Source organism: Pagrus pagrus, assembly GCF_965226575.1.
Source record: "Pagrus pagrus genome assembly, chromosome: 24".
Lineage (NCBI taxonomy): Eukaryota > Metazoa > Chordata > Actinopteri > Spariformes > Sparidae > Pagrus > Pagrus pagrus.
In genome coordinates, this window is record NC_140206.1 from 6,195,996 (window position 1) to 6,266,784 (window position 70,789).

The 70,789-nt window shown below is 42.7% G+C and overlaps 3 protein-coding genes across 5 annotated transcripts in view; 2 read left to right on the top strand and 1 right to left on the bottom strand.

Annotated features, from left to right (window-relative positions):
• The first annotated feature begins 11,653 nt into the window (after nt 1-11,653).
• On the top strand, nt 11,654-18,758 carry igfbp5a (insulin-like growth factor binding protein 5a). Its single transcript, XM_084347025.1, has 4 exons — nt 11,654-12,488; nt 17,714-17,925; nt 18,282-18,401; nt 18,498-18,758. Exons 1-4 carry the CDS (start codon nt 12,155-12,157, stop codon nt 18,633-18,635), a joined length of 804 nt encoding a protein of 267 aa, XP_084203151.1. The 5' UTR covers nt 11,654-12,154; the 3' UTR covers nt 18,636-18,758.
• Nucleotides 18,759-22,694: 3,936 nt separating this feature from the next.
• On the bottom strand, nt 22,695-38,580 carry igfbp2a (insulin-like growth factor binding protein 2a). The gene is made up of 4 exons (XM_084347227.1): nt 38,111-38,580; nt 25,491-25,672; nt 23,719-23,859; nt 22,695-23,312 (listed from the first exon to the last, which is right to left on the bottom strand). Exons 1-4 carry the CDS (start codon nt 38,559-38,561, stop codon nt 23,154-23,156), a joined length of 933 nt encoding a protein of 310 aa, XP_084203353.1. The 5' UTR covers nt 38,562-38,580; the 3' UTR covers nt 22,695-23,153.
• A 5,193-nt stretch (nt 38,581-43,773) lies between these two features.
• The window catches only part of stk11ip (serine/threonine kinase 11 interacting protein), a 29,228-nt gene continuing 2,212 nt past the window's right edge, over nt 43,774-70,789 (top strand). The window contains exons 1-25 of one of the 3 annotated variants that reach the window (XM_084347399.1): nt 43,774-43,930; nt 44,157-44,224; nt 45,807-46,009; nt 46,118-46,192; nt 46,332-46,427; nt 46,543-46,650; nt 46,752-46,823; nt 46,943-47,072; nt 47,754-47,857; nt 47,975-48,064; nt 48,364-48,405; nt 49,320-49,487; nt 49,575-49,656; nt 49,773-50,231; nt 50,318-50,541; nt 51,051-51,161; nt 52,121-52,358; nt 54,481-54,614; nt 54,702-54,954; nt 56,931-57,040; nt 59,094-59,191; nt 60,911-61,092; nt 67,652-67,736; nt 68,679-68,761; nt 69,944-70,170. In XM_084347399.1, the coding sequence (XP_084203525.1) occupies nt 44,158-44,224; nt 45,807-46,009; nt 46,118-46,192; nt 46,332-46,427; nt 46,543-46,650; nt 46,752-46,823; nt 46,943-47,072; nt 47,754-47,857; nt 47,975-48,064; nt 48,364-48,405; nt 49,320-49,487; nt 49,575-49,656; nt 49,773-50,231; nt 50,318-50,541; nt 51,051-51,161; nt 52,121-52,358; nt 54,481-54,614; nt 54,702-54,954; nt 56,931-57,040; nt 59,094-59,191; nt 60,911-61,092; nt 67,652-67,736; nt 68,679-68,761; nt 69,944-70,170 (3,441 nt within the window). In that variant the 5' untranslated portion in view covers nt 43,774-43,930; nt 44,157. The remainder of the gene's footprint in view (nt 43,931-44,156; nt 44,225-45,806; nt 46,010-46,117; nt 46,193-46,331; nt 46,428-46,542; nt 46,651-46,751; nt 46,824-46,942; nt 47,073-47,753; nt 47,858-47,974; nt 48,065-48,363; nt 48,406-49,319; nt 49,488-49,574; nt 49,657-49,772; nt 50,232-50,317; nt 50,542-51,050; nt 51,162-52,120; nt 52,359-54,480; nt 54,615-54,701; nt 54,955-56,930; nt 57,041-59,093; nt 59,192-60,910; nt 61,093-67,651; nt 67,737-68,678; nt 68,762-69,943; nt 70,171-70,789) is intronic. The other 2 variants (XM_084347401.1, XM_084347400.1) reach the window with 2 other exon arrangements.

Consider the following 70,789-nt stretch of genomic DNA (forward strand, 5'->3'; position numbering starts at 1 on the left):
CTAAGGCAGGTCGCTTTACTAAAATCAAGAAAATGAAACTTGATTCAAGAAAATATTTGCAGTCAGACTCTATTATGGACAAAAATATCTCTCAGTGGAGTCTGAATTTGGAGAAGCATGCATTTGCGTAAGTGTTCGCGAGGTTGCCAGGGCACAGATCTTCATGTTGCGTCTTCCCCAAAGTTCGAGGCACATTCTTTTCTTCATCTCGAGCCGAGGGATATGCCCCCCTATATAATACCATACTATAGTCAAATAACATTAAATTAGGGGTGTTGCTTTATGAGCGTTCAAACCTGACATGTTTACTGCTTGATTGAAGGGTTGCAGCGAGGTGTGCGAGTCTTCCCTCGTCAGCAGATTTCAATGAATGATTCGACTATTTCGTACCAAATTACTTAATCGAGACAGGAACCAACGTGATTAGCCTGATTACACAGTCGCTTTATTGCATCAAACGGGGAACACAAAGTCCCGCATTGTGAAGACACAGCCTCTGGTTATTTAAGGATTGGTGCAAAGATCGAGGGCGTAAGGAGGTCCTATTGTTTATTGTGTATTGGGATTGCCTTAAATCGTGCCTTGGCAACGACGGCACCTCCCGGAGTCCATATTAAACTAAAACATGTTGTCAACAGTGTTTGCACTTACGCTTCATACAGTAAACAAAGTGGGCAGATTGAGAGTTAAAACAAAACAATGACAATCAACCAAGTCTCTGGAAGCCCTGAGAAGCCAAACAGATTGAAAAAAATATGTATAAAATGCTTAAACGGGTCGTTAAATATACTTGGGCCTGCCCAAGTGAATCATATGCGTAGGAAACCCCAACATTTTTAGGTTACTTGATTTAGGAGACAACTTCTACAACTTCCACACCCAAAAATGTAGTCTGTAGTCTGTATTATCCACTCTTCCTCACGCCGATGGGAAGGGACTTGTTTTACCAAAAAAGAAAACACAAAATGGCTCCATACAGATCTACAGAAGCCCTGAGATCCCAGATGATGCACAGTCTAGCTAATGCTCCCACTTCAGACGAGGTGCATGCTAACACTTTCAGCTTAGCAGCTACAGTTAAGACTCCAGCTTTAAAAAAGGCTGAAAATAACTTCTCTTAAAATCCATTTGGGATCTAGGGGCTCCTGGAGACTTGGATTGCACCGGAGGAGCCATGTCAGTTGTTTTTTTTTAGATTTTTTCAAACTAGTCCCCTTTCACTTCAGTCGTTTAGGAGAAGGCTGCAGAGACGTTTTGCTGCGAAGCTCCAGAAATGTTTTGTGGACTATGAATCACCCGACTTTCCATCAGCATGGGGGTAAGTAGATAATGACTGACTTTTGTTTATTTTTGGGTGAACTTTTCCTTTAAAGGCATTGTGAGACGCTGCTTTTATCTCTGATTAGACTTAAAAAAGTGTCTGATGTATGTTGTTCATTGCAAGTCAGTGCCTCCCCTTCACATCTGGGAATGAAGCCGCTGTGCGAGGGCCATAGTGTCAAGATGTCATGGGTGTTTTGGGAAATCAGTTTGTGGTGCAGCTGGTATTTTTTAAAACACATTTCTTTTTTTTTATCTGTCAATCTTTTAATAATGGGCAAGCGAATAAAATTTGCTCCAGCTCACATCTTTTCAGGTTGCAGGCCGACTTATACACAAATAAGCCCTCACACAAAGATGACAGGGAGGGAGGAGGTTGAAGGACAACTGTTTCAACCCAGCTGTCCACATTTTTTTATTGTGTTTGTGTGTGTGCATGTGCATATTTATGATTCTTTTATAAATGTACTATTCATCTGTTTTGTGTCATCGAGGCGAGCCATCTCAAAATGAGAACGTAAACTGGAGGAAGCACATCTCTGGCTCGTCATGTGTGGACACGCTGACACAAATGATGCACGAGAAGCACGAGCGAGGTTCGCCTCTCCAAGTCACACCGACCCTGAAAACCACAGCGGGACTTATTCTGGGAAAGACCTTTTACAAAAAACCCAACCATCATTCATTGCGTCGTGCACCGACGCCAGTGGGAAAGCAACAAAGCGAAGGACAGCGTGACCACAAGTTCAAACCGTCGAGGCCCACAACAAGCGCCGAGGCCTCGGAGCTGTAAATCAAAACGGTTCCTCGGGGAGCCTCCTCTCGCCAAATTCGGCCCATATTTTCTGGCGAGATCTTCTGCATGCCACGCTGCAGACGAGCAGAAACCGCAAATTCTGAGAAAGCATTTTTGTGCGAGGGAGCCAAATTCCTGTTTTCCAGGAAATGTTTTGCTGGTTTCCAACTTTGCACTCTGCAGGTGTTATGGCGGGGTTGCTGCGCCCTGCCCTGCATTTAGCTCTGCGTGAATCATCTGCTAAGCAGTGCACGCTTTTATAGCCTGAGTGAAATCACATCAGATTTAAGACTATGTTTTTCAAATGTTCCTAAAGCTTGATGTAGATGTCCTCGCCACATGTCAGCGTACTTGTTCTGGATAACATCCGAGCTACCTCCCTCTGAGAGAAAGACCACCTGACACAGTTTGTCTTCACTCTGAATGCAGCTCACTTTACAGGAGACAAACGATTTGCCGACAGATTTGAATATTAAAGTTCCATGAATTAATAGAAAAAAAACTTCTTTGAACAGCGCCGGCATGGCACAGGCGCACCAAAGCTTTTCCAACATCTGGATCCAATGATCTGCCTTTGTCCAATCCACCGTTGCCAGGGCCACACAGATGTGCTGACAGGGTTTTAGCCAATCTGCCATCTCACGTACTGCTTCCTATAATCCTCCACCTCCTTCACCAAACCCTGCAGCGCTCTTTAAACACCTCGCTCCTGCTTTGCTTTCCCTCCTCTCGCTGCACCTCGTGCTATAGTTTTGCATACGGATCATAGCGTCCTGCTGATTTGCGGTTTGCGCTTCCCAAACATGCGCTGCTGCCCGATGTGTAATTTGGTGTCGGTGACTGCAGCTGCTGTGTCATGGAAATAAAAGTGCGGCGTCATCATAACAAGTTTGTGAATCAGAGCGACCGCAGCCAGGCAGTTTACAGTAAAAGGCCGTTTTTTTGGTAGAGCAAATATTGATTGGCACAAGATTTGTTTTGTATTCTTACTTCAGCCGGCAAACAACACATTACGATGGTGTTTTTGTCCTTGCTGATTCAGATGCCGTCACCGATGCTGCGCCGCCGTTGATGTGGTCGGCTTGCACTTCGCTTCCCACATATTAAATGGAAATCTGACAGTGTGGCCACGACCCAGACATCAATTTTTCCAGGGGTTTTCCCCTGGTGAAACTTCTGTAGGTGACTCTTACAGCCAGTTGTTTCTTCCCAACACTGCTGCTGATGCCAGAAACATGAAATGCATCACTTCCTGTGCAGCTATTCACATGAAAATGTCAGATTGTTATTCTTAAACAGCCATTAGGCATTCATAACAAATACAGTATTATTTCTCTCTGGCATCCTCTTGGGAAACACAGAAAGGTCAACATCCATGAGCTCCACCTGTAATTCACACACCAACACTTACATAACTCGGACTTTCAGCCGCAGCGTGGACTCCTCTAATTGTTTCTGAAAATCAAGCACTTCCAGTCTTCTGGGAACTGACTCTATCTCTGTGTGAGAGTAGATGGGGGAGGGCGACGCTCGCTGCCTCAGCACATTTCCAGCGGTTTACTCGGCTTTGTCGCTTACAGTAAGCTCTGACTGTCTCATATGGCGCGTATCAGTCACACCAAACCAGTCATCTGCTGATCCACATCAAGCTGCGTGCAGTTTGAGTGATAACTGGCAGCCACTTCAAGTAACCCGCGGTAGAAATACACTGTTTTTAAGTGTGAGCGCTCTGCATCAGTTTTCTATTCATTTTCTGGTACCCGTCCCACACGTTCTTCTTTCTGGCTGCAGATGTTGTCCAACTTAACAGACTAGATGGGATATGTGGCGCCTTCAGCATGATCTAGGTTAACCTCTGGGTTTCCTAACTCCACTTCCAGAAGGGATTTTGATCAGATACAGGACCAAAACTCAACTTTTTGTTGAGTTGATAGCGCCTAGACACCCGCCACTCTCATGCAGACATTTTGAGGGGCTGTTGCCCGAACCTGAACAAAATAACCCCAACCCTGCTGCCTTATATGTTAGCCAGTGACGTTGTAGCATGATACAAGGCGATGTTGATAATTTCCACAACTTCAGAAAACTCTATGCCCACACACAACACCTTGTTTGGGTGCTACAGGGTCACATGACAACAAGGATAGTGCATCACTATGCCTTTTTTTGTTTGTTTTTGGGTCTCTAGGCCACCACATTTCAGTGCTATGGAGGCATGCCTATCAAGAAATGATAAAAGTCTGGATGATAAGATGATTTAATTTGGTCTAACTTACAGCAATTATATGCTACGTTACTGTATGCAGCCACAACAGCAAAAATCAAACAATTCATTTATTTGTTTCCAGGTCAAATGGGCTGTGCTCAGGCAACTTTAGCCCAGCCTTGTGTATGTCCTTGCTTGTTTATTCACTTTCTATTAGTTTTAAAGTGAAATATTTTGATTACCACCAAGGAGTGTTTGAGTTAGAGCCACTGATACCTATGCAAAAACCAGACTTGTAGCTAAAGAATTAGCTAAAAGCTAATCTGACATCATGGTTTGAACCTTCACAGGTTATTGAAGTGCCAAGTTGCAAACAAATAATACATTTTTAAAATCATCTTTGGTGTTCATGATATTAGCAAAGCACCCAGTGTGGTAATTTTAATTTGGAAAGTCAGCTGTGCTAACTAGCTAGCTACACACTTGGTTAACTTTGCAGCATTTTTAAAGTTTGGGGTGGAAAATAGTGACACAAGTGATCAACGTTGTCCAAAAATAATACATGTGAATGATAACAAGATAATGCATGTAATGAAGTAGGTTTTGTCTGACTTGATTAATGACTTTGCCACCTGATTAAGAAGAAAAACTACTTCCAACCCTAGAAATCGTCTTGCAGCACAAGCTTTCAAGGTATCACTTTCACAAGGATTACTTCATTGTCTGGCAGACTCTTTCCCCTGCCGACTCTCCTGTAATGCAGCACGTTAGCCCGAGGTCCCGGGGCTGGAGAGAAACTCGACACTGGAGCGCTGTTTCCCATAGATTGTATCGCTGCTCCGGACCGTTTTTGTGCTGAGGTTGCTTCTTTTCTCCGCTTTTGATCACTCGCTGCCGTTCAGACATCGCTCGAGTCGACTCCAGCTCCATTATCTCTTCCAGAACAAGTGCAGCAGCAGCCTCAGTGTCTTTTAATGGATAAAGTAGGTCAGGATATGAAAGCCAAGCTGCAGACAGAAGGAGATGAACAATGGTAGAGGGAAAAGTGGGGAAATCGCAGATGAGAGGGGCAAAAGACGTCTTATGAATCCACAGAAAAGCTCTTTCCATGCATAAGAACTAATATCTTTCATAATTGTCTTGCTTTCTGAATGATGTACTCCCATTTGAAGTGTTGAAGGAGAACAGGAAGTAGTCCACTGCTTCCAAGAGAGAGGGCAGGATTGAACGTGATATTTCACTTCTTTAGGCCCAAATATATCTTTCTAATGGATATAAAGTCATGAAAAATCATTCTGGCGAGACATGCTTGTTTTTTCAGTATTGTGGTGTTATGCCAACCGTTTCTCCATCCAAAGTAGGATTACATTAAACTATTGTTGGTGAAACATCAAAAATACAATACAACTAAAAAGACATTAGCCATGAAAACATGTGAAAGACTGAGACAAACTTTTATTCACAAAAGAAAAGACAGACCAAGGTTACCAATCATTGAAACAGAGAAGATAAGTTGTATGTGTTCCACCATTGGCAGAATAAATGTTGGCAATGTAAGTTTCTGCGAACCACGGACATGCTGAAGCTTTACATTTCTTCACATCGCAACTTTCAATTTTCATTTTTATGTTGTGACAATGCTGTGTTAAGCTTAGGTTTAGGCACAAAAACCACTTGGTTAGGGTTAGGAAAAGTTCTGGGTTTTGTCTTGCAAATTGTCCCAGTGGATATAAAAAATATCAGGCTTTGTTGCCACTAACTTGTCTGGAAAATGTCTCAACATCATGTGAAAAATATCCAGTGGTTTCATGCTTATAAATGTTGAAATGCTGTCTTGAACAGTGCTCTCTGGCAAGTCAGCTTATCGGTCACTTGAGGTGGTAGTCCGATAGTAAACAACACCAACAACCCCCCTGGAGCTCCAAGACTCCAGTCCAGGCAGGGCCACCAGCTGCATGGCTAACTGAGCTAACTAAACTATTTTTGCAAAGATCTATTTAGTTTAGTCATATCTGAAAATCTTCATGAGATGGAGTTGATACAGTTAAGAGCAAATGGAGAAAAAACTGGCTGAGAAGTCCTTGAAGTGCTCTGATGACAACTGAGGAAACTTCAAGTACTGACAGCTCCAGAAAAGTCACTAAAGGGACCTTGTAATCCTGCAGTGGCTATTTCACCAGTCCAGTTAAACATGCAGTGTGTAACTTCTGCCACTAGGGGGCTCTCAATCAAAACAAAACAATATTATCTTCACTCCTGTTTATCGACCTGACTGCAGCAGCGATCCACGGAGCCAAAACCCAACACAATATATGAACAGGTCTTGACCTTTTAAGTAAGTTTAATGCAGAATTCCTACATATTATATCTTTACGCAGCATATTCAATGATCAGTGACCACCTTGACGCAAATATCTGGTAAATGTTTACGAGTTTGTTTTGTTTGACCCCAGGACACAGTGGATTTTGGGATATTGTGAGCTGAGATCAGTCTTGTACTCGTTTCAGGGTTTCCTCGACCACATTTTTTTTTTTTTTTGAGAAGCATTTCTAATGGGACAATCCTCATCAACCCACTGTATGACTTATTTATTATAGAGAGGATTGGAACGCAGCAAGTGGTTTTTTCGTCCTGAACCACTCGGTACAGAACATCCAGTTCGGTATGTGACCTCTTCGGTGCAGTATGTCCTGTGGACCAAATCAAATTAGCCCAGTACACTCTAATTTGGTTGGCAAGTGCACAACTTAAAGAACCTGCTCACCCACACAGCTGTTCCCAGTTAACTAGGCTAATTGGACCTCTGCTCAGGTTTAAGGCTCATGCTACTAAACTGAGGATTACGTGAGCTGTAATTTGTCCCATCCTAACAGGTGCACCAAAGCGAACTGAGTCAGAAAGATGTCGAGCAAGCGCAGTCTTACATGACCGCAAGGTTCTGAGAAGAGCTCCAATCAGCCACAATAAGGGAAAACATCTGTAACATGGGTGTGCAGGGCCTTTAAAGTGCATGCTGGCTACTCTGTTTATCCCCTGAACTCATTGCTCATATGGCAAGTGTCATCAGCAGAGCATTACGGCCAATTCAAAGCCAAGTTGCGCATTGAATCATGGATTTCGTGTACCCTAACACTCCTCACAGCTTACTTGCTAATGTAGACACAAATTAAAACCTCCCATTGAAACCTCAGCACATACTTAGCCCTGGGCTTAATTTCAAAGGAAATCCCTAACCATTCTACATGCACCATCTGTGCATCATATGGTCCATATACACCGACTGACTCAGGCCCAAACTACACAGGAAACCCAACCTTAACCGACGTAGCGTAAGGGTTTACGAACCCTAGCAGCCTTTGGACCACAGTTCCTCCGTGTCTTCACATCTGGAGAAAACAAAACAACTGTAGACACATTAGCATCGCCAATATGCCTCTGGGTAATAAATCATCGATTTATGAATCATAAATGTGCAGGAGAGTCCCCGGACGGTCTTTGAGAGGGAGGTTTCTTGTTGGAGACAGATGTGTTGCGCAGGTTTACGGCGTCAATGGCGCTCTTTCTTTGAATCTGCACAGGTAGGCGAGGGAGCTGAAAGGGGTGTGTGACCTTTCCGCAACACGCGACGTCATTAGACACCTGATACGGCGCAAAGGTTAAGGCCAAAGGCAAACAGAGGGTCGGGTGATCTGAATGGAGTTCGCCGACAAAGGGGGGAAGGGAGACAGAGGAAGTGAAACTCGACGCAGTGAAAGAATAAAAGCTTTGATCAGTGTGGGTTTTAAAAAAGGTCAGTTTCAGGCCTGACTGATGTAACAAACATCTGGAATTGGATTTATCCCATCACAAACTGCACTTAAAGTGCAAAATCAAGATGAGGAATAACAGGATGTAAACAAAGAAGTAAATAAATAATCAAGGAATTATACACAGCGAGATGAACAAGACCAGGGTCAAAAGCATTAAATTAACTCCTCTCTGGCTCCGCAGGGACTCTGTTTACTAAAAACAAAAACATGCTGATCATCTACAATCCTCAGACATATATTGGTATCTGCCAAAACATCAAGTGAATTATGAGCATTTTGTACTCAGTTAAACTCCATGAGAGCTGGCCACTTATCTCGCTGGACACTGACCTCGCAGAGTCATTAAATGAGGTCAGTCTGAGTGCGGTTTGCCCTGATCTGGACCCGTTAACAGCGAGTTATTGCGCAGGTCTTTGGAGAATACATTTGTTATGGTTAAGACAGCATCGCACAAATATTTAAAGCTACAGTCCTTTGGCAAAAAGAGAGAAACCCGAAGATATCTGAGGGGAGTTATAAAAGCGTTCTTGTTTCACAAGCAGGAACCCACCCTTGACTTTGAAAGCCTTTAGTTTTGTTTTATAATGAGTTTATTTGATGTCGTTAAACGGTCAGGTTTCTGGTATGGACAAAGAAAGAAGAAGCTGGCACATGTTAGGGTGCAGTGGGGTCTATGTATCCATCTGGCAGCTCCACAGGGGAACAAAGCCATGTTTGTGGTCAACATAAGTATCTGACCACGTTTTCTAAGGAGGTTATGTCAAACAAGTATTCAGATTTTCATGGAGATCTTCATCTGGGATTTCTGATTTTTCCAGGGAAACCAGCAGGGGTAGAGGCTGATTCCAAGCCCGAACGCCATTATTCTGGGTTCAAGTCATTAAACCAGGAATTTAAGTGCTGTGGGAAATCAGCAAGACTGCCTGTATCTTGTGACAGATATAAAGATACGAGATCATTAGTGATCAGTTTGGCCACACAGCCCTCATTCGCACACAGTAAAAAATGCCAATCTTGAGTAAAAGCAGGAAGTTTAATGAGTCTGCATTTGTTTTCATGGTTTCTGCCGAGTGAAATGTTGGCATTTTGCATTTCTGATACATTAAATTTGGCTGGTTTTCTCAGCATTTCATCTCAACGTTTTTGAAAAACATGTTATATAAAGTTCAGACTACATGCATCACGAAATTTCAGGACAATTTGCAGACCAGGTCTTTTGAACGGGATGTTAGGACTAGTTCCAGCTGTGTTTGTGGTGACACAACCACGTTAGTCAAAAAAACAACTTTTCATAACCCTAACCTAGTGCATATTGTGTCTGAACCAGCCGGGCCTCATCAGAAAAACAACCATATAGGTCGAAAGTTAAAGCAGCTTACTACGACCCATATTTACGTTTGTCGTAGTTGTAAGCAGCAACCTCTAGTGGCTGTAGTAATTATTACAGCAGCAAAGGAGTAAGTGTGGAGAAGTAGTGAAGTCACGTCCTCTACATTACATACTGTTAGTTACATACTTAGGTAGCGTAGGTATGTTTGTCATAAAGGAAGTGAAGTATCCAAGTAGTTTGAGTGCCTCAACCTACTCAAGAAGTTTTTAGTGCTTAAGCCTAACCAGGTAAATCGAGTGCCTAAACCTAACCAAGTAAGTCGAGTGCCTTAACCTAACCAAGTAAATCGACTGCCTAAACCTAACCAAGTAAATCGAGTGCCTAAACCTAACCAAGTAAATCGAGTGCCTTAACCTAACCAAGTAAATCGAGTGCCTAAACCTAACCAAGTAAATCGAGTGCCTTAACCTAACCAAGTAAGTCGAGTGCCTAAACCTAACCAAGTAAATCGAGTGCCTAAACCTAACCAAGTAAATCGAGTGCCTTAACCTAACCAAGTAAGTCGAGTGCCTAAACCTAACCAAGTAAATCGAGTGTCTAAACCTAACCAAGTAAATCGAGTGCCTAAACCTAACCAAGTTAATCGAGTGCCTAAACCTAACCAAGTAAGTTGAGTGCCTAAACCTAACCAAGTAAGTTGAGTGCCTAAACCTAACCAAGTAAATCGAGTGTCTAAACCTAACCAAGTAAATCGAGTGCCTTAACTTAACCAAGTAAATCGACTGCCTAAACCTAACCAAGTAAATCGAGTGCCTAAACCTAACCAAGTAAATCGAGTGCCTTAACCTAACCAAGTAAATCGAGTGCCTAAACCTAACCAAGTAAATCGAGTGCCTTAACCTAACCAAGTAAGTCGAGTGCCTAAACCTAACCAAGTAAATCGAGTGCCTAAACCTAACCAAGTAAATCGAGTGCCTTAACCTAACCAAGTAAGTCGAGTGCCTAAACCTAACCAAGTAAATCGAGTGTCTAAACCTAACCAAGTAAATCGAGTGCCTAAACCTAACCAAGTTAATCGAGTGCCTAAACCTAACCAAGTAAGTTGAGTGCCTAAACCTAACCAAGTAAGTTGAGTGCCTAAACCTAACCAAGTAAATCGAGTGTCTAAACCTAACCAAGTAAATCGAGTGCCTTAACCTAACCAAGTTAATCGAGTGCCTAAACCTAACCAAGTAAATCGAGTGCCTAAACCTAACCAAGTCATTTGTTGCCTAAACCAAACCAAACTGTAACGTTACGAGAAAGATCCACTACGTGTGTCGCTGTTATACTACAATGTTGTCAGTTTTGTAAACAGTGATAAATGTCCCAAAGATGCTGACAATCAACCTATTCAGTAATTTAGGTATGAGGATAAATTGGCCAGAACCCAACTGGACCAAAGCCCAGCAATGTCACAACTTAACATTAACACAGGGCAACACAAAGTTTTACATATCCAAATCCAACCAACATTATCTGTGAGCTGTCTTCAAAGGGGAAATAAATCACATTCAGGGACCGGTAACACACTGAGTGATACCTGCTTTGTCAGTCACGATCTCTCTGCTGAAAGAAATCGAGTTTTTGAAGATCAATCAGCAATTTATCTGAAGTCATTCAGTTGTGCTGAACCAAACAAACCACAATTCCCATAATTAGAAGCTCGGGACATGGATTCTGTTAAATTATGTCTCATGTTATTCTGTTTCTGCCAAGCTGCTCGCAGTAATGTCACCATGCTTACTTGTGTCTCTCTCCAAAGAGCTCTGTATACTCTGAAAACTGCCTCCCCACCCCCCTCTTCTTCTAAATCCAGCAGCACGGTTTGGAAGTTCACTGGCTGTCATTCAAAAAACCTTGTCAGCAAATTCAAATTAAGTTCCCAGAGTCTTCTTGGCTGAAACATCTTATGAGAGCTGATAAATCTTGTTCTTAAGTGAAATAATAATAATAATTTTTTGTCTTCGCGATGCCTGGGAATACCGTGGCAACTCTGCAGCGAAGGGAGACAAGGTCTTATTCAGTCGCCTTCAGGAGCATCGCCTCGTATCTGGCAGATCTGGAGGCATGCCAGCACCCGCCCTGTGAAATCAGCATCGCAGCGCGCCGAATTGACAAGTGCGCCTCCCCCTCCAAACGTTGTTTGACATACCCATCGTTATAGGCTTCGCCTCTGGCAGTTTCTTTTTTAAAAGGCAAGCTCAAAGCCACAGATTATACATTTTGCTCACAAACCCGGTGCGGGTGAAATAACATACAGAGAGAGAGAGAGGAGAGCGACAGAGGGAGCCTTTCTTTCTCATTTGGAGACGAGCAGCTTGCGCGTAAACGGCACCGGGCATCACTGAAGGAAGAGATAAGCTGCGTCTGGATGTTGTATTTTCTTTTTTTATACGTATAATTTATTGCTGCGAGGTTTGACGGACAGCGCGCGGAGAGCAGAGCGGAGTGGATTGCGCGCATTGGATGACATTTGGGACTTGACATTTTGCGCAAGGCACCTGTGGATGCAGCACCCCCTCCCCTGATGTGTGGACTCAAACCTTCTGCAAAGAAAGGATTCACCGCAAGATTAAGCTGATAATTGTTGCGGGTTTTGTTTTTTTTGCTCGAACACAGTGCGGTTTGAAGACGAGAAAGGACGCGCGCCATGCTCCTGAGTGTTTCCCTCCTGCTGGTCCCCCTGCTGAGCATCACCGGCTGCGGCTCGTCCTACGTGCCGTGCCAGCCGTGCGATCAGAAGGCCCTGTCCATGTGTCCGCCGGTGCCGGTGGGCTGTCAGCTGGTGAAGGAGCCCGGCTGCGGCTGCTGCCTGACGTGCGCGCTCGAAGAGGGCCAGCCGTGCGGCGTGTACACCGGGCCGTGCACGCGCGGGCTCCGCTGCCTGCCCAAAAACGGCGAGGAGAAGCCGCTGCACGCGCTGCTGCACGGCCGCGGGGTGTGCAGGAACGAGAAGTTGTACAAGCTGCTGCATCCGTCAAAAGGTGAGGCCTGTGGAGAGATGACTGAATCAGATCACGGAGGCATGAATTATACAGGTCACTGCATTCAGTGGAGCGTTACTTAACCGGATTAATTGAAGGCAGCTTCATTTTGGTCCTTAAAGTTGCTTTTAGATTGAACTTAAAGGAGCACTGTGTAGTTTTCAGACGAGACAGATCTTTGTCGGCTGCTCGCAAAACGGAGCAAACAAACTCTTTGTTTTCACAACTGAATAAACAAACTGATCTTAAAGGACAACAACTTCATGCTGTTTTACTTTGCTTGCATTCGGCGGACCCCGCCACCCTCCCAGCCTCAAACGGTGTTTACCTCCTGAGAACAGCTTGTTTATTCAGTTACAGAAACAAATAAATCACTAATACCTCATTATTATTGTTATTATTACAATTCTGAGTTTGGATAGCTTCTCCAAAACTACATACTGCCCCTTTAAAGCGCTGCATTTGAAGCGCTCCTCGTGGTCAGCCAGTAATCGTTAATATCCGATGGTATCTGTGTCGGCTCTGATACTATTCCTGGTGCATTTGCATTAAAGAAATCGCATTCTAGCTAAAACAAACAGATGTTACTCCTGAAACCTGACCGAGTAGAAATAAACAAACTTTATTTGTTTTCACGAGTGAACGAACTGAATAAACAAACCGACCTTAAACGACAACAAATCCACACTGTTTTACTTTGTTTACATGTGTCGGACCCCGCCACCTTCCTAGCTTCAAGCTATGTTTTCCCCTGAGAACAGCTTGTTTATTTAGTTATTGAAATAATAAATACTTCTAAAAACCTACATACTGCCCCTTTAAAGCTCTTCTCGGTCAGTCGATAATTTCAATATCTGAAATCACATTCTAGCTGAAGATCTGAAAGGCTCTGCTGCTGCTGCTGCTGTTGCATAAAAAAAAATAAAAAAACCAGCTGGATAGAGATGTTACTCCTCCCTTGTCAATGCAGGAATTTTAATGAAGCCCTCAAGTGACACATGAGTCAGCCAGTGATGCGGTTGTAAATGAAAAAAAGGAAAAAAAAAAAAAAAAGATGGACACTGTTTCACACCCTTTTTTCTCCAACATGCATGACTTCGCTTCACATTTTCTCACTCAGAGTGCGGGGATTAAAAAGGAGGGATAAGTGGGTTTAGGTGCCCTCCTCGAGCCGGCGAAGGCTGATGTGGGTCAACTCCCGGCCCTCTTTAAGACATCCTGACACCTGTCATTACCGAGGCACACGACTCCAAAGCACCCCCCCCCCCCCCCCCCCCGTGCATCTTGACCCTGTGAACTCTGTCAACAATTGGTGCCGAGCGCCAATCAACCTGTCATCTCGGTCTGAAAGGCCCTCGCAGGGGCTGCGTAAATCAGTGGGTTTCGTGTGAGTGGCCCATCGCCCCGGGGCCCCCTCAGCCGACATAAAACAAGGGAGAAGATTACAGGTGGTGCTCGGCGAGGCTCCTCGCCGGCTCCTTTTTTGAATGGCAGTTCGGGGACAGTCGCTGTGTCTGCCGGGGAGAGCTTTGTGGGAAATGTTGGCCCTTGCACTCGCTCTCCTCGAGGTGTGAAATCATATTTTTCCCTCCTTCTCTTCTCCTACGGTTTCTCCCTTTTATTTTGCCTCTCTTTTGTGAGTTCGACCTCTCTCCATCCACCACCTGTGCCTTTTTTTTCCCACACCTAACCCGGCTTTTTGTCCCTCTGTTCTCTCCCACATCGCTGCCTCTTCTCCTCTTTCCCTACCTGGCTACTGTCCCTCTTCATCTTTTCCACCCTATTCTTCTTCCTCTGCCCTCCCCGTACCCAGTTTCACCCGTCCCATTCTGCCTCGCGCCTCATTTTCCTGCAGATTGGACTTTTGGTGTAGAAGCAAAGCTCTGGAAACATAAATAATCCCGCTGGCTGTGTTAAAAAACCTCAGTGGGCTGAGGCGGAGAACCGCAGTTTTTCTGGCTGAGTAACGTCAAGAGTGAAGCCGAGCAACAAAGGGCAGAATATAAGAAAGGGGGGATGCGTTTAAACAACCTGAATGCATCCCCACTCCTTATCCCGTAAGGCTACTGTGAATGTGACACTGATGTATTTACAAACAGATCATTTTAGGAGTAGGCAGATTATCGTTCCTGGACGTAATTTTAAAATGTGCTTCTTTGGCTCTGGTGCAGCATCCTCTCACATAACGTCCCGCCCACAACAACATCTGATTGGTAGCACTGAATCTGCAAAGAAAAAAACTTGCAACTAAAGTTATCAAACAAATGTAGTGGAGAGGAAGCATAGAGTAGCAGGAAATGGAAATACGCGAGTAAAGAAACTTGATTTCTTTTCCTTGATTTCTAATAATCGGTATCAGCCCAGAAAAAGTCATATCGGTCTTATCAGATAAGAAAGGGGGGATGCGTTTAAATGACCTGAGTGCATCCCCCCTTTTCTTATCTGATAAGGTCATTTGAACGTGACCAATCAAATACAAACTCATCATTCAAGCCAGCCTCATCAAAGCTCGGTCCCTCGCCAGCAATCTGACATTTACAGCTCTTTTCTTTTATTGTTTTGCGACCAGGATTCCCTTGTTACCGCACATTTTTAGTCAGATTGCACTGAGCAGCTCTACAACCGACAAAAAAAAACTCCCAGTCCTCTCTTCTATTCATCCCCCCTTCCCTTTTTCCTCCCTTTCCCACACTATCCTCTGCTCCCTCCCACCACTCTTTGTCAGTCCCACCCTGGTCTCTTCATCTGTCTCCCCGCTCCTCTCCCTCCCTCTCTCCGGCTCGGCGCTGCAGGGCCCAGGCTGTGCAGTGATTCAGCAGAATGCAGGCTGAGCGTGGGTTACTGATCCCCCCATCTGTCTGCCCGTCAGCCAGCTCCTCCATTAACTCCACGTCTCCTGCTGGGCGCTCTCTCCGCACATAAATCGAACCGAAAAAAACCCGATAAATAATAAAAAAATGACACGTGAGGAGATCTGCAGATTGAGCCAAAAAGGTGTTTGCACACATCCTGTCATAAATTCTTCATGGAGTTGCCAGAGTGATGCATTTTTAACATATTCTTAATATGATGTGTTTCGTGAGCTGTAAAACAATGATACGAGCTGTCGTTCAAACCTTGAAAAAAGCTAAAAATAGGAGTTTTTATTGGCTTTTTTTGTCACGTTTGCAAGTACGTAACTGAAGTTATAGTTATGCCTCCTTCGTGTTAAGTTTTAAGACGAGGCAAGGAAGGAAACTCCTTGTCCAGAGCAAAAACCAAAAAGCGAAGGAAAGACGGAAGCAAGGAAAGAGTTTTTGTCGCTAATTCCTGCAGGGATCGGGCTGTCCAGGATCACAGTGTCTCACAATTCAAACATGAGGAGAAGGGAAAGGAGGAAAGGAAATGAAAGACGTGATCAGTCAGCACAGGTCAGATTAGACAAGCTCGAGGATTAGCAAGTGAGGACTTGATTGGACTTACACTGGCTGCTGATCTGCTTCAGCTTTCTCTGGAGCAAAAAAAAAAAAAAAACAGTGTCAGCAGGAAACTGGAGGGAATCTCTCTTTCTTTTTCCAAGAACCTGTCATTATGTGGATGGATGATATCATGTTCATCATCATCACTGAGGGGGGGGAAGGTGGAGGGGCTTGGAGGCTTTAAGCATCATTTGCAACGTGGCGGTGACCTTGTTTCACCGCCCAGTTAGCTTAGTAGCTTAGCGATCACGTCAGTGCGGAGATGGAAGGGGGGTGGGGGGGTGGGTTATATGCAGAAATTGCAATCTGCCAAAATGAAACGGAAACAAGTGCGTGACACAGCAGTGGAAATGGGCCAGCTGTGGCTTAGGACACATACAAGGCTAATGCAGGTTCTATAAATGAAGAGAAATATCAGTTTAAAGTGCTTTGGGGGGGGGAAAGAAGGCCACAGCGGCTGATTCTGGCCCGGACACACTTGCTGTGGTCGTATGAATAGAGGGCGGGACGAGGGAGAGGGGCGAGTGCTGAGGTTTGTGCGACTGTGTGCGACTCCCCCAAAATTTACCAAGGAGCTGTATTTGTGCACAGATGAAAGATGCAGCATGTACATGAGGGCTTCTGTGGGGGTTGGGACCCAAAATGGGCTGCGGCTGTTTCTGGTGGCTTGCCACATGACAAGTGTAATAGCATGTTTTCATGAGCCTGGGTGCCAGGGTGAGACTAAATATCTCATTTAGGTCACCGGCTATAAAAGTTTTAAAACCCCTGGTCTACATATACCCCAAACTGGCAACCTAACTTGCCATAAATGTAGGCTATGTTGTCTCGTGTGTCAACACATCCAATCTGAAGCTGGCCAGTAGCCACTAACTGTGCTAAATAAGCATTCAGCCGGTGCCGTGAAATCATTATGCCGTGTCATGACGTTATCACGTCGTGCGCTCGTGAGTTAAGCTTTAGGTGCGTTTCCAGGTGGGAGCCATCGCAGGGTGCCTGATTCCCGACCCCGGTCTTCAAACAGTCTCTTGAAAGCAGCAGAAAAATGCTTTGAAGCCCCGTTCTCACAGGACTAATATTACACCTGTGGACATTAAGTTGTTTGTAATGATTGGTATCATCGGTGATTTTAATCCTGCGCGTCTGTAATTTGTAAAGTTCCGGTGTAAATTACCGGCCGTACCGTGGTGAAGACAGTCCTCCTCTGATAACAGTAATCCTGTGTGAATCAAGCTTCAGATAACTGCAGCTGCACTTTCTTGGTGCACATTCTTGTCCTCGCTTTTGTAGTTGTATTCTGTCATCGCCTTGCTTTTACGATTTCATACAGAAGTGCAGCTGATTTTAATTCAGAGAGTGGTACATTTTGAATTTGCGGCTCAGAAATTCAGTAGCAGAACTGGACAGGAAGGTTTTTAGTGACTTTTTTGGGGCATGACTGTGTGATGCAATATATAACATTAAATATATAAAAAAAAATATATTCACTTAACTGTGATAGCAGGGGTGCCCCTAGACTTTTTTTTATAGGGGGGGCCAGAAGGGGCAAATTTTGGGGTGGCCACCAAAAGGAGGGAGGAATCGGATGGACGATGGCGAGGAACTCGAGAAGAGGGGGCAGGTATTCACGAGTGGGGGTCCAGTGCAGTGGCCAACAGTTATATGGGTGAAACCCTGAATGTAAAAATGACCCCACAGGCTAGCTTAAATAAATCTCAAACATCTAATGCTAATGCTCTCGCCTGTCTTTGCCTTTGCCCTTGTAAGATGGAGAATCTCACGATGATGCCATGTTACCCGTGCCCGAGACAGCGCCGCCCCAAACCAAGGTGCCCCTAAACGGAAGAGACCACATCAGCGGTCTGAAGTTGCTGGCCATGAGGCAGGCCAAGGACCGCAAGAAGCAGCTGGCCAAGCTGGGACCCACCAGCAACCTGGACTTCTCGCCACTCAGCCTGGATAAACTGGAGCCAGAGTTCGTAAGTGAAGTACTGAGCAATTTTGTGAACCGTATTTCATTCGGATGCTGGCAAACAAACACACGTTTGCTCTGCCTTCAATCAGAAATATTCTAAGATACTGCATCCTACTGCGTCAGGCTTTATAAAGAAACCAGTTCTGACAAATCAGCCAAGGTGCCCCGCAGGGCCACTTTCACATGTGACAACATGGTGTGAAGTGACTGAACTGCCAAATTACTAAAGCTCTTTCAGGGGAAGGATTTCCCACCTCCTTAGTCTTGATTTCTCGGGCATTTCACAAACTTTCAAGTGCATTTTGATCCCTAATTTGGGTGCACAAAACACTCTGTATTTACATCATTCTGTATTTGTAGGGCCCCTGCAGGAGAAGACTGGATAATCTCATTCAGAGCATGAAGGACACTTCCAGGGTCTTGGCTCTCTCTCTGTACATCCCCAACTGTGACAAGAAGGGCTTCTTCAAGCGCAAACAGGTATGGAAACATCTTTTTACGCCATGCTTTGAGCAAGTACAAAACCTTACAACTGTCCAAGCATCTCATCCCTTTCTGTTAACTCTTTCCTCGCAGTGCAAGCCGTCTCGTGGTCGGAGGAGGGGGATCTGCTGGTGCGTCGACCGGTTTGGCGTCAAAGTCCCCGGCGTCAACTATGCCGGAGGAGACCTGCAGTGCAAAGACCTGGACAGCAACAGCAACAGCAACGAATGAGAGCGAGCTGGTCGTTGAGCCCTGATCTTCTTAAAAACCTGCCAATCAAACTAGCACACTTTATGACTGCCAATCAGGAAAAATATGGCACAAATGCGTATATATATGGTCAGGTGTGATGGACTGTGTTGTTTCTGTCTTTTATTTTAAAGGGAAGCTGAACTGAAGAGCTTGCTTGGGTGGAAATCTGCACTTGTAGGTCTTAACTCTGGCTCCCCACTGACTGTGTACTATGTTTGAGGTTAGCTAACACCTCACCTCTTTATATCCATAGATAATAGAGGAGTATATATATTTGTATGATACTGATAATATGTTGTGTACTTATAAGTCCAAGAAATTGAGACAAGACATTTTTAATGTGGCTTAAAATCAATATTTTTCTTATTTTTGTCATGGTAATGATCATCATCGAAAAGGGAGTCAGTTATCGTCTAAATTAGCGATGTTTAGCTAATTGCTAATCGCGTGAATGACATCCTGATACAAGAGGCATTTTTAAATATATCAAATAATGACTTCTGCCACTTTAAGGCTACTTTGCCGAGCAGGAAAAGGTGGGACAGGCATTTCCTATGCCGTGTTAGCATGCTAGCTAGCATTGCTTGTTCAGCACAGATTCAGAAAATCAGTGGTCTGTTTTCACCAAGAGGATCCAAATCAGTAGCTAACAGAAGGCTATACATTAAGAAGAATAGTTGGACTTCAGGTGAAATACATTTATTGGCTTTTTTGCAGAGAATTAGACGAAAAGATTGGTACCACTCTCATGTTTGTCCGTTAAATAGGAAGCAGGAACCGTCAGCGAGTTACATAGCTTTGCTTAAATACAAGAAATAGCTTGGCTCCGTCCAAATGAAACAAAATTTACCCATGAATTAGCATGTTATTTGTTGTTTGTTTAATGCGTACACAAACGTAAGTGCAGAAACAAGACTATTTATTGGCTAGGCACGGTAGGCTAACCCTCCGCTGGTTGCCCCCACCAAAATTCGACATTAAATTCCCACAAGGCGCCTCAAAATCAACAACAGCACGCTTAAGATTCATGTAAGTGTTTTTGCCAGTTAAGGAGGATTGTTTCCTGCATCTCAGTTAGTCAAAATCACAATGTGACCATGTTGACATCAATCAGCGCTGTCGAAACATTCATCCTCGCCGTGCACTTAGCCGTAACTGTAGCTCGTTACTCTGCCACTATCAGATGAGTCTTGTACGCTTCTGCTCATCAAACTTGGTTGTATTTTAGGCAGTCAAGCCTGTATAAAGTGTGTCATGCCATTGTTGTGATGGCCCATTGTTCTGAAATTTTCCGACAGCCCCCTATCCTGAAAACAAATGCCCATAGCTCGACCAGGTCGTCGAATACCAGTGGTTTGAGTTAGACCCAAAGGTTCAGAATTTGATGACCTGAGAATGAGACTCAACAATCAATTAGTATCTTTCTCCAGGACCGCCTTCCCTACCTTTTAAGAAAGTTAAATTAGGAGTCGTCCATCTACTCTTAAGTCCAACAATGACTGGCACACGGAAGAGGAAGTCTTGGCCCTGATATCCATTAACCCAAAATCCGCTAGCTCCGGCTAGATCATTGCCTCCAGGAGCGAAATCGCCATCAAACGATAGCTGATGGCCTCTGAAACAAGACAGTGTATTTTCGGAGCACTGGGCATTTTCTCTCAGGATAAAGGGCTGTTGGATAAATGGCTTTTACAGTCAAATGTAAGAAAGTTGATTTTTGAGTTTCATTCCCAACTCGACAAAGACTGACGCTTTGTGTTTCCCAACTCGTGACACTTTGGGGTTGTAACTCAGCTCAGCCACCTTTCCAGAGCATCAGTCTTTGACGAGTTAGGAAGCCTTACAAAGAGAACAATCGGCAGTTCCCCACTTTCATTCGGACAAAACCTCATCAACATACTGTATTGTACTGTAAAAGGTTAGATATTTAACACTCGCCACATGCCTTTTTCAAGTCCAGACAACTGCGTCCACTGTTTGTAAATGTATGTACAGTGTGTGTATGCATGCTCCTGTGTGTGTCCGTATGTGTGTAATGTACTGTATGTGCCCTTATAGTTCTCAACTAACAAAACAAAGCTCTGGTTTAAAATTCTCACGAGCCCGGCCTACCCAAGCTACTGTCCGACAAATGCGGCGCATTTCCCTTCGCACACAAATCGTATGCAAAGGCCCCGCGCTGTTTATGTTTCCACGTGTGGGGTCTCCGCTGCCACCACACAGGCAAATCTGTCGGCCGATGGTGACTTGCTCTCAGGGTTCATCGGGTCCGTCAACCTGCGAAGAGCAAGGTCGCTGAGTTTGTATGTAAATTCAAGTGCCTTCTGCCCCGCGCCACTTTGAATTTTGATTTGCATGTGGACCCATTGTGTTGCTGAATGAGGGAAAGCACAACAGAGGAGAACAACTTTAGGTGTGGATGTGGTCTGATAGACTTTTTTGTTCGATATTAGCTTTCAGTCGGCTGCTGACCAACATTGTGATCTCCCAGTCGAGCGCTGCTGAACAGATCACAACATTTTTGTTCTATATCTCAAAAGTTGCTTAACATCCTTTTTTTTGTTTGTTCTTCAAATTTCAAACTCTTCTAATCTCAAACGTTCCTAATGCGTAATCACTATATCGTGATTTGAGGACAGCAATGACGGGGGGCTCACCAGCCACTTCTTCCCAATCAATCACCTGTCTCATGCTGTTGATTCGAGCACACACATGTAAACACAACACAGTGACACTTTGAACATTTCAGAATCTCAGTTAGAAAAAAAGATTAATGTGAACATTATGGTGAAATATTTATCAGGCGTGTAATTGATGTACTCGTTTTTTTTTTTGTAATGACAAATCACTATTTAAATAAACTTCATGTACTCACGAAAAAACGCATATCTGCACTTTTGTCTTCAACGTGTCAACTCTGCCGAGATGGTAAAATGTTGAGTCAGTTGTTGTGTGTGGTTGTTTTTTTTTTTTGCCTGCTATCTTTACGATCTTGACACTGTTAAAGACGTGTTGTTCTCTACGCAGGCTGTTTCCATCTGCTGTCAAAGGAAAAACTGCCTGCTGTGACATGACATGTAGTCATTGGGCGCCAAAGGTGTTTTGAGAGATTCAAACCATAGAGAGCAACACAGCAAGTCATTTAGCACAAAATGTGTGATCTTGATACTGCGCCAAGACTTTTATTTACTTTTTAAAACGCTAGCAGTGGATCTAGGGATGGCAATTCATAGTCTCCAGATGATGATATCCTAATGACCATGATGAACCCCTGACTTTTCCTATAGCGCAACCATGAGGTGTTGACTGAAATGTCTCACAACAACTGTATGCAATTCAAAACACTAGCATTTAGTTAAATAAATCGCTGTGAAGCATGTTAGCATGTAGATGATGGAATTAAGCTGAGAGAAATTGCTGTAAAACATGTTAACATGCTAACATTAGCTTAAAAAAGCTGAAAAGTATATTGACACACTAGCATTTAGCAAAATAAATTGCTGTGAAGCATGCTAGCATGTAGATGATGTAATTTAGCTAAGCAAAATAACTGAAAAACATGTTAACATGCTGATATTAGCTTAAAAAAAGCTGTAAAGTATATTAACACACTTACATTTAGCTAAATAAATTGCTGTGAAGCATGTTAACATGTTGGCAATTAGTTAAATAAATAGCAGTAAAGCATTTCAGCATGCTGATGTTAGCTTTTAGCCCAAAAATAAAAAACTGCCTACAGACCCATGAGCATGGCTGTAGACTCTCAGTCTATTTAAGATTGTATTGGGTAAAATCCAGGGAGTCACACCTGAAGCTGAACCACATCTGCTGAATCTTTACTAGAGTGAATAAATGCAGGTGAACGATCGCCATAATTGTCTTTCACAGGATTTTCCCTGCTTTTGAAATGTTCTCTAACAAGCTAAGACTCACAGATGAATTTGGCGCCTACACCTATTTACCCTTTTTTTCAAAACAGCCCCGCTTCAAGTGCACCAAATTGTGTTTCCACAAATCAAAACACAGGCAGGCACAGACTGAATTTATTATCATTTTTAATGGCGTTATCTGTTAATGAGGCGTAACAGTAGTCTGCAGGCTACGACACGAAAAAAAAACACCTAAAAACACCAAATATGTTGAAGGCTTCTCATTTTTCAACACGTACAGTACAAAACACTGACAACAGAGCAACTCTGAGCAAAGTCACAATTAGTAAAGCAAAGTCACCGACACTCCAGCCGACATCTACTGAATATCTACGAGGGAAAGAGGAGTCTTATCTTTACTTCTCCTACGAAATAATCTGCAGTTAACATCCTACGCAGCAAGCTGGATTCTATCATTTAATCCTTTGGTGGTTACGATTTCAAACGTCACTGTCATCAAATGATCTAGAGACACATACACACAGAAAGATAATATATAGCTTACTCAGATGTTCTTTGTTCCCAAGTACTTTACAGTTTGTTTGTTTTTTCTTTGTTTCATGCCACACTATATCTGGGCCATGTCAGGGAGCTCCAGCTCCAGCTCTCGGAGGTACTGGCTGCAGTTGGGGTCTCCCCTCACAGTGGGGGCTGATGGGATAGGTCGGCCGGTGTGGGGGTTGACGCACCAGCACTCGCCCCTCTGACCGTGGAGAGACATCTTGCACTGAAACACAAAATGGTGCGTTGCAGTTTATTTCTGCATGTTTTCACGCCATTTTAGGTCATTAATACGACCTTAAATATGCATTTTTACGTGTTTTTTGTGCAAAATTTATAGCAAAAATGTGTTTTATCGGTGTAACAGTGCCCATGTTTGAATTAGAGCCCATTTATTGTTGAAATAAGATGATTTTTTAAGGGTTTTAACAAAAAATAATGCTATAAATATGCGTTTTCTATGAATATCAAGGGTGTATTATAAGACAAAATGACGAATTCCCTAAAAATACGATGTAACACTTCCAAATCTGGTGGTTATGACGCTTTACCCACCTTCTCTCTTCTATATATTATCAGGTGGTTACACCCTCTCCTCCTACCACCCTCTTTCCCAAAATGCCTGGAGTCACCTGTTTGAGGTTATACTGCCCCCTCTTGTCACAGTTGGGGATGTGCAGGGCGTACAGGTCTTCCAGGGGACCTCGGTTATCTCTGAAGGGCATCTTGGATATCCTCTCCAGGATCTGGTCGAGCTCCTGCTGACACTGAGTCTTGAAAAGAGCAAAAACAAACAACACTGGTCATGTACTGGGGCCCGTATGGCGACATCTGGGTGTGTTGGAGTCACCAGGTTTCTGTGACGGACGGGTAAAATGTCCTGTAGTTATTCTAACTTTTGTGCAGAGAAATTAACCTTTTTCTATATAAAAAAAACACCTTTTATTTGTATATTTTTGTTTTTAAATTCAAAAAAGTACATTAAAATCTATACGCACAGCAGAGAACTATTCCAGGATCGACACCAAGATGTGTTTGCGAGCCAATCGGCACATTTTTGACTCGCTATGCAGCATAAAATCTCATATAAAAGACGCACACACAATAAAGCCAAAGGGCTTTCTGTAATGAGCAAAATGAATCATGTTTTCTTGCCAGTAATGAATAATAACTCTTGCCAGTGACCTCAGGTTTACCTCACGATCCGACGGAGCCAAATGTCTTGTTGAGACAGTTATAAGTTTCTGGTAGAGCAATAACCTTTAAAATGATTTTTATGGCGGATGGAAAATACCACGACGGCGGTTCGACATGCCCAGGGTTCACCCGTGAGTCCGGTATGCAGAGCGGGTCAGGTGTATTTAACGTCAGTAAACATGGTGGTGGAAGAAAACACATTTTCTTTGTGCAGTGTTTAATTATGGTGCGGTTTTTACTGCATTTCCTTCTTGGACTTTGAAATTAATTCAAACTTCAGGCATTAACTGCACTTTGAATTATGTGCGTTATATTATGTAGGTGATTTAAATAATACTTTGGCTTGTACCTTTCTCTATAATACATTACGCTTTCACAAAACAAGACATGATCTCCCAAACAGGAGTTGCTGACCATCTGGTTTAGTCACCTTAAGATATTCTGGTGTTGTTTCCTCTAATATTACAAACAGCCTTGCCTGTGCTTTTCATAAATCAGATGCTTTTCTGGTTTAAGCTCTTCAATGTAAATATCACACTTTTCAAAGCAGCATCCAAACATCAGCTGCTGAACCAGAGGGAGGCGGCGCTGCGCTGCTTTTTCACTTCTTCTGCCGTCTCAGGAGCTGGTTGAGATTTCACAAAATACCTGCGTTACTGTCATCATCGTGCCGTGTGCTGCAAAGATACAAAATACTGGACCCTCTGATTGTACTGGCTTTTAAATGGTTAAATCTTGTGATGATCCCACACAGTGGATCGTATCTGATGGATGCTGCATAACTATCAAATGAAATCTTGCACAAGAAATCTGATATTTGATTACTCTTACTCGTTCGAAATCCTCTCAATGGAAAAACTGACGCAGACCAAAGTGTTCAAGCACAGTCACATATGACTCCATCAACGGGACCGTATGAGTGATGGAAAAAGGTATTTACCACAAATCTTTTGCCAATAAAGATTAAAGTGAGGAAAGAAAGGAGAAAGCACTCTTTGTATGGGCCAATATCTTAAGGTCAGGTATCAGATTTAGTTTTGAAGCAAGATACATCAACTTCAGGACAGTTCGAGTTGTTTTATTGGCCGAATATATCGAATATGTCTTTAACGTATGATTTAACTTGTGTTTTGTAACACATCCATTATTGTGCCGTTGACAAACTGAGTAGTAGTAGCAGACTAGCTGGTGTCCTGCTTCGCCTCACCTGTTTGGGCCTCGCTGGTTTCACCTCCTCCACCTTGTTGGTCTTCATCTTGGTCTTCATCTCCTGCCTGTGCTGGCGTACGGCGCTCTCCTTGGGTCCCAGCCAGGTGGTCTCTTTGCTCGGCTTCCGGATGACCGGGATCTCGCTCACGCCCTGCTCAGGCAGCGGCTCCACCGCTTCACCTGCAGTTGCGGAGACACAACATAAAAAGTCATCAAGTATTTACCACCTGTAAAATTCATACTTCAGATAACTAGGGGGCGGCTATCGACAGGGTAACTGCTAATAACTGCTGCTAGCTGTAGCTGCTAGTAAGCGCAGTTAGGAGTGCAGCTAGCGGTCCTTTTAGCTGACTCTTCCCGGACTGAGCAGCGGCAGCCATTGATCAGCAACTGAAAAGATGGTGGATAGTGAAACTGTGGAGGGACGTTGAGCCTTATTTTAAGGTAAAACAACATATTTGATAACCCATACTGTTAGCAAACAGCTAACGTTAGCATCCAACAAAACCTTTTGACACGCGTGACACGAAACGACTGAAAAGGCCTGAATTAATTATTTTATTTCAAGATAAAACTACATGCTTGACACCAGTTAGCTAACATTAGCATTCAACCACTTCCTAGCTAACCTGTTTGATCACATCCAGTGTGTTTTACTTCAGTCAGTTCACGTCTTTCTTATCGTATCATGTAACACCATGTCATGTTAGCAACGAAGTGGATGAATGCTAACATCAGCTGTTGTCTACTAGAAGCTAGCAGCTAGCTCTCCCTCTGGATTTTCACTTTCCACTGATATTTAAGTTGCTGATTGACCAAGAAGCAATAAAATGATGACAATTTGTCAGATTTCCAACGTTTATGCGACTTGAGAACGGTCTCTTGGAACCAGAAACACTGCTAAAACTCTTACATATTGCGCCTTTAAATCAAAATGTAGGATCACAGATTACGTCTTTACCAATAAATGACACTGCCACAAAAATTTGACATGAATCACACTGAATGAAGTTTAAAAGGGACACCATGATGGACATATTGGCAGCTAAAAGCATTTAACCTGTGACTTTTCAGGACGGTCCCTCTGTGCACTAAGCCGCTCTGTTGCCCTCCTGCTGTCATTTTGTAATGGATTGGGCTTTTTAGAGGCTGGAAGTGGGGCTGAAATAAGCTTCGAATTGCACAGATCGTTTGTCAGAGTGGCAAAGTTAGACGTCTGCTCTGCTAAAAAGGCTTTTTGGAAACGGCGGCGGTGACGCCAAGCCCGCACTCTTTGCGAGGAATAAAATGAAGGCTGCAAGATGCTTCGTGTCCTAACAAACAGACTTATTTTTCCGTTTTATTTATGTGCTTATTTTATTTTTGTTGGGGGAAAGGGTGATTGAGGAGTCATTAAAACAAGAGAAGCATAATTTTCTGAATTTTCCGACGTCCCTCCCACTGCGTCCGGAGATAATTAAAATTCAGGCGGCGAAACAGCCAACTAGGGGAAGGTCGTCAGCTGATCTAGCTCACCTGGACCCCTCAAGGATATAACAGCAAGCCGATGAGCTCAACTTTTCCTTCAGCTGGCTGTCACTCCTCATTTATTCCCTCGTATTTTGGCACACTTCAAGGCCTCCACTGCAGATACATCACATCCATGCTTTGCTTTCACTGCTGACTTTGCTCATTTTACAGTTTGACAGTCCCCCCCCCCCCCCCCCCCCCCATTGTCACAACTGTCATTTTGTTAAAGATAATGTTGAGAGGGGAAAATAAGCTCCGAAGTGTCCAAACCACTGTAAAAGTGCTCTGAATGCATCAGCACAATCAATGAGTCACTACAATCCTTTCCTTTCTCATAGAGCGAAGCAACCACATGCAGCTCCGTTAACAAGCTTGTGGGCTGAGAGAAGTTGGCCACTGCTGAACCTTAGTCACAGTCAGGTTTCCATGGCTGCTTTTTTTCCTCGCTGGTGTGATTTAATTTCATGAGCAGATGTTAAAAGCGGTGATAAATGAGCAAAATCAAAGTTTTACACTTTTATAAAAACTTGTGTTTGGAAGACCGCATGATGAATTCAGCCTGTATGTGAGGTCTCAAAATTATATTCAGGCTCATTTATCAATACATTTAATACCTAAGTGGATCCAACTAGAATTCAGTGCTGTGACAACCAAAGATGTATTATTTCTTTGTTTGAAACCACTACATAGATGAAATTTAAGCCTTTTGCACAGCCAAGAGCCAAGTACATGTCCTTTAAGTACTGTACTCGCATGCAAATTTGAGATACTTAGTCCATTTTATGCCATTTTTAAAACTCTACTACAGTATATTTCCGTCAAAATAGTACCTTTTGCTCCACAACATACATCTAGTTAATAGATTTTACATTAAAAAACATAGATTAGATTAAACGGTTGGTTACCAATTTTTGGGGTGTGACCAATTCCTCTCCGATGGGTTCATTCAAATAACTTTTGAGGCTAAAATAGGTCAAATTATCCAACGTTTCGTGAAAAAAAGCACAAAAAACCCAGAAAAGCCTAAAAGTCAAATTCCCAGAATTACATATATTTATTTATTAGAGAGCTTTTTACAGAACAGCCTCAGAAATTAGTTGAATAAAGAGTTATTTGTACGAGATCGTTTCAGCCCTAACTTCTTCATGCAGTGTCTGATTGCCACCTGACTATTAAAACAGGCAGGAGCCCAGTTCTCTATGGATTTAAATCTATAATATGACTCCTAAAGAACAAGTAATTCATATGCAGCCATGTAGCACACATCCCACCGTCCTCAACCAAATAACACAGTCCCTGTGGCCATCCACTGATTCCTCCCAGCGGTTTACATTGAGTTTGACCGTCTCCTCTCTCCTTGGAGTCTTGTTAAACATCAACCTAAAAAAAAACCCCTCTCTCCTCAAACAGATGGAGCAAACAATGTGAGAGGCCATCAGGTCCAACCCAACATGTTGTTTCTGACAACAGAGCATACTTAGGGGTTGAGGGTTGACAGGGAGGGAGTGGAAAAGGAGCGTCATAGCAAACCAGCTGATTTTGGACCAAGAAAAGAAATGTTACATGATGCAAATTCCTCAGAAAGCAACTGACTCCGACTGTGACTCTTTTCAGTGATTTTTTTTGCTGGAAAGCATGCATTTCACCTACACAGGACTTCACTCGACACCCGAAAAGGAAAGAGGGGAAATAAGCACAGACAGTAGAGAAGGTCAAACAGTCGGCTGAGTAAGTAGATCACAGTTATGCAAGGGCCAAGCTGTAACCTGCAGACTTTGTGGAAAGGCGTCTGCAGAACAGAGAATGAAAGCGAGTGTGTGTTACCAGACCGGAGAGGCATTCTCTGCACTCTGCAAGAGGTAAATTTGACATCCGGTTGTAGAATATGATTACAAAAGGCCTAAGAGAGAACGGTAGAAAGGAAATTCCAAACGAAGCAATAACAAGGTGCTGGCGCCTTTTGCCATCAGATAGATCTGGTGTTGTTGGACTCCAGTTCCCCCTATGACACTCCACTGTGCTCTCTTTGAAGACTTTGCAAAAAAAAAAAAGGGGCAAAAGTCAACTAAAATCAGGTGTGTGCACGCGCAAGTGGCGCACATAAACACACGACACACTCGAGAATATCGGCAGCTGGGGTGCCTTTTGTTTTGCTGCGTCTTACATAATCCCCACAGTATCCAAGTGCAAAGCCATCACTCCCTCTCTTCTGAGGAAACCTGAGACGTTCGGTCAAATACACAGTCTGGGCGCACACATGAACGCGCAATCAATCTCCCTCTCGAATGGACACGCACACACACAAACACAGAGGGTCAGGACCCCACTTTCAGGGGGCACTAGGCCTCTGCAGTCCAAGCCGTTCCACAGCAGTGGGCTCGGGATCAGCAGTATCAACAGAGCAGCAGGCCTACTGTCCAGTCTACTGCTTGAGTTAATCCTCGCACAATGGCCCGAGAGGCTTCCTTTCTATATCTGATCCATGTCGAATTCCCAGATGGCACGTAGTGGCCAGAAGTGTCATGTCTGATTGTCCAGATTCTGGTCAACTGAGCAAATGGCAGACTTGGCCGGGTTGCTGAGACTGGAAAGGTTGAAAAAGGAAAGATCCGAGCACAGCGGCGCTCTCGCTCCATCCTCTTTCCGTGGATACAAATAGAGCCTTGTGTTATTGTCAGAGAAACTCATGGATGTGATGTCTTTATTATGTCTCGCCCTGCAGTTTGATGGGATGTTGACTGTCAGCTCGTGTAAGTTAGTGGATGTCAATGGGATCAAACAGCAGCTTCGCTCCAAAAGTTGCTTCTTATAAAAGAAATTGTGTACGTCAGCGGAGATCAATAAGCAGCTTCTCTCAAAGGTTGTTTCTTTTTAAAGTTTGTGAACATCAATGGGACAAAAAGCTGATTTTCTCAACAGTTGCTTCTTTGAAAATTAGTGGATGTCAGTGGGATCAAACAGCAGCTTCTCCCAAAAGCTGCTTGTTTTGAAAGTTTGTGAACTCCCACCACATTCAATTTGTTTTTTATTTCTCTCAGGACACTCCTGAAATTTGCATGACTCTCAAACTTTATTATGAATAATCATTATACATGGATCCGTAAGTTTTGTATGTTTGACTGACGTCATCCAAGTTGTCAGTTCGTCCATGAAAGACAATCTGCACGTACAATTCACACACTACAACCATTATTAGCTAGTTACGTCGCTGCGATGCAAGACAAAAACAAGTGAGGATTTGCAGTGCATTGCAGCACAACACTGACTGTGTTTGACATTTTAATGAAAGTCAATGGCTGATGGACGGACTGTGTAGCGATACTCTGTAGCTTATGTTATATCCGGAGCTGAGTTTTGGATTGGAAAATTGGTTTAATTTCATGTGTAATTATGTTTTTGTTTATATCTTTGCAGAAGTTTAACAGTTTAGATGCCTATTTCTGCTTCTACTTGATTCCATAGACATCAAGTGACTTACCTCAGCTAACCCAAGATCACTGGTCATTATACCTGTGCACAAGGTGTTCAAACTGCAAAGAGAGAAGAGAAACACGTATCTGACTGGGTATGTAGGTGCAACATCCACCCAAAGTTGAAACTGGCCCTTTAAATGTTGGAATGTGAAAACCCGTGCAAAAGTACATCTTCTCTCTCAATATGGCTTTTAAGGCCACTCTGAGGTGTGAAATAGGTCACGTGCCACTTAAGAAGTTGATGAAAGACACTGCGAGGACTAGCTGCAGTCCATCATCCAATGCAAGGCCTACTGGGACTGTTTTCCTAGAAACACAAACTCAGCAAAGTGCAGATATGTTTACCTTCCAGGCTTTCTGGCCCGCAACAGTCATCTAAAAGCAGGCAATGGACAGGCTCTGGCACGTACGTACACACCGCGGCATCCAAGGCCAGGCATCTCGCTCGCTACCAGCACCGCTGGGTGAACTCTGAGGTGATTTGTACAGGACCTAAACTAGGACATGATGTGAGGCAAGCTGGAACACATCGAACGTGTGGGGCATCACGTGCAGCTACCACTGACAATCATTCTGATGGAAAGATATGAGGGATGTGAGTGGACAAAGAGGGAAATAACCTGAAGTCATGACTTTATTACAATGGTGACGTGTCTGTTGTGAAAACATTTGCCTGCAAATTGAACTCAGGCTGTTGAAAAGTAATGGGACATTGGCAAAATGGTCTAAAAATTTAGACAATCAAGGCAGAACAACGTGAGAATGATGACAACAACAACAAGAACAATTCTGCTTTCTTTTTCTTGGGTATGTAAAGGCATTCGGTAGGAAGGGATTTGGATCCTTTCCTAACCATTGAATGAACTGCCTTGCAATTTGGTAAAGCCATTAATATTGCCCAGAGGATGAATTGTAGTAACTTAAAACTTCAACTTAAAAGGTTCTGCAGACTGATATCCAAACAAACATGGCTAACGAACTGTTGTGCTCGGCAAGTATTATTAGATAAAAGCTAACAAAGTCAAGTGTGATTTAATGGGATGGAAGCAGTCAGCTGCTGATCTTGTTTCGGTCTTGATACTCGTGTTGGTTGGACAAAAGGAGTCATTTGAGGACGCAACTTTGGACTCTGGGAAATTGTGATGAGCATTTTTGGCAATTTAAAGACTATAAAAGAATAAAAGTAATCTGCAGATTAACGATAATGAAAATAATCGTTGCTCGCAGCCCTAATGATGGCAGTGAAGAAGATAATATACAGTCGATAGAAAGCATCTCGCCATGTAAAACCGTCCCTCTCCCCTGCAACGCCCTACACCCTCTTCCCCTCCAGTGTCAGTAGCATTTCAGACAGTGTTTGTATTGTCTTAAATCACCCTTGACCAAAGAGGAGGGTGGGAAGTTATTCTGGATCTCAATAGGCACGAGGAGATTCTTGGCACGGGTACACGTGAAGTTGACGCCTGGGGGGGAGATGGCACAAATGCCCTGTTTTTGGAGAAGCCTGGGGTGGGGAGGGATTATCTCGGAGCTATTTCAGTCCTGCGGGCCCCGTCTGGATGCCCCCGCAGGTACACAGGAATGCCCCTTGTTAGCTAACATTGTTATTTCAGTGTCCAGATGGCAGGGGAGTTTTCCACTTTTCCTGCAACCAAATTTTTCCTCTCCATAACAACTTTAATAACAGAAGAAAAAGAGGTCTTTCCCCTTCTCATTGTCGGCATCTAAAAGTGTCACTGGTTGAGGAAAATGAACACCAAATCAAAAGGGCGTTCGCGTTACCTTTTCTCATTTTGTGACATCCGAGAAACCAACTATCAGCTCCGTTTGGGCTGCGTTAATCAACTCGCTCCCTCTCGAGGTCATATACAGTGTGATCCCAGTCAAAACAACCAAACGCCCGTCCAATCTGATTAAAGTAACCTTTATTTGGGGTCCAGGTTTCTGTGGGAACGGAATATCAAGTGATACCGTGCATAAACAGAGACGGTAGGGGGGAAATTGCTGGTGTTAGTTTTGAATCACGAGACATTTCAGCTGAGAATGAATGAAACATGGAATCATTTTGTTTTCGCAAAAGACTGAAATTAAAACAGAAAATGTTTCTTTTGAGATTTTATCTATATTATTATTATTATTCTTATTACATCTTCATGGTCTCAAAGCTCCAACAATCATCTCTGGCTCATCACCATCAAATCTCCATCTTAATCCATCCCAGGATGCTCAATATATTTCATGAGAACTTGTAGATATTAAGCTGCCATTACAGCCTGCAAACGGGCACAGAGGGAACCAAAATGTTGCCGTTTATTTGGCCTGGGTGGCTTTTAAATATTGTCCATTTATCTACTTTAATGAATGCACATTTTTTGAGATACCTCTGGCACAGAATTAAGTCAAAAGTGGCATCAGATTCTCAGCGTTGCCTGCAGTGTAACACATGCAGGCAATCACTCGGGCAGCACACGCAGATCAGATATGCTCGAGACGGAAAATCAGAGCGGAGGAGGGGTTTTTGGTTTTGTCCTTTTTCAATTTCAATGATTGAAATTTCTTATTTTTGTGTTTTTAATCAAGATGCCTGGCTGCCACAGCTTTAAGCAAGGCACCACAGAATCACCACAGGCCATTAGCAACATCTCCATCTGCAACTCAGCCTCGGATGAAGTGAATTAGTAGGTTTCTAAAACCACATCGTCAGCAATGTAACCTTTACTTTACTGTATTCAGAGATCCTCGAAATATTGTTAAGAAGTCAATAATCCTATAATGGACTTAAAATGAACTATTCAACTCTTTTAATGTTTGTTAGTTATCTTTTATGCAAAAGTTTGCAGGTCCAGAGTCTCTGATTTAAGGGTTTAAAGCTTTATTTTTGTCACACGATAGTGAACTGAATATCTTTGAGTTTTCGAGCATTGTTTGGACAAAACAAGACATTTGAAGATGTCAGCTCGGAGATTGTTTTTACAATTTTCGGACATTTTATAGTCAAAATGATGAGAGCTTGACCGATATATCAGTCGGCCAACAATATCGGCCGGTATTGGCCCATCACAGATATATTGGCATCGTCGTACGTTGTCCAATATGCACCAATGTGAAAAAGATGCTGGGAGTAATTCATAATTATCAAATTCACAGTGAATTTACTCTTTCAATGCCCTGAACTGTCATTTTAGACAATAAAGTTTACTGTTGAACTGTAAAATATCCTGCCTCCGTTATATACTTTGTGTTTGATAACTACATTGACTGACTGCTGGAAAAAAAATTGTGAATATCAGCAGATATATCGTGATTTTTTTACACCGTAACATCATAATATACACATCGGCCCCCACAAATATGGAGTATCGAAAATTTGCAGATCCAAGCCTCGATTTCTCTGTCCATTATTTCTGGTTATTTTGAATTTTCAATGATTGATTAATTGTTTGTTCTCTAAAATGTCCGAAAATGGTGAAAAAAGCCCAACATGACATCTTATTTATTTCTTATTTAGTCCACAACCCAAAGATATTCAGTTTACTCTCATATATGGAGGAACGAAAGCAGAAAATATTCACATTTAAGAAGCTGGAATCAGAGAAATTTGACTTTTCTTACTTAAATAATTTACTTAAACTGACTAACCGATGATCAAAATATCAATATATCTGAGTTTTAGACAGTTAGTTGGAAAATAATCTGCCGGTTAATCGATAATGCACTTTTAACTCAAACCTTTTTCCCTGCATTTTCAGTCAAACTCCTTACCTTTGACTCAGCATTGTCAATTCTCAGTGTGGCTCATGCCTAACAAGCTTCCCCCTGAGCTAAACAAGACATCAGGAGATTTATGAAGCGGTATCTGTTCCTTGCTTATTGAATTACTAATGCGCTGTAATTGAGGACTTCGATAATCTAAAACAGTGAACAAGAAATCGCCTGTGGACTGAACCAGAGAGGAAAATAAGCCAGAACAGTCAGTGCCAGTACATTTAATCCGATCGGTTTCATTAAAAACAAACACAAAAACAATATCGGTTCATTGCTCAGCATCACTGCAGGCCTTCCTTTTAGTAGTTTTTGTCGGTATTTCAACAAAGAAACGTAACATTTTCCCTTTTCCGTCTTTTCTCTTATCACTGAAGAGTTGAAGGAGTATTGGCTCTGACCTTCGACCTCTTTGCTCTTAGCTGTTTGTAGTGCTGATTCAGGGGTTCAGAGGGTGGATAAGACCTTCGGATCAATACTTCAAATACATTAAATGCTGTAAATCCTCACCAAGACGCAGCCTTTTGTGAGAGGGTGACAATGTTCAATTGATAAGGAGCTCAGACTCCCCTGTTTCAGACCGGCCTCGCAATCAGATCAAACTAAATTATACTGATTTGAAACATAATCCAGTGATGAGGTTCAGGATGTGTTATTTGCGTCCGTGCCATTTAATTTGAATAAAATAAGCAAGAAAAACAGGATGTTGAGGCTGATAAACATCCAAATGAAGCAGCTGCAATATTTCATCCTTTGATTCTTTGCCCAGGGTGTCGAATCAGCTCAAGAATCAGCGCTCGACTTAACTCAACCGCTGATTTATTCTATTATAATCAGCCTTTTTTTTTTCTATAATTTACAGATTAATTCCTGGAACAAAAGGAGATCGGAGCCAGGACGCTGAAAGTTCGCTCTTCCAACAGAGTGCAGGGAGCTGATCTCTATCAGGGATTTCATTACTTCCTCTTTTCGCTGTGTATCTGAGAAGAATTCATGACAGGAAATCAAGTCTGCGTCGTCTCAAAAGCAGGAAAGCAGGAGACTGACGGTAACCGTCTGTGACGCCGACAGTGACATTATTAAAACCTATCATACGTTTTCGTTTTTGCTCCTTTCCTTCAGAGTTTTATGTTTTTCATCATCTTGTGCGTGTAAAAGATCTTGAAAGCTAAAAAGGTCAAGGAAGCTCCTCTCTCCCACAGAAAACACTGCTCCTGAAACGCCTCGTCAGTAGCCCCGCCTTTAATTCCGTGACTTCGTGACATCACAAAGTCTCACATTCGGATTAATTTATGCCTGGCGACGAGTTTAGCGTGTAAGAATTGATTTAGCACAGCTGCTCTGTTGTTGTTAGCGGTGCTGGCTCAGGCGTGTGTGAGCGGACCAATCAGAGCAGACTGGGTATTTTTAAAGAGACAGGAGTGTTTCAGACAGAGGGGGGGAATACAGTGCTGCATATGAGTAAACTGAAAAAGAGCGTAATATAATATGTCTCCCTTAATGGCATAAACAGAGCAGGAGTGAGAGAGCACATTTGCATTTAAACTCAAGAAGAAGAGAATCTGTTCTTCCCTTGATAAAAAAAAAAACCTCTCCCCTCTTTCATCTTCTGACCTTGAGGAGGCTGCAACACTCTCCACCTCGGTCTTTGTCAGAAATCACTCTCCCGTCTCCTCCAGCGGAGGCTTTTATCCAAAAAACGTCTCCGCAAATTGGCCTTTAGAGCCAATTTCTAAGCTTTTCTTAAATGTTTCTTTAAATCTCTGAGCTTTCAGTGAAAGTACGACTTGACCCCAAACCTGAGGGGAAAAAAAAAACCATCCGTGACATCTAATAAATTGCCTCCTTGCAAACAAGCCTTTACATGATGCAAGCATGTATTTTGTTCTCTTGTTTTGCTCTTATGCAACTCTGTAATCCTGCCTTGAGTGTGACGGTTTGAAGCTGCGTAAGGTTACATAAATGTGGAGTTAAAGGGGCACTACGTAGTTTTTAGAAAGAATTTTAATATTCACGTGTGTGTGTTTTGAAGCTGGAAAGGTGGCGGGGTCTGCCAAATATAAACAAAGTAAAACAGGATGAAGTTGTGTCCTTTTAAGGTCAGTTTGTTTATTCAGTTTGTTTGTCAATGAAGATCTTTCTCTTCTGATTACGACTTCCACCCCGAAACCACACAGTGCACCTTTAAGTCGCTAAGATGGCCGATTACCGGATCACACACGGGTCGTGAAGCACTCTCGACCTGTTGCCATCGTGCTTGAGATTCCAAAACAAACACGTCATCCAGGAGGTAAACTCTGACGAAGCACGGATTTGGAAATTAGCAGAAATCACACCCACTGGACGCTCATCGACTGTTTTTTTGGCGTCAAAATCAGCCACTTTTGACTTTTCGCGCGAGCCTCCAGGAGCTTCACTGCTGATCCTCCCGAGGGTCGACAACCCAGTTAACGTAGTCACTGTCAACAGCCGTTCGTAGTTACCTCTGGTCAAAGCCTAAAGTCCAGGTTTTCAATCAATGCAGCATTCCCGCTGCTGTCTCTCCCTCTCTCTGTTCCCTTCTCTCCACTCCCCTGTGGAAATGTCAACATCAATACTACGATGTTTTCTGTGTCCATCCCAGCCCCGAGTACAACTTCTGGGAATTTTGCACTACCTTGTTCTCTCCGTTGCAGTGTTTTAAAGGCAGATCTCTCTCGCTCTCTCTTTTTTTTTTTTTTTTTTTCTTCGGAGGCCCAGCTGTTTGGAGCATAGCTGAGGTTAACTTGGGCAGAGTGACTGTTCCTTTTGTTTCTCTCTCCCCATGCACACCAGGATGATTCACAACACTTTTAAACAGGTCTATGCAACACAGACACTAACAGGAGTGCATAAAAGCATAAAAATAGGTCAACACCGCAGTGGAAGTTTAAAGGAGAGGTTCAGCCAAAAAACGAAAATTCAGTCATTATCGACTCGGCCTCGTAACGACGTGAAGTTTCGTCATCCGCAAAACATTTTCCGGAGCTTCAGAGCTAAAATTGCGTTATTTTGCTGCATTCTCCTAAACACCTGAAGTAGCTGGGGACTTGTTTTTGAAAAAAAACGTTAAAAAAACAACCAACAGAGAGCATAAAATGTCTCAATACAGCTTGTCTAAGTCTCCGGAAGCCCCTATATCAAGATTTCGAAAGACGTTATTTACACCCTCGACATGTGGTGTGCGCTTACGCTTTTAGCTTAGCGGCTAAAGCTTAGATTTCAGCCTGCAAAAGGGTGTAAATAGTCTTTTTGAGTCAATGTGGGTTCTTGAGGCTTCCACAGACCTTCACGAGCCGTATGGAGCCATTTTATGTTTTTATTCCATTGTTTTTTTTATGTTTTAAAACAAGTCCCCATCTGCTTTAATTGTTTTTAAAGAATCCTGCAACGCTTTAAAGCTCCATACATGTTTCGTGGACGACGCAACTTCACCCGACTTTCCATCAGCACGAAGGTGAACAGATAACGACTGTATTTTCATTTTTGGGTGAACTTTTCCTTTAAGATATTGCACACCTAATGCACCACTATAGATGTGGTTGTACAAACTTGCAGATTATGTCACTCTGCAGGGTAAATCCTGATTGCTAAAGGGTTAAAAAAAATGTCCAATAGATGTCAAAATTGATGCACTGCAGACAACAAAGCGAAATTATGTGTAATATTATACAAATATCTGAGGAATATCTTCCTCTAAAGTGCAAAATGGTCACCAGAACTTCACTGTTGAGTCACATTTGTGCTCAGCCTTCATGACAATGCAAGATTTTCTACACTATTCCTCCTGCTGCAGTCTAGACAGTGTCATTAAAAATTGATAGAAGAAAACCAGATTTCCAGTAAACTGACTGACCGCTGGTTTGCTCCCGGTGCTCCTGGCTGTAAGTGGTCGTCTCGGTGTCCACTTTGCGCCGGCACTGGCCCTGGCCCTGCACCAGTTGCTCCAGGGGAAGCTCCGAGTCGGGCGTCGGGTAGCATCGCAGACCGGTGGAGCACCTCGGGGTGTACACGCCGCACATCTCGCCCTCTTGCCGGGCGCACACGGGGCAGCACCCGCAGCCCGGTTCGCGCACTATCTCCGCGCAAGTCTCGGTGAGCTTTGGGCACAGCGCCTGGCGCTCCGCGGTGCAGCCCGGGCAGCGGAACACCATCTCGGCCAGGGAGGCACCGGCGAGGGACGCGGAGAGGATCAGCAAGCTGCAGCCGGCGTACGACAGCATTGTTATAGGCATGAGGTTTTTGGTCATTATCATGGGGCGATGGAAGGCAATCCCAAGTGGAAAAAAAGGGGAAGAAATGTGCATGCGAACAGGTGAAGCCGGGGGCTGGGAGGGCTGCTGGGTCCTACAAATTCCCAGGTTTGCTCTTGGGGCCACACATGGAAAGATACAGGATTTTATTCAAATGTCATATTTTAGATGTGAAGGGAATAACACGGAATACTTGAGAAAAGATTAATTGTGCTTCTTTCCTCTTTTAAAATGCTAATTTGAAAACCCAGAATGAGGGAAATGCTCCTTGAAGTTGAAGTGAACTAGTTAAATTGAATGAATTTGAAGTCCTGAGCATGCAGCTGTGTGATTGGATGAAAACTCAAGCCCTTATAGTTAGACTTTCACTTTCTGTAGCTGCTTGTAATAAGATTACATTTAAAGACCAACATGTTTTTAATAAATCACCAAATATAAGATCCTGCATTAAAGGTCCACTCCACTAATATTACACGTTAAAGCTGCAATATGTAAGAATTTATCAACAGAATATGAAGAAATGACAGTTTTGACTTCATGACTCTGGACCACTAGATGCACTGCTAACCGAGCTAACAAGCCTACGGTGGCTACAGCTAGCATCAGCTAGCAGTTGTAAGAATTGTAGTTGAAATTTATCAACAGAATGTGAAGAAATTATAGTTTTGACTTAATGACGTCTATGTGTTGTGTTGCAGAGGTAGGCTATCTATTGGAGTTAGCATGCTAACCAGCTAGCTAGAGCCTGTTCTGGTCCAACAATCCTCTGCTAGCGGTGTAAACACCAACACCCCACTGGTGGTCCCAGCTCCCAGTCCGGACCACTAGATGCACGGCTAATCAAGCTTACTAGCTTACGGTGGCTACAGTTAGCAGCAGTTAGCGGTTGCTCTGGTGCTATACTGCCCCCTGTTTGTCTTAAATGCATTTGACAGGTGGCCAATTCTTACATATTGCACCTTTTAAAGTGAAGAAAGTTGCATTTAATCTGATAGATCGCCTCCAGCGATGTCACACAGTGGCTGAGTTGCATTGTGGGTAATATAGGCAAACAAATCTATGTATTGTTCATTGTTTTGGGGGTTTTTGGTATCAGAACGTCGTCAAATTGCTTTTTCTCTCCAGTGAAATGATGTAATTCACAGCAGGATTTCATACTTTAGCATCTTTGACGAGATTTGAATTAAAAGATAACACAAACAACATCTTTATGGTCATCATAAGATACACTATTAAAACAGGGGAAATTACAATGTCACCATGGTCATCTTTTAATTCCCCTGTAGGCGACCTGCTCTCTAGCTGACCCCTGACCTCTCTGTGGTGATATCAAGGGGAACACAACTTCCTAAAATAGTTTCTCTGATTATTAAAACACACGTAGGAGTGAAACTTGAACTCCAGTATCAAAAAACAAGAAGTAATTTATCCCTCCCTGGCTTGCATTAATATACATACAGCGGCATGTTTGTTTCAATCAGCACATTCTGCACCCAAAACTCCCAGAATGCATAAGTAAATAAACAAACAAACAAAAGGACTATGTGCCGAGCATTCCTTACATGGAAAGACCTCCCCCGTCGTGGCAGACATGTCCATTGACACTCAATTAAAAACTCGCCAGCTGCTACCAACGTACATGCCTGTGTACAGTAATGCTACTGTGCACGTATACGGTGATGTTTCCTATCGATCAGTGAGGCCAAGCCTCGAGGTGTCGTGCTCGCCTGCGGAACAAGCTCCTATTAACCCTGTCCAGCGCGGTAGACTAATCGCTGTTTATCCAAGCGTCCCAGAAATAGAAGTGGCATGTGTAACCTTACTCCGCAGATATAAATGCAGATTATTTTGTTTTGTGGGTGCCCCCTGATTTAATACTATTTGGCTCCATTCACGTTTAGGCATCCTCGCTCACCGTGGGGGCGTGAAGGAGGGAGAAAGGGCACATTTGAAGCTGTCCTGTACTCCAGGGGGGTGTGAGTCAGGGGGATGCCCAGAGGGCTGTTTGCACACAGAACCTCATATGTCATTTTATGAAACCGTGGATGGAAAAGCAGCGGGATGATGGCCACCGGCTAATAGGCCTAACAGGCCGCAGTATCTGCCCATGTGTGCAAAGTAATCCCCACCAAGGTCAGTAACTTAAATTCCTCCCCATGGAGCTGGAGAGCAAACACAAACTCTGGATAAACTTCACATTGACAGAGGAAAGGTATGGGATCACTGATGGGGCTGAGGACACATACAGTACATGTGCCTCAGCGAGTACAGAGAGAGGTTTGTGTGCGAGAGGTCATCTTCTTAATTACGGTACAGCGAGTCCTTAAAACTCTTTTAATCACAGCAAGACACTTTATTTCATCCACCTTGTTAACGATTATAAACACAAATGTAATGATTTGTACAATGGAGCTGTATATGCAAAATAAGTTGTTTTTTATAGATGTGTTCGAAACTTATTAAAGGATAAATTCAACCAAAAATTAAAATTCAGTTATTATCTAGTCAGCCCCATCTTAATGGAAAGTCTGGTGAAGTTTCTGAGTCCACGAAACATTTCTGGAGCCTCACAGCATTGCAGCAACTTAAGCATCTTAAACAACTGAAGTAGATGGGGACTTGTTTTCATATGTAAAAAAAACTGCCAAAAAATTGACATGAAATGGATCCATCCTGCTTATCTGGTGTAATCCAATTCTCCAGAAGCCCAGAGATCCCAAAACAATATGAAAAGATGTTTATTATACCCTTTTTCAAGCAGATAACTTCACATTAGCAGCTCGGCTAAAAGCGTTAGCGCCCTTGGATCTCAGGGCTTCCAGAGACGTATATTACACCAGCTGATCCATTTTATGTTTTTTTTTTGTGGTTGCTTTTTTACATTTTAAAAGAAGTCCCTGTCTACTTCAGTAGTTTAGCAGAATGCTGCAACGCTGTCTTGCTGTGAAGGTCCAGAAATGTTTAGTGGACGACGAAACATCACCTGACTTTCCATCAGCATAGCTGTAAGTAGATAATGAATGAATTTTTATTTTTGGGGGAACTTTTATAAGACACGTCATCTTTATATATGCTTACTGCTATGTTATCGAGCATTCATTATCTATTTATACAGCAGTTATGGACGCTTACAGTCATTAATAAATGGACTGATAAACACACTAAGATGTCCTCAGATCTGTTAACAACTATAGTGGGTAATAAACCCTCTAAATGCTGCTTATGAGTACTAAACAGGGGTTGTTAAGACAACATGTTTTATGGCAGCTCACATGCAGCATAAATGTGTATGTGACGTGATAAACACAGGCTGATGCTAATTAACATTTGCTAACACTAAATGTCTGACTATTAACCAATTAACAGCCAAATATCTGACTGGAAACATTAATAAATACCACTCAGCGCTTTCTGCCTCAGTCCAAAACAGCCTCTACGAACGGGGCCAAATATTTTAATCGATCCAATGGTGACATAAACCGCTAACTGGGCAATTAACGTTTGCAGTGGTGCACTTCGACCAGCCTAATTTCGAGCTGCTAAGCCTCACAGCGGGCCGTCTGGAGGACAGCTGCAGCCTATTTTCAAAATAAGAGCGTTGCAAAGACTGAAATGTCCTTAAAATACACTTTTTTCTTGCGTTATAGTGCATCTAAATCCAACATGCATACTCCTCGAGCAAACAAAAGAAGGTAGTATTACTGTTGTCAGGTTCTTATCAGCTGAAAGAGGCCCCCAGAGACATCCTCGTGTTCATTTTTCAGACTTTGTTAATGAATGAGTGCACTGTTTAGTGTTTGGCTTAGAGTATACTTAATTAAGGCTCCTTTTGCTTGGACTACTGATTAGATAAGTAGAGGCAATGAGCAGGGGGATTGGAAAAGCCATTTATCATTTGATTAGTGGGCCTAAACAGCTGGATTATGTGTTTTCTTCTTTATTTAAATGCAACACTGTTCATACGTGTAAGAAAACTGTCTCTTAACCGACCGGTGCAACGTCTCACTGAGTGGAAATGTTTACCAAATTACAGTACATAAATCCTTACATGGAAATGTTGGCATCACAAGTCCCAAAAGGAAAATGCCTATGTGTGTGCATGTGTTTGTGTGTGTGTGTGTGTGTGTGCCCCTAAGTGTGAGTGTGTTTGTTTGCTGCCTAGCAACAAGTGATGCATGTGCAAATTAGGAAAGTTCTTGCTTTATTTGGTCATGCAAATCTCTGCGGAGTATCTGTTATGGAGCCACAGCATTACGTGTTCCCCAATGAAACACAACAAAGACCTGCTGAAAACAGCTCTCCCCTGAGCGCTGAGTGAGTGCGAGGGTCGGCGTTGCACTATGCACCGACAGAGTGTGTAATAGCATCGTGATATGAGACTCGCTTTCTGCAGCCATATAAAGTAAGCATAAATAGCACTCACTCTCCTTGGACAACCAGCTACCCAGCTCTGCTTTTATTGGTGCCATGACTCGGATATGGCTTGCCCAGCATCTGCCAACAGGCAGATGTGGTGTGAGACTCAGGTTGGTTAATTTGACAGCTGGCATTTATTAAAACCTCAGCCACCACGAAGCCAGTGCCTTGCTGCTCGGGTCTTAAAGCCTTGGGAAGCACAAAAGGTCTTGTACTGGCCTCGCATTTAGGATTTAAAATGCTGTTTCTGGCTTTAGAGTCGCCTCAGGCTGCAAAAAAAAAGAACAAAATCGGTCACGTTAACCGACATGCATGGTGCAGCTGCTCCATTTTCTATAGCATGAAAGGTAGGAGGGATCCAGTGTTTTTTTTTGGTTGTAGTGAGGATTCAATGTGACATTTTTATCTGCACTCATGTTGTCATTTGTGTTTGGTGTTGTGAAGTTTAGGATCCTTGCTACAGTGCGCCACCCTGTGGTAACCTGCAGGAACTACTCAAGAGCAGTACAATCACCCCTGGATAACAGTGTGCTTATTTAGTGTGATTTTAAGATTCATATAAAATACCCTTTTCTAACATGAGATAGCATTTTTCAAGCATTTTTTTTGAGTCAGGCACTCAAAAAATACCCTTTTCTGACTTCACGTCGGCTAATTTCTCTTCTTTGTGTCCTTAAAGCAGACAATAATTAAGCTGTTATTATTAAAAATAAAATTAAACAGTAATATCTTCATTTTTTGACACTTGACTGTGTCAAAAGGAAGAAATTGCGACTTATTTGGACTTTTATCCCCTTTGGTCTATCGGGGCCACCGTAGAGACTTCGGCTACTTGGTCATGTGACGAGAAAAAAAATGTCAACATCACTGTGCACTGCACTATGAAACCAACAAACTACAACTGAAACGGCCTTTACCTTCACGTACGGAAATGAAAATACTTTAGTACTCACCTCTGAAAGTACAACTTTATGTTAGCCCTCCATTTCGCGGCTGTCACTGCGCAGGTAGGTCGTTTTTTTAGCTTAGCCACCAGGAAGTTGGTTAGCTAGTTTACATTAGCTCGGCTAACGCAGGGAAGTGTTTTGAACGCTCATGCTAGCTAACTTTGCTATAAACGCGTTGACAGCCACACGAATTTCAATGCTATGCTTCGGTTTTATATCAGCTTCTTAGTTGGGGGGGGATTTTACTTTAATATCGTGCTAACATGCCTTGTTTGAAATGTTTCAGGATGGCTGTGTGTAACGATGGCCAGTCCTCCCTGGTACAGAGCCTGGCCAAACTGCTCCGAAATGATGGTATGTCAACTTGTGACACACAGACACTCATTGTACTGCAAGTGTGGTTAATGCCAAGTCAGTTAGGGTCACAAAAGGGTCATATCAAGTGTGTTTGACTGCAACTAAGCCCGTGAAATTCAACCAAAACAACAGCAGGGAGCTCTGTGTCAGTCAGATCTCACATGTCTCAAAGGCTGATACTGGAAACAGTCTTTTCTTTGAATTTCTGTGTTTGGTCCTGCTTGGATTTGCCTCAAAAATACATCATACATGGATTTATTTGTCATTTAAATGTCAGGTACTTGTCCTTAAAGGTGCACTATGTAGTTTTTGGGAAGAAATTGTCATCAATCATTGGCTGATTTTTATGTTAATGCCTAAACAAACTGAATAAACAAACTCTCTTTGCTTTCATGACTGAATTTTTCATGACTTAATGGTCACAAACTGACCTTAAAGGACAACACAGTTTTATACTGTCTTTCTTTGTTTACATGTGGCGGACCCTGCCACCTTTCTAGCTTCAAACAGTGTTCTGGGGCCTTATTTTCCTCTGAGAACAGCTTGTTTATTCACTTATGGGAAAATACCTTACCTTATTAATATTATTAAAATTCTGAGTTTGAATTTCTTCTGCAAAACTACATACTGTGCCTTTAAACTTGAGTCTCTTCTGCCACTTTCTACTTCTACTCCATCGCACATCAAAGGGAAATATTGTAGTTTTTTATTTTTTATCTGACAGATTTATTTACTAATTGCTTGCACACAAAACATCATAAATAAATCTATCCAACAGTTTATACAATCAGTTGCTGGCTTGTCATTAAGTCATTTCTCATGTAAAAACATTTCGTGGTTCCAGCATCAGAAATGTTAAAGATTTGCTGCTTCTCATTGTCACAATATCAGAGTTTCACGATATGATTATCAAGGCATAATTAATTCACAATAACAATTTTATTGCAACTATGGAGATCTTGATCAAAACAAACAAACAAACAAACAAACACCAGCAATTAAATCTATCTATCACCCTTAAAGTACAAGTGTAGGGAGGTGGAGACAGTCTGTAACTATAACTGTAAAGCAAAAATGTAGAAAAACAACAATTATTATTAACTATTCAGTTACTAGTGAAAAGACAACCAAATGTGTGTTATTCAGATAATAACAATATTTTATTTTATAACAATATATTTGTTTTTATTATCACAGTTATCATGAATATTGCAATATTGTAACATATACATATAGTTTCGACTGCTGGTTGGACCAAACAAACATTATGAAGGCGTCACTTTGGGCCCCTCGGTAACTGTAACAGCATTTCTCACTGTATTTATTTCACTATACCTTTTTTAAGCTTGTGGTAACTATCAAAAGTCTTTTGACTTCCTCTTCACTCTCTGCCGTCAGTTAATTAGAGCCACAGTGTTTGTCCCTGATCCTTCTTTGTCTTTTCCTTCATGACATCATCTTACACACCTGCCCACCACATGCGCAGTACACAACACTCTGTTTGATCTTAAAATGTAAGCCTAGTTCACTGTGGATGTATTCCCTTAGAGTTAAGTGATTTATCTCTCCCACCCTCCAGGGGACTTGGTGCTGGACGGCAGCAGCACGCTGACCTTGCCGGCGGCCGGCTTGCAGCAGCTCACCAGGCTGTTTGAGCAGTACCTGCTGTCCAGGAGCCAGCAGCACGGGTTCCTCGCGCTGCCCTCCCACCCTGCCGACACCGCTTCGCTGCTGCAGCTGCAGTTCCTGTTCGACGTCCTGCAGAAGACCATCTCCCTCAAGGTGAGCTAGGAACACTGAAACTGGGTCACCCCAAAATCAAATATGTGTATTATTTACTTCTGGAGTTCTTATTAATAATATGTTGCATGGTTTTATTTTTAATTGCAGCTCATCAACCCGCCAGGGACGAGACTTCAGTCTGTGGTGAAAATCTTCCCGTTCAAGTCTTTGAAATATCTGGAGGTAGAGTATGAGCTCATTTTTAGGATCTGTTTTGTAAATCAACACTTAAAAAAACCACCATATAACAAATCTTCCAACCCTCCTTCTTCCTCAGTTTCCAGCACTAAACCAACATCTTTCTGTCTCTCCTCTTTTCCAGCTGAAGCGAATCCCTCCACACTGTCTAGAGGGACTGCGAGGGATTTACTCTCAGCTGGAGGTCTTCACATGTTCGAAGAGCCTCAGCTCCCTGGAGGTACTCGCCGTCTGCAGCACATTTGTCAGGAAGTGTCACTGAGTGCGTGCATGGTATGTCTGGCTATAAAAAAGCAGTCAAGGCCTCAGTGATATAAATAGGTATGTTTGTTTAGGAGCTGCTTTCTCTGTGTGGAGGCGACCTGAGCTCTGCACTGCCTTGGCTGGAGCTGCACACCCTGAACTTCAGCTACAACTCCATTGTCTGCCTTGACCAGTCACTAGTGAGACACACACCCACACACACACACAGACGCATCATTACTGACTTCTTAACTGATGCTATCTTCATGTGAATTTAATCTTCTCTTCTGTCTTTTTGTAGAGTTTACTGAACGTCCTGAAGTCTTTAGATTTAAGCCATAACAAGATTCAGGAGTGTGCTGAATTCTTCAAGGTTTCTGTTTATTTAATTATAATTTCCCTTTTATTTAAAAGAAGTATAGTTTCCTCTTTATTTGCCTGTGACCACTTGTTCTGCTTCCATGTCTCAATTCCTCATTGCTGTCCATTCAGCCCTTGAGTGAGCTGGAGCACTTGAACCTGGGCTACAACTGCCTGCAGAGGGCGCCAACGCTGGGCCTGAGCGCCAGAGCCAAACTGCTCACACTCAACCTCAGGAATAATGAACTGGAGACTATAAACGGTAAAGCAGACTGACACAGACGCTCACAAAGTTTCTTATCTTGTTCTTTGAAAAACAATCAGATCAGATTGAGTAGTCAGCCTAAACACTCACAGAGCGGAAGTAGTGAGTCAGTGGACCCTAACATGTTAGGGGAAGAAAAGAAAAGGAAGTGGATCACTGCTGATCCGAGAATATCCAAGGTGGAAACTTTCCATGGGAGTTAACAGGAATTTATGGGATATAATGTGAATAACATGGACCTAAAGGGGTTATTTGTTAAGGCTTTACTTAACCTGTCATATACTGATAGAAACAAGTTTTATATTGTCATTGTGCAGAATTTCCAAAACTCCAGAGCTTAACTTCCCTTTTGTCACCCTTCTCACCGTCGACGCTCAAACTCAACATCTATCATGAGCTAGCAGTCTTTCTCTGACAGTGACCCCTGCCTGCCTCTGTTTTGGAAGCCCTTCTGTTTGTCTTGGATTTTGTTTATCGTCACACAGTGAAGCTTTAGATAACCTCACACCTGCCTGTTTATTATGTCTGTTTGCATGGGAAGGGAGAAAAGCATGAGACTATGTTAAATATTTGAGCTGCAGTTTTCTTTTTATTCTCCTTGTGTGCATTTGTGTGCATACGTTGTCTAAACCCCGTGTTCTTAATATCATGTGTGAGAGTCTTTTCCTGCATCCGCAGGTGTCGAGCAGTTGTCTTCGCTGCAGCACTTGGACCTGGCCTACAACCTCCTGTTGGAGCACTCCCAGCTGGCTCCTCTCTCGCTGCTGCACTGCCTCAGCACAGTAAGCAAACACGTCATACCCCTTCAAAGGGCTCCAGTATATCATTTAGCCGACATGTTTATTTTATTTAGGTGTATGTGACACCGGCGCACTGCAAAATGTATCGTCTTCTTTCAGCTGAACCTGGAGGGCAACCCGCTGTTCTTCCAGAAGACTCACCGCAACTGCACCGTCCGACATCTGTCCCCGAAGGCGGCAAACCTTCGAGTGAGTCGTAATTACAGCTAGACGTCTATATTACTTTTAAAACCTGCAGGATAAGTGTTAAGAAGATAATATGTTTAAAATTTGTCCTGCACGGACACAATTACAGTGCAAAAACAGCAGCTGCAGAAGTCTTGATTTATCTGGAAGCAAACCCATTCCACACAAACAGAACAGCTCAAAAACAGCTTCCTGGCAACCGCACGCTGTGAACTCATGGTGTTTCTACATGACTGACGCCCACTGGCTCATGGTGTTCTGTCATACTGAACTGAAAATGTTACTTTTTTGTTTCTTTCCAGCTCAAACTCGATGGTACCCCGCTGTCCTCGTCTGAGTTATCAGTAAGTTTTGAAGTACGATCATCCTTCTGTAGCGAACTGAGTTTGGCTACTGCTTTTGATATAGAAGCAGATATTTCTGTGTGAATAAATGTATTTTACAGTATCATATTTTGTTACAAAGTGCTTAAACATACTACAATGAACATTTAACTGGTTGTGAAACAGTCCCAGTTTAATACTGATGCCTCTAAATGAGCTAGATGAGCCATCAGCGAGAAGAAAAGTTTAGTTTATGGCCGAGTGTGAGGGTGAGTTGAGCGGTCTCGCAGCCTGAGGAGGGTAGCTGCTCTGTAGTCTGGTGGTAAAACAAAGTCTACTTTCTTTCACCCTCATCGTCTTTTATTCAAAGGGGCTGTCAGAGTCAACAAGACATGAAAGTTCCTTGAAGTAGATTTAACAAAAATAAATAAAACAACACAAGAGAGATACAATAAGAACAACATGATAAGATCAAATAGATAGAAATAAAAAAACATTAGACATTTACAAAGAGGAAGGCTTTAAGAAGAGAGTCAAGTAGGAGATCAGTAGGCAGAGAATGTCGTGGTGTCGGGGGTTTTAATGGCAAAAGCCTGACCACCATGTGTCACAGGATATGACCTGGGATTAACCAGCTGGGCTCCATTCATGGTCAGTGGTCAAGAGGGTACATACCAGGTCAAGAAGTCAGACATGTATTTAGTGGCGAGGCCGTTTAATTCCTTAAAACCAGTGTTGTAAAAAGTAGCCAACAGTCTTCATGTTCATGCTTCAGTAAAAGTAAAATTGAAAATTGAATAGTACTTGAGTAAAAGTCTGCAGCCTCCAGTGTGCAAAGTAAAGTTATTAAAGAAAATTACAATATCTAAGAGGGAGCCAGTGGAGTGAAGCAACTACTGGGGAGATGTATTAACAGTCTAATATCTCTTCTGCAGGTTTTGCCCAAAGCAGGCCAGCTCATCGCCCAGGTACAGACTGCCCCTCCGGTCGCAGTGCAACCAGAACGGAGTAACCAGGAAGTGTCGAGCGGCGCGGGGGAGCTCAGTGACAGCATGTCGGTGGCAGAAGTGGGAGTGTCGCACATACGGAAGAAGAAGTCCAGAGTAAGACGTGTTTCAAATACGTTGTTATACTTTACAGATCTATCTGGACTGGTAAATACTGATAAACTGATTTTTTTCCTATTTCAGAGTAAGGTGAAAGTGCGGAGAGCCAGCATATCCGAGCCGAGTGATACAGATTACGAGCCCAGGTTGCGTTCCTCAGCTCAAGGTGGCTTCTTTAAAGCAAATCTGTCCAAAATGAATCCAGTACAATAACATACCAAATACCTAAATTCACCCTAAAGTTTTCCACTTGTAGTTTTAACTACTATTTGTCTCCACTAGGCATCGTCCTCCCCCACCAGCAGGAGATCGAGCGCATGTCCAGCTTCAGAGACCAGCTGGGTGAGGATTGGCTGAGGTACCAACATCATCTAGACGGAGCTTCTGCCTCTACCAACAACACAAACCAACCGTCTCCTCACCCTCAACCCCTCCCCAACGGCCTCAACACCACCACACGTGCATCCACCAGCCCCGGGCATCACGTTCAGGAGATCCTTCCCTCGCCGCTGCTCCCGTCTGAGCTGGAGTTGGAGACGTCGAACGTGGAGGCAGACCTGGAAACAGAGTCTACCCTGCATTGGCCCGGTCACGGCTCTCAGCAAACAGAGTCCACTCTGGAGTGCAGCGCGGTGGACGGACCAGTGTTGGGCTCACCTAAGCCGAGTCCGGAGTCTCAAAGGTCGGCTCGAGGAGGGAGTGTAGACACCAAGGAGGAAGAAGAGGAGGAGGATCTGGGAGGTAGGGTCACCAAAAAGTAGTGGAATCAAATCTGATAATTAATACTTGTGAATTTGCTTCTCTGATTTCCTTCCCTCTCTTGTCAGTGGACCTGTGTCACCCCCTACTTGTGGCCGTCCTGTCCGACAAAGAAGAAGATGGAGAGGGTCAGGGGGAGAGGAGCAGCAGCAGCAGCAGGAGGGAGGTGTTCCTGCGCATCACACAGCACCTGGTGCTGGAGGTGGACACGCAGCGCGGCCGGGAGAGGTGCCGCCTGGAGCTCGGCAGCCTGGCTCGGGTGGAGACAACAGAGGCCGCCTGGACCCGAGAGGTGAGAGAGGAAAGGGACATTTCAAAACTTAAAATGCCTGCTTTTTGTCTGGAGTTTGGTTTCACAGCGTGTCCGCTCGAAAAACCGCCAGCAGCAGAGGGTAATTTAACTTTAGTGATCAAAATAGAGACAGCTGCGCCATTATCTCCGGATCCAGACGCACTTTTTTCAATGCCACGATTTGGATTAATGACGTGATGCGTGTACGGTGTGTATCTGCGTGTGTGCGTGTCGTGACATCCTGAAACACACCTGGAAGCCATCGGGATAATTCTGCAGCCCTTTTATCAGCAGCGTAAAACTCTCTAAGCTCTTTTCGATTCAATGGACCCAGTATTTTATTTTTATTTTTACTTTACAAGAAGCGAGACTCAAAACAAAGTTCCCTGCGCTAACATTGCGTCTTTAACTTCAAGCATATCGCTTCGCCCCGATGGCGTGAAGGCATAATCAAAACAAAAAACTGTTCCTGCGAGTCGTCAGATTAACTTTTCTTTTCTTCCTCTCAGGAGACGGAAGAGATGCTTCCAGCTGTGGAGCTTCAGTTCGACTACATCAACAGGGAGAAACGAAGGAGGCGCTATGTCCTGCTGGATGATGACCCACAGCAGGCACTGCAGGTTAATCACACACACACACACACACATTCTTGAATCCTTTCTTTCGGGAAGTATTTTTTAAGACTCCACACAAAAACCACAGAGATTTTCATCACGTAAATATGAAGCGAAGCACGTAAATGAGAACACCCACTCGTTGGCTTCCTGGCCGTCCTGTACGAGTCAGGTCACGCTCAGCAGCTGCCCTCTGCTCTTACCTTTGTTTTGTCGAATGTGACGCAACATCCAGCAGCACACTGTGTACCATGTTTACTACCTTGTTTATGACTTTGGTCTTCTCACATTGTGCAACGGCCGCTCGCTGCCAGCTGTAATTTTAACACAGAAAGTAAATACCAATTCCAGTATGTGCTTTAGTTTTTTTAGATCTGTGGGTTGGGAGCAGTCAGGGAATTATATTTTATAAACAGACACGTAGCAGAAGGAACAAGTATAAACCCCAACCAACACCTTGAAGATGGATTGTTCTATTGTTTACAGAAACACTTAAACATCATGTCCTACGGTGCCATCTTGAGAAGCTCGACGCAGCTACTGTAGCTCCTCGTCTGCAGCTGCAAAGCTTTGAACGAGCACAAAACTTTCTGTCTGTGTTGCGTTTGTGCATTTCCTTTTTTTCACGATCAAGACGTGAAAACAGCTGGGAAAAATGGAAGCTGAAAAAGATGTCTCTTCTCAGCTGATCGGCTTGTTTTTAGTGCAGAAGATGGTCGATTGTGCCTGGTTGCTCACATTTATTGTCATAATTTGGCTCAAAAGTGAAAGATAATGACTTTAAAACAGTTTTCTTTGTTTCCTGAGCACAAATGGTGAATAAGTAACAACTAAAATAAAATAAAGAACAATTTAAAAAGCCAAATTGTTATTTTAAACAGTATTACCCTAGAATTTCACAATCGGTGCATCCCCAGCAGTCAACAAACTACTTGGGTGTAAAAACACGTCTTTTTGCTGACCAGGCCCTGACTGACGTGCTGTCCCACGCTGCGGAGGAAAACCAGCGTCGTGACTCCGAGCTCCGCCCCAGCTGCGTCCGCCTGCAGTGCCTCCGCTGCAGGTCAGAGTTCACCCGTAAGGCAGAGAGCAGCGAGGAGGAGGCGGCGGGGAGAGCAAGGAGGAGAGGGGCTGCGATGCTGCCGGAAGGTGTGGAGGAGCGGGGTGAGGAGGAGCTGACGGAGGGTGATGATGACGCCAAAGGTGAGAGGGATGATCATGATGTAGGGTCCCATATGTGCTCATTTTCAGGCTCATGCTTTTATTTTGAAAAAAAAAAAAAAACCTCTAAAGTTCAGAGTGACGCAGAGATGCAAGAAAGTGGTTTAAACATTCACTGACCAGATGTTAAAAGGCATCTTGAAACAAGTGAAAACTGCTGGCTCATAGGTAAAAAAAAGTTGCCCAAGCAACGTGGTGTTTGGCTTTAGTTTATATCTTCATCTGTCATCTGTAGCTGTCAAAGGATCCCACACAAATCCACCACAGCCTCGACTCTGATTCATCCCTCAAACTGAGTCACGCACGCACTCGGATGAGTCACGCCCAGGCTTACTTATTCGGAAATGAAGCACGAGCGTACATGTTTTTACATTTTTCCCCTTTAAACAAGTACTTTCACTCCTGTTGATTCAGTGTCAGCTGGTGAAAATTAAAGATAAGACGGAAAAGACTCAAAACAAGGTCAAACATTTCACCCGCCACGTTTTCACATTCATGCAAAAAAGAAAGTGTATCATCTGACGTCAAAGCTAACAGGCTCCCATTGCTTGTCTATATATTTTCTCAAAACAAAGTGTTGGTGTAAGTTGGCCTGTAGTGAAGCATCCCAGGAGTTATCTCTCGTCTTTTATTGCCCAGCGGGCCGCTTCGCCGAGTTCCCACCTCTATAATCAGCAGCAGACAGATAAGCACCCTCTCGCTCCAGCAGCCACCTCCCAGCATTTTGACCAAACCTGACATTAAGACCTGCTCCGGCACGCACTCGCCTGCGCACAGGCTTTGTTCCACAGATGTTTTAGGGATTTCTTGGAGACGAGGTCCTTTTGTTGGTGTGCTTAGCTGGCTGCTCCGAAGAGATTTAAAGCAATAAATACCTTTGTCAATCGCACGTGTCTGAACTTAGTTGCTTGTTTGCCTTGTGGGTTGCACAGATACATGCCCTGCAGATACAAAAAAAAAAAGGCAGGCATGTTTCATTGGCCAGAATCATTGAACTCTCCTCCTGAGAAGACATAGACACAGATGACATGTTTTAAAATGTAACTCTCCACCGTGTAGTTTCAGGTTTAACATGTTTTAACATATACGATTATACTATGTTTTAAAATTGAAAACATTGTACCTTTTTATACTACAAGAAAATGGACACAGCCACAAAAATTCAGTTTCCACAAATGTTTCTTTTTCTTTTTAAACATCCCAAAAAGCTTTCAGTGCAAATAAAATACATTTTGCATGTTCAGCATTTCCAGCTGGTCAAATCAAATGACCCGTACAAAAACAAACGCTGGGACAAATTAAAGGTGTACCGCGTGTATTCAAAAAACACGTGGGATGCTGTTTGTTTAGTGTAAGTTCTTGTTGCTGCTTTTAATCAGAGGCCACATGGACGACTTTGAGGAGAGCTTACACTGTCCGAGCAGACTCCCACAGTGAAACACACACAGGAGGAGAGGAGAGATGAGGAGAAAGGCTTAAGAAAGCACGACAGAACATAAAATATTTTGTTTCTTTCTTTCTGTTCGTGCTGGTGGCCCTGCTGGCGGGGGACCGGCCGCAATTGTGCATCGTGCATCTGTAGAAAAATGCTCATCACAGTTTTCCAGAGTTTTTTTTTGTCCAACCGACCGTCTAAAACCCAAATACTCTTCTTTTACTACCTTAAATGACAAAGAAAAGCAGCAAATCCTCACATATAAGAACATAAGTAACCAACAAATGTTTGACATTTTGCTTGAAAAAAAATTACTGAAGGAGTAAATCAGTTCTGAAAGTAGTCGTTGATTAATTTTCGTCTGATCAACTAATCAAAAAACAACCTGACAACCTGAGAAGTTAATCTGGGCTCATTATAGTTGCTTATTCTTTGCAATCTGATTAAGAAATCCTGATTTCATGTAATCCGTTACAACCCAACCCTGTCTATGCTTAGATAAAATACATTAAAGGTTACCACACTGCTGTCATGGGTGCAATAACCAGTTAAGGCCATGAGGGGGAGCACTTCCTATTCTTTGTCACTGATTATGACGTTTTCACCATCACTAATATGTAGATATTTGGAAATAACGTCCTGTATTTGTTTATTTTTCCTTTTTTTCAGGGAACAGTAATATTTGTCCAGAGTGTGGCAGCGATCATGTGGTTCAGCTGGCTGCCCAGTCACCTCCCTACTGCAGCACACCCATCCGTGGCTCACCGAGACCGCACAGTGAGGACGATCATCTCGACATCAAGGTCTTTTTTTGAAACAGTAAAATACTCTCTCTTTTGTCTGTTTTCCCTTTTTCCTGTAAATCTCATCAGTTCCTTCTTTCATCTCAGGGCGATCACACAGATGCCAGTATCAGCAGCAGTCCCATCCTCCAAACTGCCGCCACCACGCAGGACCCCACCTTCATCACTGCCCAGGGAAGCTCCTTCTTCATCGGGGACAATCAGGGCGAAACCTCCGCCATCTCCTACAGCACAGACTGCCAGAGTAAAGAGGATCTGGCTGGGAGCTACCACTACACTGCCGAAAGCGCTACGCCACCTGACGTCCACACCCACCCCGCAGGAAGATCCACCCCGAATGGTGAGTTTTTACTAAATATCGTCCTCCACTTTTGAATCAATACACTGGCGCCAAATATCAATATTATTATTAAAACATGCAGGCGCTCTAAACAGATTCCCCTCCGAGCTGGACTGTCAACTTCCACAATCAAATTTACTCAGAAAGATTTTAGAGAGCCACAGTTGTGTCCTTCCTTATAAACCACGGCCGGCCAAAGTTTGGCCCGCAGGATGTTTGTAACGAAAAACAAAGCTTAAATTAAAAAATATAATATGCAGCGCTGTTTATGCTGCTTTGTTTGTGTTTATTTGTGAGGTTTACTATTTTTCATGATAAATAATTGTCTTGTATCAAGTGGCGTAGAAGTGCTGCATCATGAGTTACTCTGTTTGTTGCAGTGGCTCCAAAACCAAAATAACTTCGAGTGAGAGTGTAAATACAGCCGAGCAGCAACAAGCCCATAAAAGCACTGCAGCGGAAGTTGCAACTAATTCAGGATACTTAAATTAAACGTGAATAGACCTGATTAATAAAACTGGTAAATGCAACAGCTGCAGGGCTAAAATAATCCTTTTTTTATCCCACAACTGGATGATTAGCACGGTTACAGCAGCAAAGGGGGTAGCAAAATAGAGATACGTATTAATACAAAGGAATAAACAAGCAAAAAGCAAGAATATAACAAGATTAACATAAACAAGAAACAAACCAAACAGTGGAAATGTGCTACTTTTCAAAGTAAAGCTGAAAGAGAACCCCTGATTTGACATATAAACTGTCGGACAGCTTCTCAGAGCCTAAAGTGACATCTTCAAGACTGGCCAAAAGTCTGTAGCCCAAAGATTTTTCTGATTTTCCAAAGAAAAGCAGCAAATCCTCTGATTTAAGAAGCTGGAAGCGCCAACTGAAACAGTTAACGTACTCGATAAAGGGACAAATCTTGTCCAGTAGGGTTTTTACATCCAGAATAACACTGTGATGTTGGCAGGCCTGTTTGTTGGAGGAGGGCCCAAACAGCAGTAAAATATAAATGGCAACTTATTACTAGATGTGAACTCTACAGTCCGTTGTAAAACACATCAACTGTGGCGTGTGGTGTAAACTGTTTACGTCGGCTCCGTTGCCTCTCCTGAAGACGAATTTGAGCGTTAATTGAAAGTGAACAGAGATGAGGAGTGTTTGGATACCGCGTGGCACAGAAACCCTTCGCTCTGTATCTCTGTGACAGCATCCGATTTCTCCCACATATGGCTGCCATTTTTAGATGAACCACATGTGCAACAAGACAGACTGGAATCATTACTGGAAGTGATGGGAGAGGAATGAAAGTCGAAGAGAGGGAGGGCTGAGGCGTAATAATAGCTTTCAGTATCTTTTTTGTGATGTTGCAGTTGCAGTGCCAAAGAGTACCATGTAATCTGTCCTTCTGAAGCCACAGTCTCACACTGGAGACGACTCATACTCATCCTAAAACACTGGCACTGAATATAGTGTCTTTTTTTTTTTTTTTTGGTGGTACAGTGCTCCCATTGTTGTAGAGCAGAGGCCTGAAGAAGTGCTTTGTCTCTAAAGACAAATCAACCTGTGTGTGGAGTGAGTGTGTGTGTGTGCATGCGTTCACCTTTCGTCTCTGCGGAGCACATTGTCTGAAGGTTCAAAGGCTTTTTTTTTTTTTTTATCTGATCTCTGTTTGCGCTCCCCTCGAATGAAAGACGGTGGGTTTGTTTTGGCCTCTCTGCAGGTCCGAGCCCTGTCATTTTTGAGTAGCTGTAACCATTAATCAGTGTTCAAATAGACTCCGCTGCTGTTCATTTGTGGATTATTGCTCTTAAATTCCTTCCTGTGTGAGGGCTGTTGGCTGACGCTGGAGTAAAATGTAGCTAAGGTTTCATGAAAACCAAGAAATATGTAAGTCTTCACATCGCCGCCAGGAAACTCTTAAAATAAATCAAGTTATCCACTTACTTATTCACCAACTGTCAATGTGTCTGTAGATGATTTGGACCTACTGTCTGAGGACTACGAGGCGGTGGACCATCGGCTGCAGCTTTACCTGGATGTGGAGGTGTTCGAGGAGGAGGAGGAGGTTCACTCTTTCCTCAAGGTAAGAAAGAGTAAGACTGGAGATAAACCTGCTTTTTAACCACGTGTCCATGCAGACGACTGACGTGTTACTGGTGGGCACACCAGAAAGTAAAAATGTAAAAACAGTTGTAAACCCAACGTGACAACCGTTTAAAAACCTTAGTTTGGCATTACGGCCGTCGCCATCTTGGTTTTTTGGAGCCAGAAGTGACCATATTTGGATTTCGTATGGAGAGCAGCGGTCTTGGTTTGGTACTAATCTTTGCCAGCAGCGACGACACATTGTACAGATGTGGACTTAGCCTCTTAGCTTGTCTTCAAATCTTTCCGCCATTGTTGTCGCTGCTCACATGCTCACTGACCCCTGCATCCCCATACTGACCCTGCGCTGACCCTACCATTCAAGTGCAGTTTGCGTCTTGTGTTCACGTAGCGTTAATGTTTGAGGACGTGCACAACCAAACCAAACAGACGCAGGATACGTGAGGCAGCCATCATGCCAACTTTAAATGCAAGTATATATCCAGCTTTTACTCAGTGAAGCAAGTAACAAGCGAGACAAGACGAGACACAACGAGGCATATTAGGAAACAAGACGGGATAAGCACATTGTGGGAGGACAGAAATTAAATAAAGGGAGAAGGAAAATTACTGGGATGTTGGCAGCGTATGTTGTAGACATTTTGTGGCAGTGTGAGGGTGTGTGTTGGGGAACAATAAGAGGGAGAAGTTTAGAAAAAGGAAAGGAAATATGGGGGAAAAAAGTAAAATAGATTGTAGCAAGTCTGACCCAGTTTGTACTAGGTTGAGTTTCCTTGACATGTTTTTTCTATCTCAGGTATTTCTCTGTAACATAAAATACTCATGTCTATATAACCAACAAACAGTGGACTGTAAGAAGTAGTCACATAACCACCACTAAAACCGGTAATTGTCTGTTTTCCATTCGAGTTTTATAAAGATTAAACAAACAAAATCAAAGATGTTAATTCTCTAGAGGTGCTGGTAGGCAGGCGTATGCTAAGCTACGCTAACCAGCTGAGGCGAACACTCAAAACTGGGCCCATTTGGGTGGATCAGCTTTGACGAACAATGCTGGCAACGTAAGCAAACAAACCTCATCGCCGTCATCGGCAGTATTGCCGAAGTCTGATTGGTGCAGGAAATGTGTGACATCACTTTTTTTCCCAACTGAGCCATGTCTCATTAAATCAGCGAGAAAGCCCAAACAAAAACCAGAAATTCAACAATCTTCAGTTCATGTCAGACTCCAGCGCTCACAGTAAGAAGCTGATTGATAGAAAATATGTTTTCAGGGCTTTTAAGTCTTTACTGGAGCTTATATTAGGGCAGGAAACCATATTCCTGCCAGACTCTACTGTTTAAGCAGAGTTTTGCCCATGACGACTGCTTGTGAGTGATTGCTTAAATGTAGCAGCACAATGTTTTTATGTCCCTGTTATTGTTTCTCTGTGACTGCGGTTTTAAAAAGTCCTCTAACGTGTCTCCCTAATGGCCAGAAGATTCCAGCTTAACGGGTGGTGACAACTTTAAGACCTACAGCTGCGGTTTCATCTCAGTCGGGCCGGGATGAACGCAGTCAGTGACTCCCAGGAGCCCATTCAACCCAGAGTTTCTTCCTCTTCTTCTTTCGTAGCTTCTTTGACAAGCCCCGCTGTCACTCAGCGTTCCTCGAGACCTTTTTTAATATGCAGTGCATCCTGGGAGCTCTTCAAATCAGCAGGCTAGCGCTTGTCTCTGTCGGACACCTGGACGAGGAGCAAAGAGCGGAACAGGACCACAGCTGGAAACAGGAGGTCCCGCTCCATTCATCTTGGTTCTGTTTGTTTATCCAGTGACAGGGGCTGCTCGCTCTTTCACTCAGGCTTTTACTTCTTGTGTTGTTCTGGAGGAAATTAAGCAAGACCTTGCTCTAGAGGTTTGTTTTAAACCCCTATAGAGCTTGGGAAAAACTGGCGTTGTTAATAGCTCGGTATTGAATTTACGGCCTTATGATGCTAATTATGATGCTGTATGAGTTATGTCATGTATCCTTTTTGCTGTGCCTTCAGATGTCAGCTGTCAAATTTGGGGAGCCAGGGGAGGTTCCCTCTCTGCTGGTGGTGTCAAACCAGAGAATCTATTTCTTGGAAATGATGTCAGAAACTCAGTGAGTAAAACAAGTATAATCCTTTCTTGCAGTATTATGTATTTTTGCACTAATTATGTCTTCATTTTTGGTAAAAGGAAAGAAAAAGAAATTAGGAAGTAAAAAGTTATCATGAATGTACTAAAATACGACATTTTCAGTTCAATTTAGCACAAAATTGTCTCTTCTTCTATGCTTGGACCCTCAATTTCTAGAAGTTAAACCTCCTCAAATAACACTTGTTAAGGTGCGATGTGTAAGATATGGCCAGAATTTCAGTTTTAAACATTTCAAAAAATTAACTTGCGCTATCAGCAGAGTGTGAAGAAACAACAGTGTGAAAGCTATACCGGAACGAGGCTATAGTCTGATGGCTGCAAGCTGTGACTTTGCTACGTTTCAAAAGCCGTCTTAGCTTTTTTTAGTCTAATAGATAAACAAAATGAACTCACAGCATGTCAAGACTGTAAATTGTCTTAGACCTATTTCCCTTATTTAACCGAAAACACAACATACACCAAGTTTCTCTCTAAACACACATAAACAAAATAAAACTCACCAAAACAGTCGAGTTTGTCTTTTTCCACAATCACATCTGGTTTGGTGGACATTAATCCTCAATTCACAGAGTAGGATGGGAAAATGTTCCTACTGCTGATGCTCAACTCTTTCACACTCTTTATACCGCACCTGTCCCCGACTGCCGTCTTTGTCTTCCCCAGAGTCATACTCGTTGTTGGGGCTGCTGTAAATCGCCTCCATACTGTATCCCCAGTCTTCAAGCTGACCTTCACCAGTCGGCTAATAGAGCCACTAGCTGCACAGCTAACTAGCTAATGGCAGCTAGTAGCTACAGGCAAAGACAACTACAAGAAAGAGTATAGTAAGCAGAACTTTGTGATTATTCTGGTGATATGCTGCCCTCTATTTGGAGGAAAAAACTGAACATTCATACAACACAATAGGTGAGACATATACAGAGCAAACAGAAGTAAATTTCTCTTCTCGGTGTCACCGAGAGCAGGTGGACCTCGACCACGAATGGTTTTGTGAACAACTCAGAAGGAAACAGAATACAAAATGAAATAAATGAACCCTTAAGGTAGGATTAGGTCAGTGAGATATTGACGCAACACATTCCAATTTATCAAAAAAAGTAATTAAATCCTGCTGGTGTGGACACTGATACAAAAGAGGGCGCCAAGCTGCAGTTAACAATTATGACTTCTAACGCTGGTGTGTCGTCCCACACCCTCCGTTTAGGATGTGGATTATATTGCATAACCTGCACAGGTTTCTGGGTCACATCTTGAGAACACATTGACCTCGCAGTGTCTGTGGAGTCTTTTCTCCTCCTGTTAGTTTTAGCCCCTTTTGTTATTTCTTCTCTCCTCTGTCGCACAGATGAAAAGCTTTTCTTCTCTCGTCCAAACAAGATCGATTACCTTCAGACATGAGCCGGTGCTGTGATGGCTCTTACAAGTTAATTTAGACCAGAGGAACTGACTTCTCTTGTTCTAGGCACTGTGCAGCAACCTTATTATTTTGACCTTATATCTCGACGAGGTATTACATTAGTTATTACCACGATTGTACTGAGTAAACTTTGGCTTTAACAAACACTCTTTAAAGTGTTGTTCTGGCAGTGGCACCTCCAAGTGTCAGAGATCAAGTAAACCATTTAATCTGTCTCACCGTGACGGCACAATTTTCTGATGCCTCGACGTCCTTTCCTCCCAGCAGAGGCCACCTGTCCGATTGGCTGCAGAAGCGGGACAGCCGCCCAATCATGGAGCTCAGCTACCTGGAGGTGGGACTTGGCTCTCAGAGCATCCACATGGAGTTTGGGGACGGGGGCCCGGCCTACACTCTACTCGTACGGGACAACTTACGTTGCAAGCGCTTTTTTGGCCTCTTGACAGGTAAACGAAACCCTGCCAAATAGAAGCAAAGTGGAAAATGGTTTGTGCTTAACGTATGGAAAACACATAAAGGAGGTTGTATTTTCTGAAAATAGAAACTCACTGACCCTGCTCTCTCTCTGTACTTACTGGTTTCACTGGTTTCAGCACTTTTCCTCAGGGCGCTTTGAGGGAAGATGCCACACGATAAACCACAGACTAATTTAGATTAAAAACAAGTTGTACTGTTGAATCCCTGAGGCAGGTATTGGAACAGCATGTTCCCCTCACAGACATTGTACCACAGAAACCCAAGCTACTCCCCTCACAAGCTAATACTATACCATATGTGTGCTGCGTGACGCAGATTTCTGCCCCCTTTGTATTGGGTTCACACAGACTGAGCACATCCTGCCCAGACCAACTACTCGTCTGTGAGGGAGGACCAGCGGCTGAGAGGAAAACCTTTTATTAGATGGGGGCTCCTGCTCGGGCCTGGAATGTCTGGAAAAAATATGGAAAATTAATTTGACAATAGGCAGCCTCTAAACGTGAGGAGCAAACAGGAAAACATCTTGGCACATATGAAAAAAGTATTGCTGCTCAGTTCTAGGACATATAATACCACATTTGTGGAGAAATTTGAAATAGAGAATGTGACGCATGGAGGTATTTTTTCATGATTACGGTTGCATTTTAACATTTTGAGGATACAAGATACTGAACACAGCCATAAAACAGAGGATTAGAAAAGCCACTTTTTCCACAACTGTTTCTGTCCAGCTTTCACTCAAAAGCAATCAAGTAAATAGTTTTGGAAGTACATGGAAAGTGATTCATGATCTTCTAGCTTCTCATACAGTTGAACAACAAGAAGCCCAGTCATTGTTTTCTTGACTTTTTAAGTTTAATTCATTCCTTCTTTCATAAAATCTCAGTTTTCTTCCTTTATTCAACCAGGCAATGAAACATTTTTTTGATATTTAAAAAGAGGCCGGACCCAGAAGGCAGCATTAAAAACATGGTAAAAAACAAAAAACACAAACAACTGACACACGTTTTAAAAGTATAGACAATGTACAGTTATGACGGATAAACCGGTATGATTTTCTTAAACTGCCATTTGCCGTGTTTACAAGGATCCTACTTTTCCAATGACAATCACAATAATAGCCAAATCAGAATAAAATTGCCTTATAGAACCACCTAAATCGAGAGACTGACCCGATTGCAAGGAATTTCCAATTGGATTCAGAGTGGTGGTAAAAACCTGGGTTACGGTCAGGGCTAGGGTTTAATCCAATAAAATGTGGGTTATGGTCACGGCTAGGGTTTAATCCAATAAAACTTGGGTTACGGTTATGGCTAGGGTTCAATCCAAAAAAACGTCAGTTATGGTCACGACTAGGGTTCAATCCAGTAAAACGTCAGTTATGCTCAGGGCTAGGGTTCAATCCAATAAAGCCAGGGCCAGAGTTTACGCCAATAAAGCTTGGGTTATGGTCAGGGTTAGGGTTTAATCCAATAAAACTTGGGTTATTGTCAGGGCTAGGGTTTAATCCAATAAAGCCAGGGTCAGGGTTTGCTTCAACAAAGTTAGGGTTTGGGTCAGGGCAAGGGTTTAATCCAGTAAAGCCGGGTTCAGGGTCAGGGTTTGCTTCACCAAAGTTAGGGTCGGAGATCAGCGCCAGGGTTTAGTGCCATAAAGCCAGGGTTAGCCACAGCAGCATTAGGGTTATGGTTTAGGGATTACAATAAAGTAAAAACTATTAGAAATAGTTGGTTACTCTCAGTGAAATTCAAGTAAATCTTGTTTTATTTTATAAGTCCTTCTGAACTGTCTTCCAGGAGGAATGGGCAGACTGTTTAAAAGCTTTTGTGAATTTGCTGCAAATCCCTTTAATGACATTTTAGAGGCATTTTCCAAAACATACTTTGCTTTTCTTTCTTCTTCTCTAGCTTCCCGTCTGTCCTCTGAGAGCTTTTTCTATCTAATTTCATAAACAGCTCATTTGTTGCGTTGTGTTCTTCATGGCTGAAAATGATTCCAGATTGCTCTCAGGAAGACCACAGAGATTGTCTGAGACAGAGCAGACAAGTGAAAAACACAAATAATGGTTCCCTTCCAGGTGTATTATAAAAACAAGCATGACAATCTGATGTTTGGATGCCAGATACCTACGTGTAAAGTGCGTGTATGTTTATATTCCCTTCATTGACGACAAAGATAAGTAAGTTGCTGTTATGGCAAACTCTGTTTTCCTAATGCCAAATTAACCCCAAAACAGCTGTTGTACTATTCTGTTCAAAGAAGTGCGGAAAAGCTTAACCATAACAAATACCGTCTATCGTCCAAGCTGGCTCCCATCATGTGGACAAAGTCGAAAACCACAACTGGAATGACGAAGGAGTCGCTGGCTGGAAGAGAGAAAGGATGTGGTTATAACATGGACAGTTTTCTGGAGCTGAGAAACAAACCGAGTCTGATACAACTTTATTGAAACATGAGATAACACGAGACCGCTGGAATCTGGAAGAGTCTGTTACTGATCTTCTGTTTTCGTTGGCCCGTTGTTTTCTCTCACATAGAGGAATTTGTCAGTTTTTGTTGTTGAACTCAAACTGTGTAAGAGGAGATTTGAGTGATGGATGTATCACCTCAATGAGTTTATAGTGTTCAGGAGGGAGAGAGAACATTGTTTTGGGGGAAATTGAAAATCTAATCCTAACCTATTTCATTGGCATTGTATTCGATTTCATGTGAAAATCCATCAGGGACACTGGTGTTGGTGGTGGAGGCAGCCAAAAAGTCTGGGACTGAAACAAGAGGAAGCAGAACTGACAAAGACCAGAACACCAACCAAAGACCATGCACTGAAAACTTAACACGCTCGGCCAGTCACCTTTGCTTACTTGTGATTGCGATCTTGGATGGCACATTGCTAAAACTGTCCACGCTTACACGTTACATGGTCTTTTGGTTCATATGACTCTCAGTGTTTCTTCTCATCACGTGAAAGTGTTGCTCCAACAATGTGAGAGACTTTGACTCAAGTCCAATACAGATTTTTGTGAAAGCGGTCAAGCTATCTGTCACATTTTGAGGCTGTTTACTGGACATTTTACTTTAAAAAAGAAAAGATTACAAGACCTAAAACAGAAATGAATCTGATTTAAACTGACATTTTTGTGTTTAAAAACAGCAGCAAGGACAGAGAACAGGGCATGAATGATACCTTTTTCATCCAACAGTAACACGGTTTGAAGAAGAATCAACTGAATTTTGACAATTGAAATGTTAAAAGATTAAACAACCAAAGTTTTTGAGAAGAGAAAGGATTTTGGTGCCAAAGTAGAACATTTTGTATTTGACTTCTGGCACACCGACTCTAAAATAGTTGTGAGGCAATGCAAAATGAAACAAAATGTGATCATTTACTAATACTTTTTGACATATACTCTATTGAAAACAGTACAAAGACTAGAATAGCACCAAATAGAGCACTTATCTCCACCAAGGCCCAACAGTCCCCTTTTGGACACTCTCATAAATACCAGCCACCTTAATACATCTGATTTTTTTTTTCCATCAAGATCCAAGTATTGTTCCCTGAAAAATGAAAAAAATGAAAGAATGTTGAATCTCTCAGAATGATAAGAAAGTGAGAATAAAATCCTGGATCTTTCCCTTTATCCAGAGCCGCACCAAAAGGTAATGTAGCCAGTTCTGGCCTAAGGCCCATCCTCCATCCAAGTTTGGTGGAAATACATTCATTAGTTTTTGTGAAATTCTGCTGACAACCCAACCAACAGGCAAACCAACCAACCATACAGCAAACCATCAAACCAACCAACAGACCAACAAACCAGCAAACCAACCACCCAACCAGCACACCAACTAACAAACCAACTAACAAACCAACCAACCAACCAACCAACCAACCAGCAAACCAACCAGCCAACCAACCAACCAGCAAACCAACCACCAACCAGAAAACCAACCAACCAGCAATCCAACCACCCAACCAGCAAACCCAACCAACAAACCAACCAACCAGCAAACCAATCAGCCAACCAACCAACCACACAGCAAACCAACCAACCAACCAACCACACAGCAAACCAACCAGCCAACCAACCAACCAGCAAACCAACCAACCAACCAACCAACTAACCAACCAACCAACTAACAAACTGACATTGGTGAAAACATAACCTCCTTGGTGGAGGTAATAATATACTTGATGTTTACCTCATCAACTTCAGTGCTTTTAGTAAATGTATGAAGCCAGCAACACATTCCAAACAAGCCGGGACAGGAGCAACAAAAGACTGAGAACGTTGTAGAAAGCTCCACAAACTTTCTACAGGTAAACAGGTTCACTGGTAACAGGTGATAGTATCACGATTGGGTATGAAAGGGGCATCCTCAAAAAGCTCAGTCGTTCACAAGCAAGGATGAGGCGACGTTCACCACTTTGTCAAATACACGTTTGTATAAAGGAGATTACTACACAGGCTCAGCACTTCGGAAAACTGTTGTTGGTAAACATAGTTTATTTGAAAAAGATTGCATTCTGTTTTTGTTTGCTTTACACAGCATCCCAAATGTTTTAGAAGTCTTCATAAGAAGAAATGTCTGCCTACAGCCTCTGCTACAGGGTGCATGTTGAGTCACATTCCCATCTGATCTCCTATAAGACTGGTTACTGAACAGAAATACTTCTTGAACACCGACTGAAACAGCTCCGTAGCTCTGAAAGTTGGCATCGAATGCTTGGTGAATGCTTCCCAGTGTTGTTTACTTTACTTTATTCTTTGATCAGATAGTTCCTTAAATTTAAGTCAGGAAGTGGCCGTATGGCTGTGTTTGGTTAAGACGAAATTAAACACTGACGCATTTGATAATGCTGGATAATTTTCTTAAGTAGTAGAAATGTTTTCTGCAGACAAATCTCAGATCAGATGGCTCCGGTTTGAAGCACAGTTTTAGACCTCGCGTGCCTGACTGAATTAAACACTGATGTATTTGTGGACCCATTTTGGTAAATATAAAAAGAAATGTTAGCATTTTTGTAAACATCTAGTACAACACCCAGCCATACTTTGAGATTAATTCATTAAATAATAATAGCACTAAATTCTAGAGGCCTTAAATTAAAAACAAAGTTGCAAAAACGTAATAATCTTTGTTTTTTTCCTATTTTCCACTCCAATAATTATGTCACAATGCCTTAGATTCAACTCGCAACCCCTAAATTAGTAACATTCAGTCTCCAGCCGGGCAAATGTATGAATAGTAGAGCACAGAAATGCATAGACATGAGTTGAAGGGAGCCACAGACACACTTCTGGAAATATACGTTTGTAAAACATGTGACCCATGTGAGAAAATGACATTGACCTCCATCCTAAGATGGGTATTGATGAGGCACCGTTAACCCGTCATTGTCCTCTTTCTTCCCCGCTCCTCCCCAGTGTCCCTTTAAATCCTTTTGAAGTCCGCCTATTCAGACTTGACTGTGAAGCCACACTGCAGATATCCTCTCTGCCCCGTATTGTTGTCACACTCAATGATACGCTACAATAAGTGGATGTGAGCGTGACCCAGCGCATTGTGTTCCCAGCATTTTCTCACCCACCGAGTCTATGCAGCTGAAATCTTACACCTGCAACTAGAAACCTTTTGGCTTTCTTATCGGAGTAACAATACAAGAAGAAGTCTCAGATTGAGTTTGGCTTTTGTGTGTGTAGACTTCTTTGCCAAGAATATTTGGGTGTGACATTTTTAGGCTACTGCAGCCCTTTTCAGGTTGAAGTGAGTTGTTTTCTCTGACTTCATAATAAATCTTGAAAATATGCTTTTATTCCCGGTGGTTAAAATCATGTGTCTTAATCCATCTTTTCTTTTAGTTGTTGCTTTGTTTTGAAATTGTTTTTTCTTTGGTTACTCCCACAATTTATCGACATATAACTTAAAAAATATTGAAAATTAACCATCAAAAACTATATCTAGTTATTTCTTAAGTTGAGTTCACACTTTAAATTAAATTAAATTAAATTGGGTGATCCACTTTTTCGAATAAAAAAAAAATATATATATATTTTTTTTTTCATTTTGGCAGTTTGTTTATTTATTTATATATTTATTAGGATCATTTTTGTTCATTTTTGTAATATGGTTTTTGGTTTTTTTTGCACTGCCTGAGAACTAAAAAGGGTAACAATTTTACAAGATCCAGTTTTTTCTGTTTTCCTACATCATTTTTTAATTTTAACAGTTAGTTAATTAATTTATTAGGATCATTTTTGTTTATTTTCGTAATTCTCATTGTGGCCACAAGTGGATGAATTACACCAGTATCAATTTAGTTTTCTTCCCGGTGAGTTGTTATTAAAAAAATTGGCAAAACTATTTTTTTCACAGATGAAAACAAAAACACACTGAAAATGTACTTATTTATTTATTCAGCACTGGCCTCTCAAAGCTTCTATACTCTTGTTCACAATGACTTCACATTTGTGTTCAAGACTTTTCTATTCTTGGTGCTTTTCTTTGATTTCGTTGTGATTCGTTTAGGAATTGTGCGTGAGATGGCCCACAAGTCAGACAGCAAGCTGAAGTCCATCTCCACCACGAGACTCAACCCTCAGCACCACCTCTGGTACGCTCCACCCAGCCTCCACACACATGCGTAACCATTGGGAAGCCGGGAGAAAATGGCCGTCAACTTTTATTTTATTTGTCTGTGTGCTGAAAGATGTGGTCTAAACAGTGTTGTGCACATTTGTATGTGGTTGTTGGAAGGTGTTAATCAAAGGGAGTTCTAACACTGCACATTTCTGACACATCTTTAGTTGATTACAATCAGCTTTTTTCGACTTCATTTTGTGAAACTGCGCTGCTAAATTAGCTGGAAAACCACATCTTAATTTGTAACATGTGTTCTGCTACAAATCCCGAAGAATGCGTGTCATGTCGTGTCACCTCCAGTAGTTTTTATACGCCCTTTTTTATTGTATGTTTTTCTCACCAAAACAGAAGGCGGTAGCTTTTTTAGGTTCTCGCTAAAAAAAACACAAGAAGTATTATTTCAGAGAAGGAACGTTTCTCACAAACAAGAGCAAAACGAGCAAAAAAAAAAAAAGCTGGGAGTGATTAAACACAAGTCTTTGTAGCTGTTTTGGCAACCTGGAAAACATGAGGAGAAGATTTGGAAATGAAAAATGTGCATTTTTATGACAAGTAGGTTAAAATAACCACGTCCCAACACTCACATATACCTCCAATCTCCAAATGTCATCAGTCCTCAGGCCCCTCACAGCTCGATAATCAAAAACTAAGAACAAATCAAATCAGCAGCTATCTTCAGCTAACCACAGTCTCCGAACAATCCAAGACCCGTCAGCTGTTATTATGTCAATTATCCCCCCTTTCCTGACGCTGAAGCGCTTCCATCTCAAACAGCACCTGGCAGCCACAAGCCACCACAACACTGTGCTTGATGAAAACATCATCAAGTCTTTTAACTGCACAGTTGGTGGGGTGAAAGGAGATTTTGTGCTAATATATGTGAAGTAATCTTTGATTTCTTTTCATCTGTCAGGCCTCTAGTGTGTGAAGACATCCAGGCTGATGTGGAGGACGGTCAGCTGCAGTTTTTCTACATTCTGGCGTTCGTTCTGCAAGGTGATACATCCACTCGTTCTGCAGAAAACCTTTTAAACTTTTATATATAGATAGAGAACAAAAAAAGTCAGAAATCAGACAAAATAATATCTGATTTCTGAGTTTAAACTAAGTTTTTACAGAGGCTCTAATCCTCCTCCATAAGGATCTTTACATTCCTTACAAAATATCTGTGAGGGATCTGCCTTCACCTGTGTTTTTCCAACTGACGCTCCGACTCTTGTTATTCTACATGTTCACTCATTAGAGGAAAGATGAGATTTCAAGACTCGACATGTCATGTATAGGGGCGTCAGAGGGTGAAAAGAGCAGTGCTGTTAACGCTAATTACATAATAAGACACGCTCCTGTCTTTTTCCTCTCTGGGTTCACACCAGCGCTGTTTATGTAGAAAGCAACTAAAGGTACATTTCTCTTGTATTTAGGTCATGTAGCTCGAGAAAAAGTAGAATCAGCCAGATCATAAACATTCATTTCAACCAGCAGGAAGAGAGCCAAGAGTTAATGCCGCAGTAAAAGCCCTCATAATAGTCCTGCAACCCTAGAAATAAAAAGAGGTGCCAGGAAAATATGCTAAATGGGAGTAATAATAAGAAAATGGATGCAGGATTTTTTTATTTCCTTCAAGATAAAACCAAGAGGAAAATGTGGAGGAGAGGATGTGATTTGTGGGGAAGCAGCTGACGTGAAGTGCCTGTCAAAGACCCGTGTTAACAACCTTTCTCATAAAAAGATGCAGAAATCTGTCGTCCTGAGTGGACTGAGTGACAGGCGACCGTATGGGTATGCATGCGGTTTCGTGCACGTGTGTGTAGCGTTGCTGCAGGATGCCTCGCTGTCTGTCCAAGCCAAGGTAGCTGCAGGCTACACGCAGCTGTGCACGTCGCTGGAATTTCAAGTGCTTTAATTTGAGCGTGCCTCGATCTGCCTTTACTCTCTGCTGGCTGCTCGGAAGACGGAGCTATTTGACATGAAATATGATACCAAAACTTATCTTTGTAGCAGAAAGGTACTTTATAAAGCTTTTAAAATCAGTGACCTATGACTGTTAGCTGTAGTGCTACATCAGAGGCTAAAATCGACACTTGAAACCCGCTTTATTTTTAATTCAAGAGGGAAAAGATAGTTGTAAAGATAAAAGCAAGATAAATGCATTTAAATGAGGTCATATTTTCCTTTCAGAGGATATCTGGACGCCCCTGACAGTCCTGGCGACCCGGGAGACCCTGTACCTGCTCAGAGAGGATCACCAGTGGACGAAGAGCTCCAACAGCCTGACGGCGGATGAAAACAAAGAGCCGAGCAGCGGCAGCGTCACCGTTTTAGAAACGCTGCCCATCAGCTGTGTGAGCTCAGTCCACCTGTGGCCTTCAGACGAGTGCAGGATGGATATCAAGCTTTATGATGAGGTGAGTATGCAGCACGTCATGGGACGTGATTCTGCTGCTTCCACTGTACGACAAAAACATCCACGTCCAGCTGCCAAGCATCGTCACATGCTTAGAGTTCAACAGAAAAAACGAAAAAAGAAAGAGTAATGGTTTGATAGCAGACTGAAGCCTTTTTAACATATCAGCTTTGTTTCTATTGGTTTAGGAGTTGATTCATTCATTAAAAAGGGAAGGGAGGAAAAAGAATGAAAAACCACAAAGACCAGAAAGACCAGAACGAAAGATCACAAAGACCAAAAAGAAAGACCACAAAGACCACAAAGAAAGACCACAAAGACCAGAAAGAAAGATCAGAAAGACCAGAAAGAAAGACCACAAAGACCAGAAAGAAAGATCACAAAGACCAGAAAGAAAGATCACAAAGACCAGAAACATCACAAAGACCAGAAAGAAAGATCACAAAGACCAGAAAGAAAGATCACAAAGACCAGAAACATCACAAAGACCACAAAGACCAGAAAGAAAGACCAGAAAGAAAGATCACAAAGACCAGAACGAAAGACCACAAAGACCAGAAAGAAAGACCACAGAGACCAGAAAGAAAGACCACAGAGACCAGAAAGATCACAAAGACCAG

Coding starts and splice junctions, on each gene's coding strand:
- igfbp5a (XM_084347025.1), top strand. CDS start 12,155: ATGCTCCTGAGTGTTTCCCTCCTGCTGGTCCCCCTGCTGAGCATCACC. Junction 12,489..17,713: donor GCTGCTGCATCCGTCAAAAG/GTGAGGCCTGTG, acceptor TGCCCTTGTAAG/ATGGAGAATCTCACGATGAT. Junction 17,926..18,281: donor ATAAACTGGAGCCAGAGTTC/GTAAGTGAAGTA, acceptor CTGTATTTGTAG/GGCCCCTGCAGGAGAAGACT.
- igfbp2a (XM_084347227.1), bottom strand. CDS start 38,561: ATGCACATTTCTTCCCCTTTTTTTCCACTTGGGATTGCCTTCCATCGC. Junction 25,673..38,110: donor GCACCGGGAGCAAACCAGCG/GTCAGTCAGTTT, acceptor CCGCAACTGCAG/GTGAAGCGGTGGAGCCGCTG. Junction 23,313..23,718: donor GGCAGTATAACCTCAAACAG/GTGACTCCAGGC, acceptor TTTGTGTTTCAG/TGCAAGATGTCTCTCCACGG.